Below are 72,089 nucleotides of genomic sequence, written 5' to 3' on the forward strand. Positions count from 1 at the left end.
AATGATGCCAGGGTAAAGCTAAAATCCTGCAAAAGCGTAGCGAGCACCCAGTTTGCAGAGTGGGGCACGTTTGCTCGGGATCTCGAGCGCACAACAAGGAAAGAGTCGACTGCAGGTGCAAAATTTGAGGTTTTCAGGTGCAAGAGTGCAGACGGTTTTTTAACCCCAAGTGCAGACTAAGTGCAGCTAATTTTAGCCTTTTTGGCAAAGTGCTAAATTATTAAAGGACTAATTTTATTTTCTCTAAAGATTAGTCCGGATGCTTTTTCACCTTTGACTGATTTTCCTCTAATTTAATGCGGTAAAGGTCGAATTTTCCCCTAATTATAGTGCGGATCATAAAAGATGCTGTTAAAATTATGTTTTATGTATATGTTTAAGGATCTCTTTTTCTACAGTCTAAAGTTACAAATCAAAAAATCAATCTAAAACTACAAATCAAAAGGATCGTCGTCGTCGAAGAATGAAGATGGATATGCATCAAATCGTCGAGCACATATTTGACTGGGATGATACCTTACCTGACAACCTCCGCAATATATGGGTATCACACTTTGAAATGATGAAGGGGATAAAGACCATCCAATATAAACGCGCCATTTTACCAGAAGACACAGTTAACCTCGACATCGAAATCCTTGACTTTGGGGATGCCAGTGAATATTTGGCATGTTCACAGTGATCTTTCATTGGAACTTTTGTAAAATTGGGATTATTTTGGCTAATCTCCCTTGTATTTCCTTAAGTAGTGCTCATAAGGAGATGAAATTTAGTATTTAAAGTCTCCTTATAGCAATGTAAAAGTAGTATAAAAAGCTTTTTGATGCATCAAACTGTTAACCAGTTATTGGGCACTTTCGTTTTCGAGAGATCCCTCTATCCCGTCCTCATCCCAGTTGAGATCCCTCTAAATAGGAATCAAGATAATTCCAGATAGGAAAGTGCTATAGGCTTGAAATTTTCACATAATGTAATTATACTTGTCCTCTAAAGGATAAAAGAAAAAGAAAGCATTTCTACTCAGTTAATTTCCTAAGATTTGGCTAACACAAGGAAATTTGAATCCGATTAATCCAATCAAAGATCGTCGTGGTTAAGCAATTTACGTCCATTTCAAGCTCAAAGATGAAACATGCCCACTCATTTTGTTAGGCGACTTTAATATTGATCTCCTTACCTATCATACTGAATTCTCTCACTCTAACTTTCTTGATACACTTGGTGCAAATTCTTCCATCGATTACACTTCCTGCTAGGGTAACCGACAAATCCAGCACTCTTATCGACTACATTATCACCTACCTTGACAACTACTGACTGTTCTTCGATATCTGGGAATCTTACAATGAATTTATCTGATCATTTACCACAATTTTTATTCCTGAATACTTCTAATTCAAAAAAGCCCCATCTGCCCTTTCGTCGTGACTGGTCTTAATTTCGTGCACATGCTAATAATAATCGTTGATGGTGAAGTTGTCTGTAATGCTAAAGCCACCAATTTCGTTGAATCGTTTCAGCTTATGCAGATTTTGCATTATCCGTTCTTTTCCCTCCATACTTTTTAAGATCAAATTGATTGGACGCCATTGTGGCCCTTTTCTGTTTTGTCCAATGCGATGGCGGGACGGTTTGATATCTTGGACGCTAATGTTACCTAGTATACCTTCAATATCTATTTTGTCTTGTTCCTGTTGTTCCTCTTTCGTATCTACCTCTAATTCCACCTTCCCATGTATAATAATGTTTCGTTTTCTTGATTCGATGTCTCTTTCTTCATTCTTATTTTCTTGTTGGTGTTCCCTCACTGCTGATTTAAAATTATCCTTGTGTTTCTTAGTTATTTCAGCGTATGTTTTTTCTGATGTTTTTTTCTATGTATTTCGTCGTTTGCTTTATTTCTTCTTTTATAATCTGCTTGGTTTTTATTTCAAAGTCAGCCATCTTATTGGTTATCGTTCTTAAGGCTGCGGTTCTTGGCTAGCTGGTTTTTTATCTTTTTAATGACATCATTTAATGACTGCATCATGTGATACAAGTTCTCACCTATTTTACTCATTAGAGATTGTGTTATCCGCACGCAATTCTGACATAGATATTGTTCGTTATAAGTGTTGGCAAACATTTGCAGCTGGTAAAGTGTACCATGCGGTAGCAGTTTCGGCATTTTGGACGGTTTTGGTCATTGTCATCTGAGCAGGAGGCGAGAGTGCATGTTTGGTTTTGTTTAGCTTCTTCAAATGGTTGTTTTTCTTGCTTTTTGTCGGTTTTTTTGTTCATGTTTTTGATTTTGCTAGATTTCAACTATTTTTGAAGAACTACACAAAATCCGTGTTGACTAACTGACGTCAAATAAAAACTGACGTTTCTTATTTTCTAAGTCTTTTTTAAAAACACCAAAAAACAAAATCGACTGTAAAAAACGACTGTTCACCACGATAGTTAAACGTAAAAGAACTTATTAACGAATTTTTACTAAAAATAATAATTTTGACAACAAAAATTTTATTTCATAGTTTTTGTATTTCACGAATAAAACTTTAATATTTACAATCAAAATTTTTACGTCTTCCTACTGGCGAATATCAGTCTTTTGCATGTGGAACACATTCTTCGCTGAGATCACAATGTCGACGTTTAACACACCATTTACACAAGATATAATCATCAATTCTGTGTTCGTCTTTTACTGTTTTGACTTTACCGTCTTGATAAGTGACTTGATAAGTGTTTTTATCGATAACTCTGATCAAAGCATTGTCTTCAGGTCGACGTCTAATGATTTTAGACATTTTATTGCAATGCAATTCTGTGCTTTTTTCAGTCTCTTCTTCTCAGTGTTTTTCAGGTTTTTGTCTTTTGTTTGTCACTCCTTTTTTCAGCCCCATGTGTCTTATCTTTTTTTTCCAACTAGTTTATCGTGTATTTAATTAGGGCAATTATCAATAATTATGTCTCGCAGGCATCACTTTTTTATTACCTCTAGGGAATAGAAGTATTTTTTAATTAATTTCATATACTTTATAAAAAAAACATTTTCAAACACACTTCTGACCTTCGAGGGGTAAACATTTCTCCAAGTCAGAAATCAATTCCTGTGCGGAAAAACGTTCTTGCGGACATCGTAAGTAGCGGACAATCGTATACCTAGCAGTGAGCAATCACTGTTATTTTGGTGCGGAAAACCTCTTAGGTGGAGTCATTCATTTGACTCCCCCTCTAAGAGTTTAACTCTTAGTTAAAGAAAAGAAAGGGTAAGCCATTAACTTGACCATCCCTCTAGAGTTCTATCTCTAGGAAAATTACTAAAGCTAAAGGGAAGGTCATTCATTTGACCTCCCCTCTAGAGTTCACCTCTAGGAAATCTACTCAAGCTACTGTCTGGAAACCTTTTTCACTTCGAGACACGATTAGCGTGATCTCAGCTGCGTTAATCACTTAAGTGTTGAAGCGGCAATACTAACTCGTCTTTTTCTGAAAGTTTGATCCGTGACATCAACTAATCACCCAAAAGTGATACGTTGACTCACTTGTTCAGTCTGGAAATTTAGATCATCATTAACTTATCATATATTATTTATATTATAATTATCTATCTACCACACTTATTTCCACTTTATATTTTAATCTTAAAAATGCTGAAACCTCCTTACCTGAACCCCAACCGCTACCAAATCAACGCAACCGACCATTGCCCACAGCACCAAAATAAAAACCAACAAAACACCGAACCTACAATGTTTTTTTCCAAATACATTAAGACGAATCTCGTAAAGACCACTGAACTATTCCGAACTTTCCAAAACGCCCTCCCTTATGCAAAACTAAAACCCACCCTCAAGATAATCGTAAGGACTCTCTAAGGTACTTCTAAGAAAACTGGCAGACCATCATATGGAATGCTCCCTCACCAAAAACTTCATCGACCATTATCTTATTGCCTCATGAAAGTTAGCAAGAAACCGATCTCGAGACATCTCAAACACCATAAACAATACCATAAACACTGAATTATCCACATAGAACGTACCTAACGGCACAATCGTCTTCATCATCAACCTCAGACCTGAAAACAAACACACTCAACAAAAAGATTCCCATAAACACCAGATCACCTACGTTAAACATACGATCCTTTATCCAACTACATCTTTCGTTGCAAAAGCTGCCACTCCTTCAAACATAACACCTGTGAAGAGAAAATCTGCACTGGATGCCACAAAAAAGATTGCATCAGATTAAACTGCCCTAACGACAAGAACAAAAAATGTCTTAACTGCCAAGGCAACCACAGCACGTACTATAGAGGTTGCCCACCGTATAGGGAAGAAATGGAAAAGGCCTATGTCGCCTATGCCGAACGTAAAGAATCGAAACAAAACAAAAAAATCAAAGAATTATCCTTAGCCATTAACGAATTCTTCAGAAACAAGCAAAACTTCATATGCAACATTACAAAGATCACCCAACAAACGACCAACATCACCAAAATTCTCAAACTTTAACAAGTCTTGAGGAAAAAATCAAAATGTTAGAAGAAGAAAATAAATCTCTCAAGGAAAAAAAACAAAGAGCTACAGTACCAAGTAAATAAAATCAACATCCTTGACAACAGGCTTATCCTAGCAGAAACAAAAATCCAAGAATCACCAGTGAATGACCTACCTGAAACTCTAATGACCCTATCAATAGCTTTGTGGAGTCTCTCGAGAAACTGCAACGACGAAACCAAAACGTCTAATAAACTAAAAACATACCTCTCAACCTTATTCAACAGAAACATTGACATCCCAAAACTAGACCAGCTGATGGCTAGTTGTGGTTTCACAAAAAAAACATCTAAGACCAGAACCATGTCAACCTGAAAACAGAATCTCTTAACGGCCAAGACCAACAATATGATTATTACAATTCTCCATCTAAATATACAAGGAATCCAATCCAAATTACATCAACTACAGGATCTGATACAAACCAAAAAATCCAGACTTTATCTCTATCCAGGAAACCTTCCTCTCAAAAAACAGACTTAAAATAAACTTCAAAGGCTACACCTTAAAAGACTTTCGTAGACCTCTTAAATGCCATGGAGGCATCATCCTAGCCTACAGAGATAGCATCAAACATTCCAAATCTGAGAAAATTGTCACCAAAAAGAACAACGAATATATCATCTCTAAATTCATACACGATGATAAACCACCTTGAGCTAATCTCATTATATAACCCAAGCTCCAATAATATTGATATTCTAGAAATCTCCAAACTCCTAACAGACACCTCCATATCATAGTTGGAGATTTGAATTGCAAGCATCAAACTTGGGGAGATCAATCACATAACGCTGGAGGAATAAAACTTCACAAGCTTATACAGAAGGAAAACATCTCTCACACCTTTCATGACAAGCCAACTTACAGGAGCCACACTCCTCCTCATACAGATAGTCAGTGGCGTCACTAGGGTGTCGCTCCTGAAGACTCAGCGACACCCTTTTTTGACAAACAAAAGTTTTTGAAAGACAAGAAATAAAAAGCGCTGGTAAGAGGACGACGCGCGGCGACTAGCGCTCGTACGGATACGCGCGGCGTGCGGCTTTTTTAGAAAATCACGTCGCCTTCAATGGGCGGTTTTCAATTGGCGGCGATGTTTTAAATTGGCGGAGATATTTAGATTTTAATAAATTTACGGCACCGAATCAAAATTCAGTATTGCGATTCCTTAGCTTAGTAGAGCTCGGTAGAAATGAAGACAGCTCCGGGACCGTAAATAAGAAATTTTCTTCACTTGGACTTCATCGCTGCACAAAAACAATGACACGGCTACCGACTTAATATTTTTGCTATCTTTGTTAAATTGTTAGCAGAACAAAAGAGGTCTCGTCGGGACCGTAAATTATAATTATTTTNCAAATCTGAGAAAATTGTCACCAAAAAGAACAACGAATATATCATCTCTAAATTCATACACGATGATAAACCACTTGAGCTAATCTCATTATATAACCCAAGCTCCAATAATATTGATATTCTAGAAATCTCCAAACTCCTAACAGACACCTCCATCATAGTTGGAGATTTGAATTGCAAGCATCAAACTTGGGGAGATCAATCACATAACGCTGGAGGAATAAAACTTCACAACCTTATACAGAAGGAAAACATCTCTCACACCTTTCATGACAAGCCAACTTACAGGAGCCACACTCCTCCTCATACAGATAGTGTCATTGACATAGCTCTGTGGAGATCTCAACACAGATACATCAAATCTGTCACACCTCTAATTTTGGATGACATAGGTAGTGATCACCTACCTCTTCTGTTCAATATCGATGCCAATCTGTCCAAACCTAAATACACCAAATCAATACCACTGTATCATCAAGTTAACTGGCCAGAAGCAAATCAGAAAATATCTGATATTGATAGAACAGACCTCTCAAGACAAGGAATCTTAAACCTCATCAACACTCTTGAAAGCACAATAATCAATATCCAAAATAAAATTCCTTTCAAAAAAATCACAACCAGCAATCAAGGTATATCTAAAGCAATTAGAGAAAAGATTAAAGAAAAACGTAGATTGATCAAGATCCATAAACGAACCAGAAACCCATCAGACAAAAGAAATGTTAATAGACTGACAAAAGAAATAAAAAAGGACATCAAACAATCAGAACAAAAAAAACTTCAAAAACAAATAAACGAAGTAGAGTCTGGAGACCCAAAAAAAGCTTGGAAGAACTTCAACAACATCTTCAAGAAGAAGAAAACACCTCTAATAAGTGAAATCTTAGATCCATCTGATAATTCAACAAAAACTTCTGAAAAAGATATAGCTGAAGTCTTCAAAACAAGTCAATCCAACATCTTTAAAGGAAATCCTGTCTCTGATCAAATCCATGAAGACAGAGTCAATAGATGGTTTGACTCACTCAGAAACAACCATAGACCCATCCAGATATATATTGAAAAAGCTGAAATCAAGAAAAAAATTACCAAACTCAAGAACAAAAAAGCACCTGGTCCTGATGGAGTCACAAACATCATAATCAAATATCTTGAACCATCTATTACTGATCTACTATACATTATCTTCAACGCCTGCTATAACTATGGTTTTTTTCCAGACAACTGGAAAATAGCCAAAATCAAAATGCTTCACAAGAAAGAGAATAAGCTCGATCCTTCCAACTACCGCCCAATATCTCTCCTAAACCAATTTGGGAAAATCTTTGAATCACTTATTGCTGACATTATTAGATTCTGGGCAGAAGATAATAACAAATTAGATCTAATACAAGCAGGATTCAGAAACAAAAGATCCACCAACGACCAACTGTACACTGTCTCCCAATTCTGTTTTGAAGGGTTCAACAGGAAAAAGCAAACAGACACAATCTTCATAGACTTTGAAAAAGCCTTTGACAAAGTGTGGCACAAAGGACTCTTGTACAAACTTAAAGCTCTGGGAATGCCTGATGAAGACCTATTTATCATAAAAAAAGCTTCCTTGAAGACAGAAGTTGTTACATCCAAAATGGCAAAGAGAAAAGTGATACATTCACACCTGAAAACGGTGTTCCTCAAGGTAGTCTTAGCCCACTCCTTTTCATTTTGTTTGTTGTTGACATTCCAACCCATAACAAAGTCAAACAAACTAAGTTTGCTGATGATCTGGCACTCATGGCACAGGTCAGCAAAGGAAAAAGACGAAAGAACATAAACACAGCTAACAAAGATCTCCAAAAACTTCTCAGCGACATCAACAAGTGGTGTTTGAAGTGGAGAATGAAGATCAACGTCAAAAAAACAATCTTACTACGTGTCTCCAAGGGCATACCTATTATTACCAACTACACAATAGACAATCAACCCATCACATCTAAACTGGAATGTAAATTCTTAGGTATGACCCTCGACTCCACTCTAAGCTTGAACTCTCATTTATCCAAGAAGATAGAACAAGCTCACTCTAAACTAGATTATCTGATCAAGATGAATAACCTCAACTTTAGTATGAAGGCTAAAAGAAAGGCATATATCCAACTTATCAGACCCATTCTAGAATATGGATCAGCAATGCTGTGCACTCTTTCAAAAGTCAACGAATCAAAACTTGAGATCTTCCAGAACAAGTGTTTGAGATTAGTCACAAACTCCTCCAAATACACTAGAATCCAAACACTCCAGGACAAGAGCAACATTAAACCATTATGCAAAAGGATTAAAGATCTTGCCAAATCTTGGTTGACCCAAGCTAAGTCCAACGATAAAAACAGTGTTTCTCTGATTCGTGAAGTCTACTTCAATGGTTAAGACTCACTCTTTTTCTACGGTACAAATATCGTCGACGAAGTTTCTGCAAAACTCGTTGAAAAGTTCATCTTACAAAGGCTGTAGATCACAAAGATATTTAATTACCCTACAGATGTTAAAAGTACAAAAACTAATAATTTGAAACGCTAAAGTTGATCGGATTTATATTTATCCCTAAATTTGACCTTCACTGCACTTCTGACGGGGCCCGGGGCGTAAGCCCCGCCTTTGGCGGGACTTACGGGTGTAACTAACAAAATAATAAAATCCCACACCAAACAAAAAACGCGTAAAAAAAAAAAGAAAAAAAGAAAAGAAAAAGGAAACAACAACAACAACATAACATGAGCCTTTGATATGAATTGGAAGAAAGGATCCAACTAGTGATTAAGTAATCCTAAAAGAGGGATTAACTAGAATCACGCAGTTCCGATTGGTTGGTCTCAAAAAAGGGACTAACAAGGACTAGGTAAAGAACTACTGGAGTCCCAAAAGAGGATCAAGTAAGACTAGATTTCTCAAGCTAGTCCCGGACCAAGAAACGAACGTGGAACAATAAAGACTAGGAGGTAATCTGGAAGAAACAAAGATCTTAGAGAGAAACCAGGCTCCTAAAGAGAAACCCGATATCGGATTACTCTTGTGTTTTGCATATAAATTCGTAAGTAAGGATGCTACTTCTTCAAATAAGTTTAAAACCGGCGGGAGAAACACGATGTATGAATGCGACGATTGTGTAGTGTCACTCACTTTCTGTAGTGTCACTCACTTTCTGTAGTGTCACTCACTTTCGGCATTGCTGGAGGTGTTAAAAATGTGCCAGCTCTGTCACTATCTCACTACTCAAAGGACTCAAAGATTCAAATTCAGTTGAGAACAAAAGCCTGAAAATGTTATAGTGTATGGTGATAGCATGCTTAACAACATTGAGGGCAATAGACAGGTACGAGCCGGGAAGTATCTTAACCATTTGGTGGACTAACTTTCTTGGGGTTTTTCTTGTCCCTTATGGTAATAAGAATATTTTAAGCTTCTCGGCCACCTGAATTTCTCACCCGGGTATCCATAATGGTGGATTTTTGGTCATGTGACCCCTGTAGGCAAAACTGAAAATTCTTCCAACCCAAATATAGGCTTATCATAGCTTTTAAACATATCAAAACTTTATGTGCTCCTAGAAAAGGCATTAAAAATTGTTTGTGCAAATTTTCAATAGGTTTTCAGTAAAAATGTGTATTTTACAGACCAGAGTACAATTTCCTTTGCGCGAAAAAAGATCTTTTTTCTCTCAAAATTGGCCTTTTAGTCTGAAATGAATGAGTGAAATGTTTCCCAATAAAGTTTAGAGAGCCAATCACTTCTTCCTAATCTCACTCAGAGGGGTACTTAGCAACAAAAGGGCTAAATGTGTCCGGTCAGCACTTTATAAGTATGATTTACGGTAAGACATGATCCCGAAAACGGTGAAATTTCCAAACAATTAATGAAAAATCCTCTCATTGCATCTTAACATTAAACGAGAACCTTCTGTTCTTTAGATTGACTAATGCAAAGAATTATGAATAATGTAAATCGTTACAGTGTGTATTTTACAGACCAGATTTAAGTGCTTCTAGGAGCTTGTGTTGTCCTAAAACGCTTTGGATTACTACAGAAATATCCGAACTTACTGAGTTTAATCCGTCAAAATGCGCTAATTCCTTTATCTTTATTATTCATGCATGTAACGAGATTTAGAGGGCTTAGAATCTGTGATGTCTGTAGGGCCACAAAACTTCGGCATAATATGGCTTCGAGAGGCGGTAAGCCTGGGCCATTGTAATGAAAGCCTAGTGATAGAGCTATATTTGTGATCTTGCTTTGGGCTATTCTGGTAACTGTTACAATTATAAGAGGCATATAATGGCCCAATGCATCATTGTATATCCGCTTTAACTACAAGAATGCAACACAACACCTTCAGCTAGTAGAAGAAGCCAGACTCAGGGAATTTTAACTAAAAACGCTTTCAAGAAGTTATTGCCACATAAAATAATGCTTCCCTTTTCCTCTTAAGCTACATGTCAAAATTATCTTTTTTTCTTACAAAAATCTAAGTATAATATTAAGAGAAAGCTTGATTTTAAAATTCTTATTTGTTTCAGACAAGGCTTACTGATGGTGATTCCATTTTCCTTTCCCCTCATGAGGTTTTAAGGTTTTATTTTTAATCATCTAGTTTATGTGGCTTCGTCAGAACATGAACATATGAACGACTGGACATCCTTCTCCTTCGTATTTTCGTAGAAAGCACTGCTACCCTCGTTGTCGCCTCGTTAAAACATAAAATTAAACAATAAATCTTGATGATCTACCTTGGCAATACCTCGCTAACAACGTCAAAACCTCTACCAAAGTCTCTATTGTTCTACTCTTCTCAAGTCTTAATCATAACAAAGATAACAGATGCGAAATCATCGTCATTTGTCAAAACTCCGACTAATATTTCTAAATTTTGACTCGAAAGTATGAAATAATATTGAGTATATAGGATCAAGAGTATAGGATTCAAATTATGATATTCTTATGATACAGGCTCTCAACTTTGGCATACTTTTTTCAAGTCAATAAAAAAACTAATTGGAATGACAAAAGTTATTCAAAAGTATACACGCAGTTGAAATTCTCCATTTCAGCGTATAAAAAAATTGAAAATAATCATTTTGTGACTTAAGAGTAGCCGTATGCGCAGCGTCGCACGCACCGTGTCCCAATCCAGCAAATCGCTATACATCTAAAAAACCCTAAAGCTTATAAAGCTTGGTTCCCACTGGGCGATAAGAAGCGACAGAAAGTGAGGGAAAATATATTTTTTCAATTTTCAATGGAAACATGGCGATAACTTCTGTCGCTTTCTATCGCTTTCCATCGCTTTCTATCGCCAGAATAAAAAGATGAAAAAGTTTTCATATTTATCGTTTTCTATCACCTAACATAAAAGAGTTCCGACAATTTTTGAACATAGATTCTTAAAGTTATGATTTTTTTCGTAAAAAAAAATTCAAAACAAAAGTGTGTGATATGAGAGTTTCTCTTGATTTTGTTCTGCAACGAATAAAAATATTAACAGACATGACCAAACGACAGCTTACTACACAAGAGTATGAAGAAGTAAGCGAGGCCGTTCGATTATATCCCTGTCTATATGACAAGTCCAAAAAAGAGTATAAGGACAACACTGTCACTGAAAATGCATGGAAGGAGGTTTCAAAAAGCTTAAGCTTCATAGAAAATGGTAAGTGCTTTTTTCATATGAGATTCATATTAATATTAAACTAAAGAAACGATTTTAGAGATTATCATTCTAATGTCACTGCTGTACTTTATTTGATGCAAAATTGTGTCAAAACAAGAATACTTTTCCTTCTCCAGAAAAAAAGGCAAAGAATGCGTTCGAGAACATGAAGAAGAATTACTCGAAAAAGAAGGGCAACCTGAAAAGTGCACGATCTCAATCAGGGAATAACCGAGAACCTGTGGACAAAGCGTTAGCTGAATACAGCAAGTGGAAGTTCTGTGCATGGTTAGACGAGTTCCTACAACCTCGAACATCTAAATCTTCAGTCGACAACTATTCGAGCCAACAATATGCGTATCATGAAGAGGAAGAGCAAAGCCAATTAGAAGAAGAGCTTCCGGATAAACCTGTTGAAAAATTTTGCTGTTTGTGATCTGACCCCACATTGATCCATGGCAAAATCAATTTTCGGATTAAGTTTTATCTTGTTTTTACTGAAGCTGTCATATGGTCGAAATTACTGTTGATCCTCCTTGTCCCTTTATTAATGACGAAAGCGGAGGTGAAAGTGGAGGTGAAAGCGACAACGAAAGAAACATCCTCGAAGATTCGAATTTTTCAATGTCGCCTGGACTAGCACCTACCATTACAAATCACGCCAATAAGCCATCAGTCCTACCGAAGCCATTAACTCAGCAGAAAGCAGCATTGCCAAAACCAAATCCTCCCATAGAAAACTGGCACAAGAAAAGGGAAAAGAAAATGAATACGAAAAAACAAAAGTTGACATTTTTAAAAAGCATGAGCACGAGGATGGAGTCACGTGATCGAGAAAAGGCAAAAAAGCCATTGCCCCAAAATGACGCAGAAGATCGATTCGTCGCTACAGTTGCAGATGACTTGCGTCAGCTTCCTCAATTGGAAAAATTGATGGCCAAGAATGAGAATTATTCAAATACCAAATTATGGTTCTACAAAATCAAAATCAAAATGTAAATCTGCGACAGGCATCAATGCAAAGAGAAATTCAAACTCATCACAATGTTTTACGTAGCCCTGGAAATGGACAGTACTCTAACTCGGCTCCTTTAATAGCTAAGTTCAGAAACCCTGAGGATGCTACATTTAACAACAAACCCTGCTGTACCAAATGATTTCAAAGCCCTAAAAGAGGAAATTTTTCTTTCAATGGTTTAACACCTACTCAGAATTACCGAAACCCCGAAAATGTCACCTTCATATTCTCCCTCCCCCTCGTACCCACCACCCAGTAGCTTATGGAAACTCGACCCTTGACCAGCAATATCAACAATAGTTTTGTAGACTAGCAAACCTTATTTATTTTGTATCATAATCATGGTTAGTATAAAGACAGAAATTTACACAAAATTTTCTAATTGTCTTCAGTACTATAAGATGTCCTTGTAACGTAATGTTCTTGCCAGCTTACACTGCCCTCCTCACTGTTGACAAAAGATAGAAGGTCGCCTCTCATTTTTATTGCTTGGTTAGAATACCTTGATCCTTTCACTCGATTTATCGGTACTAACCCTCTACTTTCGCATTGCACTTTTTTCCACTCACCTTCTTTCAATTTTCCTGTACTATCATAGGAATCGACAAAACCACTAGGGCAATACGAGGCATTGTCAGTGATGCGTAAATAATTATGGAGGCTCAAGCAAGCCAAAACATAATTCTCGACATTTTCAACTTTTGCTCTGATCGGTGAATATAGAATCCTCCGTCTTGCTGAATGAATTCCAAAAGCATTTTCAATGGTTCTTCTTGCACGAGACAAGCGGTAATTGAAAATGCGCTGCTCTTTTGTAAGCTTTCCGGGATACGGTCTCATCAACCAAGTTTTCAGCGGAAATATTTCATCCTCGACCAAAAAATATGGTAGTGGATCAAAATTACAGCTCTTATACTTTGACGGGTCTGGTGTTCCCAAAGCACCATTTTCGATCAACTCTCCTATTTTGGATTTTGACAACACACCACTGTCATTGTTACTCCCATAATGCCCAAGGTAAAAAAGGGTGAGACAGTAATTGCTGTCACAAATGGCTAGCAAAACAATACTGTAAAAATCCTTGTAATTATAATAGTATGTACCCGTCATTTTGGGACATTCTATTCTGATATGTTTCCCATCCAGTGCCCCGATGCAGTGAGGGAAGTTCCAAGTCTCTTCGAAACCATTTGCTATATTGAGCCACTCCTCTTCTGTTGTCAGGGTTTTCAAGTAGGGGTCTCGCAAGGCATGAAAGATTGCAAGGGATGTTTCGGAGACTATTTTGCTGACAGTTGATCTACCGATACGATAACTGAAGCTTAACGACTGTCGACCTTCACCTGTTGCCAAGAAACGTAGGGTTAGAGCAAGCCTTTGAGGAGCAGAGATGGGTGCTCGAAAATTTATTTTCTGCTTTGTGATGTATGGTCCGACTAGACTCAAATGTTGGAATCGATCTGGTGACATTCGCATATACCTAAAAATTGTAAGAATTTTCTTTAGAGAATTCTCATTATGAACTTCTAAAGCTCCTATACTTATAAATAACGTTTCATTACAATACACACTAGACTATGAATATCCAAGCGAACTATCTAGGCCTTTATATAAAGAAAATTCAGGATAAAAATAAACACTTACTTGAAAAAGTATTCTCTGTCTCCCTGTCGCAATTCACGAAGCTAATTGTTAAACGCACCTTGCCTTTCACGTTCTCTGAAAATTTTTCGAACCCAAAACCGATGTTTTTTTTTCGTTTTTCTTCATCGATTAAAATATATGCAAGAATGGCTAAGTCTTCTTCCTCTGATGAATCCATCTTTATTCGTTTGATTTCTTTCTGCTCGTAGTTTAAATTTTTCTCTTCTAATTTTTCAAAAACATCTGTTTTTCATATTTCCATCGCTTGCTATCGCTTTCTATCGCTTTCTATCGCCCAGTGGGAACCAAGCTTAACGGAAGAAAGATAATTGCCGATTGATGATAAGATTTTGATTTTATAAAAGAAAGGAGAAAAAAGTTCAACACCATGAAGAGGAGGTTTTGGAGAGCTTCGTTAGATTTTCGAAAACTTTACAAAACGTTGTAAGCTATCAAGCTATCTATCAATATAATGGAAGATAGACGTCCACTTATGATTTATCCCATGTGAAGGCGCAGTAGTGTACCAAGTATTGACCGTCGTCCTATACGGACTAACTCCAACTTGGGCTGTGTTTCACTTAATGAAAGTAAATGCTACTTTTCTAGGACTAACCCATACCATGTGAGGGTCGTTGGGTGGACAGAAACTCTACAGGCCGTTCAGCGACTGTGCGACAAATCTGTGTTAGTGTCTAGCAAGCATGAAAGAAATAAAAACTTTGGGGCTTGTTCTTTTTAAGGAAAATAATTCAAAGTCTGACGTCTCGCGCATACATGGTTATCCAGGCTTAGTGGTCTCAAAGCCAGACTAATTTCATCAGAATTTTATGCTTCGGTAGCTACACAGTTCTGGAAGTTTTAAGCACTCCTCGAAGTCTCAAAGACAGGCTACACAGATTTCTCGTTACATGCATGAATAATAAAGACATAGGAATGAGAGGATTTTAACGGATTATACTCAGTAAAATTCTCCAGCTCGGGTTTTTCCGTGGTAAGTCTAAACATTTTAGGGCAAGATAACCACTTAGAAGCACTTAATTCTGGTCTGTAAAATACACACAACGATTTATATGTATTTTTAATTCTTTGCATGTGTCAAACTAAGGAATAAGGTTCAACTTTGTTTAATGTCGAGATACAATGAGAGACTTTGTCAAATCTTTGAGTAATAACTTGGAAATTTAACCGTTTTTGGGATCAAATCTTACCAAAAAATCATGCTTATAAAGTGCTGACCAGACACATTTAGCCCTTATATATTCCCCAAGTACCTGAGTATAATATAAAGAATCGAGTGGCTCTAAACCTTGTTGGGAAACATTTCACTCATTCATTTCAGACTAAAAGGCCAATTTTGAGAGAAAAAGATCTTTTTTCGACGGTAAGGAAATTGTACTCTGGTCTGTAAAATACACATTTTTACTGAAAACTTATTGAAAATTTGCACATAATGTTTTGATATGTTTAAAAGCATATTTCTTGAGATATTACTAAAAGAATTGCCTCACTCCATGAAAGCCCGCCTACAACAGCAGCCAAACCTCAGAAAACGAAAGTGATTTATATCCCGAGATAGGAAAGTTATATCGATTGATATATGATAAGCCTATATTTGGGTTGGAAGAATTTTTAGTTTTGCCTACGGGGGTCACATGACCAAAAATCCGCCATTATGGATACCCAGGTGGCCCAGAAGCTTAAAATATTCTTATTACCATAAGGAACAAGAAAAACCCCAAGAACGCTAGTCCACCAAATGGATAAGATACTTCCCGGCTCGTACCTGTCTACAATGGGCTCTGCTTAAAAAATCACCAAAATATCTCATCGTTCATGTAGGGAGAAATGACATCACGTCTAGTTGCAACACCGTAGAAAACTTGCAATCCATCCGAAGTATCGTGTCTGAAATCAGCCCTTCAACGGAATTGATTTTTTCACAAGTATTGATTAGAGATGACAAACCCAACTCTCGAAATCTAGTCAATGGAGTAAACAAAAAAATTGAGACATTCTATGAATAATATAACCTCCATTTTGCAACACACGAAACCATAAATTGAAATATGTTAGCCAAAAAGGTGGGGGGCATCCGAGGGTCTAAAATCTCGAAATCCTATTAAATTTTCGGCAAAATCCCGAAATCCCGTTAAGACTATTGTTAAATCCCGGTCCCGTAAGAAAAAAGTTGAAAATTATAGAATCATTTGACGTCAGTTTATTTAATTTCACGTAAAAATGCCTCCTAAGAACGAAGAACTGAAAATTTGAAAAAAAGGTTTCGTTCAAGCACAGTATCTATATCTAATATAATAATAATATAATCTATAGAGAAACAGAAAAAATACAAAGTCAGGTAAAATAATCTATGTCTATATCATAATATCTGCAATACCAATTATTCACTAAAGGAACGTGACTAAGCCTACTGAAATTAATCTATGTATGCTTAAAAATGATGTTTTTTCCGTCGCAAGTAAATACAGATGAACTCTAAACCATTCTTATGCAATAATTAGAGGCGTTGAAGGCGTTAAAATACTTTGACGATCGAGGAAAAATAGAAAAGCTTTGAAAAAGATAATATATAAATATGTGAAATCTGAATGAATATCTAGAAAAATATGAAGTCGGAAAAATAAATATAAAAATTGGTTTAAAATAATTTAAGATATAAAATGATTGTTGATATTTATAGCCCTCCCAAATCGTGACTGTCGACCAACTAAAAAAGTGTCTGAGAATCGAGGGTGGTAATATTCTCATTTGCATTTTCCCCAACCGCAAGCGAGTCAAGATCATCTGTAATGTCATCAATTTCGTCATCGCTTGCCGTGTCATACTCATCGTCCCTTTCTTCTTCATACTCGATTTCTATATTCTCGTGGTCTCCTGTATCCACTGTTGGGTCTTGTCTAATCATTTCATATGGTTTGGTTTTATTTGCCATTTCATTCATTGCAGCATCTGAGCTGTATAAATAATGTGGAAGGCTACCAGTTTTACACATGGTCGTCTCCTGACGAACAGTGCACTGACGAACAGCTCTCCCATAAGTAGAAGCCCACAAGGAAGATCTTCTTCTTTCACCTTTTCAATTTTATGTTGCTGAATCTTTTTGGGGAGCAAGGGCATGATTTTTTTGAAAAGACATTGCATTTTCGACAGGAGGGTACCAGCTGCCTTTTCGATTAGTAAAGTAGTATGCAGCCCAGGGAAATTTTGTTTTAAAAGATTATTTAATCCTTGTCATAAAAGATCTCGAATATTGTAATTGACTCATCAACACTTGCTTGACACGTGTTGTCGAATGGAAATGTTCGATGTATAAAGTCATCATACTTAGAAGATTTGCTTCGGAATAGCTTCTCAAAGTTAAGAAATTGGAGAGGCGTTTCAGGGACTATTTTGTAAGCTCAAGAGAGACTCGTGATTTTTTCGAAATGAAACCATGACAACCGTTTAAGGATTTGGGTAACTTGGTACTAGTATCGTTTTTACGGATGTCGTTTTCGAAGCTTTTGATAATTGTTAAGGATTTACCAACCATTTCTGTAGCTTCTGATAGCGATCTTAACTTGTAACTCCCTAAGAGAGAATAAAAATTATGAAAAACTTCATAAAGTCGATGATGAGACATCGTAGAGATTCAAGCACTAATTTTCACTCTCATATGTAAACATATCCCATTGATAAATCTGCGGTAGTTTTAGAATAAACTCAACTTGAGCAAATGACATGCAAAAGTAGTAGTCGTAAAAAAGGGTACCTTTCTTTTCATGGATTAAAAAAGCATTCGTTGGGTAGCTGATTGATTACAGTAATCTAGCGGTCTCTTTCACAGTCGAAGCAACCTTTATGGAAGATGTACGTGAATCACAAATGTAAATAACAAGACCAAATTCTACACACATCCCTGTAGGCTGAAACAGCTCACAATAAACTGACTTGCCATCTATATTGCCCTCTCTACCATTGCCAATAATGGTTGAAACTCCTTTGTGAGAATTCCATAAACATAGCTGATGCTTTTCTGGAACAGACATCAAGATTCCATTTAAAAAATATATATAAGGCTTGTTCTAAATGTGTAGTTTTTTTGAAAGACAAAACGGTATCACTTGTAAATACCGTAATCCCGAGAAATATCTGCTTGATTACCGTTTTCCCTTTAGTTTTAAGGGTGAAATCCCGGTATCGGTGGAGGGCTCCAATCCCGTTTTCTCGTCACATATTCTTGCAAATCCCGAAATACCGCTCATAAATAGGCCCGATCCCGTTATCTAGGATCCCCCCCCCAAAAAAAAAGAAACTTCATCTTAATGGTGCAGGAGTATCAAATTTTGCTCAAAATTTGAAAAAGTTTATTGCTGGAAATTGTTGTTGTTGAAATAATGGCACTTCTCGGGTAACTTAATGCATGTCCCAAAAATGCATTAATTTTTCCGCCTCAGTTCCAGTCCCTAAACCATAACAAACTATACATTTTTGGAAGCGTTTTTGAATGTAGAATACCGTATTCGGTGTAACTTAAATTCTTTCTCAGCAGAATTTGAGTTTTTTTAAGAAAACGAATAGGCATGCACCTCTCAAAACCAAATTTCTTAGAGCCAATAATAAACCACATATCACTAAAGACCTCAGAAAAGCCATCATAAAGCAAGCACATCTTAAAAATTTAGCAATAGAACTCGATAAATTTGAGGATTGGTTGAGCTACATGTTTTTTTTTTATAAGCATAACGCTTATAAGCATATGAAGGCTCAGATTTGCAGAATTCCTAAGCATAACATGAGCATATATGTCAGCCTAAAATATTTTTCAAGTGGTAATTTTTATCTGTTTTTGTTTCATTTTTAACTGGTTTGGTAGAGGTCAAGTAAAAAATAAGACATTCCACGGCTAGCTACATTCCACTGCTCCCAAAATCTGAACAAATTTTTTACAAAATTTCTGAAATTTCATTAAAAAACTTTGCTCGGGGTGAATCATAGAGCATAATTCTTAAGCATATAATAAGCATAAACTATGCCTGGATGCTTTGAGAACTTAAGCATACACGAGCCTGACCAAGGGGCGTACACTTGCTTATAAAAAAAAAAACATGTATCGGCGTCAAAGAAATTTGGTTGTAAAGATGAATAAGATAGATTCCCAGATAGACTAAAACTGGCTGATATTATTCCCAGTTTCATGAAAGGCTCTTTGACAGATAAAACAAATTACAGACCCATTAGTCTTCTCCCTGTTGTCTCAAAAATTTTCGAGCGTCCATGAACAGACCAGCTAAATTCTTTTCTTGAGCCATTGTTTTCAAAATTATTATGCGGATTTTGAAAAGACCACAGCACACAGCATGCCATTATCAACTCACTGAGAAACTGGCAGACATCTCTTGCTGACAAACAAAAGGTGGGAGCTGTATTGATTGATCTGTCAAAGGCCTTCGACTGTCTACCCCATGATCTTTTGCTGGCAAAGTTGTCAGCCTATGATCTTGTGGAAAAAAGCTTAAAACTTATGCATAACTACCTATGCAATAGAAGGCACAGAGTCCGTATAGGCTCACACTTAAGTTCATGGCTTGATGTTTTATTAGGTGTTCCCCAAGGTTCTATCCTTGGACCACTGCTTTTCAATATTTTTATTAATGATCTATTTTATTTGATCAAGGAAATCTCAAATTTTGCTGATGATAATACTTTGTCTTCTTCAGGTGATACCATTGATGATGTAAATCATGATCTTTTCTAGAAACTGAACATAATTTTAGAATGGTTCAAGCATAACTCTATGGTTGCAAACCCTTCTAAATTTCAGCTTATTTATCCTGGCACTTTGAATGCCAGCTCGTCCTTTCGCATAGGTAACGTCAAGATTGACAGTGTGGAGATTGTTAAACTCTTAGGCGTCAAGATAGATAGCAATCTTTCCTTTATCCCACATGTCACTAGGCTAAATCAAATCAAAAATTAAGAGCGCTAAGACGAATAAGAACTTTTTTGTCTGAAGAACAAAAAAGACTTCTTATCAATGCCTATATTCTTTCGCCATTTAACTATTGCCCATTGGTCTGGATGTTCTGTGGGAAAGGGGGTAGCAACCAAATTAGTAAGTGCCATCATAAGGCACTTACAGTTATGAAAAATTCTTGGTTAGATTACAAAGATCTGTTGACTGATTGTAATGTTGAAAATATACATGTAAGAAATCTCAAACTTCTACTCATTGAGGTCTTTAAATCCATTCATCACCTCGGACCTCCAATTATGCATGATATATTCCAAACGAAACAATCAGTCTACAAACTTTTTTTTTTTTTCACGTGGAGGTGGGATATATTTTCAAAAACCTGAAAAGACCTGTACGATAAACTGAAAAGTAACCTAAAAGACGTGTAGCACTGCTACACACAAAAATAATATATAAAAATTTTTACATCGAAATATATATAAAAGAAAAAAAAAAGTTAATGATTCGTGAAAAAGACTCAGAGACGCTTGGACAAAATACTGTGTCCTGTTCTGGGGTCCGTATGGGACTCACAGAGCGACTACCACGAAAACACAAATGTATCGATTTAATGAGTGAAAAATTTATTTTTCTTGTTAACCAAGACATTGTCTCGGAATAGTTTGAATGTTTCTTTTCTGCTATCATAGACGCAAGCCGTCGAATGGCCACATTCACGGCCATAACCACCAGTCGCCGAGAAAACCAATGGCGTGAGTGATCCGTGCTCAATTTCCATTACACGACTGTTGTAGTGTCGTTTTCGTTTTCGTTTAGGATGTAACAGCGTTGAGGTTCCAAGGAGAGGTACCTTTTGGCGAGTGGGTTGAAAACCCTTATATCAAAAAATGCCTTTTGGCCCGTCACCCAGAATCCTCGTGCTGAAACATCTAAACGAGCTTCGTCTGATTTCACTGACGACTTCGGGAGGTTTTCGACTCCCACCAATGATTGGAGGGGTGGCTCGATCTGAACGTCATGGCAAACTTGTTTCATGGACATTGCGAAGAAGTTTCTCAGCTTGTTATGACGGAGCGAGATAAAACCACCTTTCTTACACGAGAGAGCGTGATCCAACGAGAACGGTGAACCGCACTCACAACTTGATGGTGTTCGAGGAAGCTGCCAGCCATAACGAATACGAATGAGATCTTGGAAGCATTGTTTAGATAGGTGGTATCCCTCGCTCTCCAATGGTAGTGTTGATAACCAAGATGAAGCGCCATGTTCTTGGTTCAACAGCAGCAACTTCCTTTGTTGTTCGTTGAGAAGGGGGCCAAGAGTTTGTAAAGACTCGTTGACTTTGTCGATCTTTAGTTTTCGAATTGCCAACTTCTTCTTGGTTAGACCAGGATCGTCAGTGTATTTACGGGTTTGAGACTTTATTGCGTCACTAAGATGTGACGTAATTTGTCGAGAGTTGGCGTACTCGATCACACATTGCTCTTCGAAGATCGGGATAGCAAGTCCACCATATTTGGTAGGTAAAGATATTAACTTTCTCTCTACCTCGTTGAGATGGACTCCACCAGTGATTGATGGAATGAACTGGTGAAGGATGATCTGATCAATTCTTCTCAGGTGTTTGGAGATGTCTGGTATCGTCCTCATAATGAAAGTTAGCTTATGACGAAACCCAGAGGTGAAGCCAGCGTACGCAGCGTGCGGTTCGATTTTGCCGATCTCTGCGAGAAGGAGTAGTTCGTTACACAGGATGTCGATTTTTTCTGTAACATATTCATCTCGGAAGGTTGTTGAGCCGATGACTGCACCAAGGTGGCGTTTCCCCTCTGTCGTGATGTTGATTTGTGTTGACGCGAAGGCTTGTTGGGCAATTGTTAGCTATTTTGGTTTCACAATTAGCCAACACTTTCTTGGTTGAGGATGGTATCCAAATTTAGGTCCAAGACGACACAAGGCATTCCACCATTTCACTAGGTTTTGAATAGACCCTGCAGCCGAGAAGTCATCAGCATAGGCTTCGGATTTCGTTTGAATTCCTGGCAGGTTGTCGGTGATCTCCAGCACCATCAGAAGAAGTGGAATGGCTGCAATTGCATACACAGCCATTGCGATTGGGTCACCTTGGGTCGTGCCTTCGTTGGAGGAAATTTCGACTCCCCCAATGACGAACATCCGTGATGGTTTGGTGTAGCTATTTTCTACGTATACACCAATTTCCGATTAGGAGGGTCTTGTAAAAAATCACGAAAAAAACTTCGAGTAAACAAACAAATAACCTGAAAACAGAAATGATCGTTTTTTGCCTGCCACGCTACAGCTCTAAAAGGTGACGTTTCCCATCGTTTCTTTCGAGCGGAGCGTGTCAATAGCGAAATCCACATCTAGTAACAGGTAGCAAACCAACAATCACAACACACTTTGGCACTTGGAGAATTTTTACCGAATTCTTCTCTTCCTGCTAGTCTTCCTGTGTCTATCTGAATAAAAAAACTTTGAATCATTATGGCTTTCACTTGTGTGGTAAAGGGCTGCTCTAATGGCAGCTATGGCCTGAATATGTGGAAACGTCGTGTGTGTGAGTTGGAGGAGCACAATAAAGAAATACATGAGCTTTGTGGATGTGAGCCTCCATACAAGCTTTACCCACTTCCCACTGAAAGGAAAAATTATGAACTGAGGATGAAATGGATCAAGATGATCAATCGTTCTGATGAAAAAGGGGGATTTTATAATCCAAGTAAGTATTAAAAAAGAACAGAGTTATTTTTACAAACTTGTTTGTGTGTAAACCGTACCACAGTTTGGAAGACCGTAGCTACAGCTGTCTGTGTATATGCCAGAAAAGGTATGTATGCCAGAAAAGGTATGTATGCCCAGAGATACCGTGAGATCAGGTAACTTTATACATAGCCCTCAAATGATTGACCTGGCTGGTTATTAAAATACAAAATTAAAACAAAAATATGGTAGAGCGAGTAGTAGAGCTGCGTAGTCAATTTGTTTTGAATTGAAATTTTTCTCTTTTGATTGCCTTGGAGTTTTTACAAGATGCTTAACTGATTGGTTATTTTTAAACAATAGGGAAGTTTTTTTCAAAAATGTATATGAAATCTAAGATTGCTACATTTACATATTATTTTCAAGAATTATACCTCAAAAAATTTTTTGTTCAAATGCAAGAATAGACATAGTAGAAGAAATTATGGATAGAAATCAATATGGAAACTCAAGTTAGCTGGATCAGCATTAACCGAACAGTAAAGTTACTTTAAATCACTCAAATATTGGTCGGTTAATTTCTTAAAATCCCAAAATTTTCAGTTTGGTGATTTTTATTTCTCGTTGATTTTAACCGATAACTGAAGCCAATAACATGTCCAGCTGCATGCCAAAAAAAACATTTTTAATCTGGATCTGGGATGTACAGTACGTATGTTTTATTAGTAAAGTACAATAAAAATTCAGCATGGCTGACTGGCTGAAAACTGATTATTTTAGTTTTACTTGTATAAAACATTAAATATCACAGCTATTTTTAAACTTTTATAATATAATTCCAGTATCACTCATAGCACTCAGTATCACTAATAGTTTATAATAGATATATTTATACAGTGATTCAATTTAAAGGTAAAGATGGTCGTGTTTGTTCCACCCATTTCAAAGATGGAAAGCCCACCGATGATAACCCTATACCAATTTGTTTGATGGGGTATGATGGGGTGGAAAAGAGAGTTGCCGAAATACTACAATCCTCCTCATCAGTTGCCACGTTAAACTCTAATGCCAGAAAGCGAAAATCTTCTCCCCTACCCCCACCAGCACCACCACCCCCACCACCACCACCACCACCCCAGCCAGCACTGTTACCAGTCTTTTCCTCATTGCCTACCAAGTCAAAAGGATCCTCTGCAAAACAGAAACCTCTGATGTCATCCATCATCAAAATAAGTTATCCGTCTGTTGCCGATTCAAGTACACCCATCCAACCTGCTGAATCAACACCAACAGCAGTAACAACTTCAACAAACAACTTGATTGATGAAAATTCAATTGAAACATCGCCAACACAAACAACAACAACAACCTCAACAAATTCATTTGATTTCACAGTCACAAAAAAGACACCAAAAATCATTCGGAAAATCAACAAGTCAATGCATTCAAGTGTTAGAAGATCCAAGATGAAGACAAGGAAGGAAACTATTGCTGTTGCTAGTGGGACCTTTACAAAGCCTTTGTCTGAAACCTTGTTAAAGAATGATAAAAAATGCCTCTTTTACACCAATCTATCGTCACTAAAAATATTTTATAAAATCCATGACAATGTCAAAGAATTTGTAAGATCAAGATTTTACTCCAAAAGACAAACAAACCATTTTGTTATCCCAAAATTTCACACACCCAAAAAACCTGGTCCTAGTAGAAAGCTTACTTCAAGTGATGAGTTGCTTTTGACGCTGATGAAATTAAGACTTGGTTTACTCTTTGAAGATCTAGGGGACCGATTTGGCGTTTCAAAGAGCTGTGCTTCAAAAATTTTTCAAAGTTGGATAAGAGCTTTATCCTTATGTCTTTCCTCATTAATATATCAACCTGAAGAAGAAAATATATTGAACACCACCCCAGAAAGATTTAGAGGCTTCTACAGACTAAATGGTATAATAGATTGCACAGAAATTTTCATTGAAACACCAAAAAGTCTGGAATTGCAGAGTGCGACTTGGAGTGAATATAAGCACCACAACACCGTCAAAATTCTCATCAGTGTTTTACCAAATTCAATGATAAGTTATGTTTCTGAACCCTACACAGGAAGGATATCGGATAAGGCAATTGTTAATGGAACTGAGTTTTTGGACACCCTTCCAACTTATTGTAGCTTGATGGCGGACAAAGGATTTAACATTGAGCAAGAATGTGCTTACAAAAGCATTTACCTCATTGTGCCACCAGGCAGACGTGGTACGTCACAAATGACAGAGGCACAACTAAAAAAAACATCGAAAATTGCGAAAGCTAGAATTCTTGTTGAACAAGTTATTCGAAGAGTCAAAACTTTTCGAATTCTCTCAAATGAAGTTCAAATAACTTTGCTGCCTCAATTAAACGACATTGTCATTGTTTGCTGTGCAATTTCCAATTTGAAGAAGCCAATAATGAAATGAAATGACACAGAAAGATTTCTTTTTTGGATGCTTTTTTTTTTGATTTACTCAAATGTGGTCTTTTGATTTAAAAACAGTTTTTTACCAGTTGTATATGCAAGCCATCATACATTCCTATACATTAGAGGATTTATATTTTTATTTATATTTTTCAATAAATTGGCAAACATTTTATTTTAAAAGTTCAAATTTTTGCAGTTTTTCCAAAAAAATTTATTGCTGTAAATAGTTCCTTTTTGATGTTTTATGTGCAGTCAAAATTTTAGGGTCGACTGAATAATTATGGATTATTAACCGAAAAGCCGGTCTCTCTGGCAAAATATCGACCGAGTTCGCGACGTATTGGAACGAGCGAAGCGAGGTCAAATACGAGCGAACAAGGTCGATATTTTGCCAGAGAAACCGGCTTCTGAGGTTAATAATCCATTTATAGCCCTGCAAAAATAAAGTAATAAAAGTAATTAACATTTTAATGATGTCAATTTCATAACTGGTCACTATGGAGAAATATTGACCGGCCACGTGACATTAATCATCCAATCAGTTTTCTTAAAAATGATTGACAGTTGTATTGCAGGGCTATAAAAGACAGTATTAAATTATCAGATTTTGGTCATCAAAAGAAGATGAGATAGCACACCATAGTGAATCTAAAGATAGACATCACTTTCTCTATTTGCCCGAGTTTCAGTCCCAGAAAATGTAATAACTATCAAGATTTTGAAATCAAGACGAAAGGGATTGAAAGTCGCACAAATTTGAAAAGTAATAAATGACGTTTGCATAACGGAGGGCTATTGGTGTTGTGATGTTATATATATATTGTGATTAATGTTATAAAGTAATGAACTTAGTTTTTAATGAAAGCCACCAAATATTTCTAGTTTTCAATGCTATTTAATAGTCTTGCAAAGCTTGAAGTTTGGTGATATTATCATTCAATTTTAAATATTTTCTTTGATTATCATTATTATTTTTTATATGAATGATTTTTCAAAAATACAATTACTTGTGCGTCAAAAAGCAACAGCCATGGCCAGGGGTTGAACCTGAATCCTTTTATCATTAAGATTAGGACTAGAACATTAATCTACCATGACAAAGATGATTGATTACACCAAAAATGCCTTTCAAGAGATTTACTTTGGCAAAAAATTCTTGGAAAGATTTTGGTCAATTAGGACATGACTTCATCAATAATGAGTGTTTTTTGAAGCTGAGAATTTTAAAGTACCTTTGTACTATCCAGCAGTACATGACACCCATTTTCTTCTATCATTTCATTTTACTTTATAGGGTTTCACATTTAACAAACAAAAGAAATTTGACCTACAACACTAGTGGCTTACATTATTATAGCCTGGGTCTTGTTGACCATTTTCCTTACATGGATTACCATTTTCCATGTAAGGAAAATGTAAAGTTCAATTCTTTTATCAGGCTTTTATATATTTTTTCATCTCACCTATGGTACATGGTTGGTATCTGAAGACTTGATTTTCCCCGAATACGAAAGTAAGTTGATTTTTTATAATACTTTGCTTACACGACCCATAGTGAGAATTTTTTTCCAAAAATAAATTGAATTTTATTTTAGAAATTCTAACAAATTTGGTACTTTTTCATATTAATTGCTCGACCCCCTGCTGTGTTTATTTTTATTTCACTGGTGATAAAACTTCTCGTGGAGCAAATATGATTGACTTTGTTTTTTGTTTGGAAGCTTTACAGTTTGGCCTGGTTCGATTCTTTTTACAATCAAAAGTTTTTGATAAAGTGCATAATATAAACTAAAACTAATCTAGCCCTGATACACTACAGAAACAAAACATGAGAGAGTGCTCTCTATGTATTATCTGAGACTCTCTATAGATTCAAAAAGCTTATATCTGGTATTATGACAAAATTTTGAAAATTCATATCATTTGTCTAAAATTTGAAAAGTTTTCAAGGAAATAAATCTAAATTGATTTATTTTGGATTATAGAGCCTTCAAATATGAAAATGGATCATTATCAAGCTAAAGTGTAAAAATGCTAATATCAATATCAACAATATCAAAAGATAAATCTATAAAAATTGAATAAATGTAAGGTTTTGTCAAAATAGAAATGTCCATGATGTGTTATGGATTTATTTATCAAAGGTGATGTTTAAAGATTCCTGAGCTAAAATCATCTTGATGTCCATATCACTATTGTTAACATTTGAGTTCTCACTATCTGTTACTATTGGCTCAGATTTTGGTATGGTTGTGATGAGGAGTCTTGGAAAAACAAAAGAGTTCCAGAATAGCTTGAGGTTTGACAATACTTCCTTCCAAAACGATGGACTAAAGTCGATTTTTTCTAGATGAAAACTTCTGTTTGCAATGTTGAAAATAAAAAAATAACCAAAATATCGATTTGTCACAGCCATCTGTCCTTGGATCTGGAAATAGTAAGGACTTGTAGTTTTTAATTTTGACCCATTTCGATTTTCTAAATGCTTTCCGTATGTTCTCCATGATGGTGCTCTAGTTAAAGGAACACTTGTTGGACATTTTACCTCACAAACTCCTTTTCCACAACATGGACATTCGAACTCCAAGTCTGGTGTGGCACTGATGTATGGGTATTCCTTTGAAACAGTCATTCCAGGGTTTGTGAATTTAATGCCACGGTGTTTGAGACGTATGACTTGTTTGAGTCTCATTATGGCATGCCGTTCTGAAGATATGCCATGCTTCATTGACCATGTAGCACGTCTGCTGCTTTCCCCCATTACATCTTTGAGTAGTGGGATCGGATCTTCATCAGATGTTTTCAAAGACTCCATTCTTGTATAGATTTTCTTAAAATTGGACGCTGTTATTCTTCCTTTTCTTTGTTCGAACCAGAACTTTGAATTACTTTGTGACACAGTTTTTTCATAAATTTTTGTTATTTGGTCATCAGTCAACGAAATAGCTTGGAGATATTTCTCATGGTCATAACAATTGTTATCTTTGAATATTTTGGCATGTTCCTTTAGAGATAGGATTTCCGAATTTTGAGTTTCTTCTTTGTTGACAATAATGGGTTTTCCTTCCATCATCTGAATAAAACAGCTGTCAGGGTCTACATCTTTGAATGAGTCAAAAAACATTTTTCTCATTTTTTTCGGGTTGGAAACAAGTTGTGTGTTAGTGATACTACTGCTCATGGGCATATATTCTAATTTTCTTTTCAAGATTTTCTTACTATCCTCTTTTGTTTTTGAGATTGCAAGTTTACTATAATTGTCTTGTCTGAATACAAAAGAAGAGAGTTTTCCTGGTTTGATTGTTTTTTTCTTTGACGAAGAAGGTTCCATATATTTACTGCGAACTGAAGTACATGTTTTTCTGGTTTCCCCCAAGAGGTTTGCAATTTCAAGACGAAACAATAATCCAGCAACATGATTACAGCTTCCTTAAAATAAAATTGATAAATAAGCAAATAAATAAGTAATTAAGTAAGTAACTTTTTATTTACCATTTCAAAACACTTCAAAAATTGATACACAAGGCAGTATCGACAAAAATAAAAGGAAGGAGACCACCTTAAGGCTAGGCTAATCAAAATACATATGCAACTACCTATGTGCCAAAAAAGTTTTTAACGGTATAAAAATTATTTGTAAATGCCAGTGGCCAGGAGTTGAACCTTGATCCTCTCATCATCTGGACTAGTACAGTAATCTACCATGACAAAGATAATTGCTTAAACCAAAAACAATGCTGTCAAAATGTACTCAATGTACTCTTTGTACACTTTTAGATTTTTAGCAAAATAGTTATTAGAACAATCTTGGTTCCAATAATTTTTCAATGCTTTCAGTTTGATTTAGAAAGTATAAAAAATTTTACCTAACAGGCCTGCTGTACAGGTACAATATCCTCTTAAAATTTGTCCATCAATCTCGTTGTCTGTGTCCTTCTGCTGTATTATGGCCCACACATCATATTGTTTCATCGAAACTCGTTGGGATGGTAAACATTTACATCTCATCACACAAACATTAGGATTCTGCTTTGGAAATGTGATTTGAAGTTCTCCGAGAAATCCATCACTGTAATAGCGATATGCCTTTCCTTCTTTGTACTCGCATTCCAAACGTTGCCATAAATTGTCATTCCCGAGAACTTGCGAAAAATATCTAGAAATGTCCATAAAGTATGTTTTTGGCCACTTATGGATTGCATCTTTTTCGTCAAGCCATTCGTTATGTGGAATAGAAAATGGATCATCTACAGACAAAGTTGTAAATTTCTTTGTATATTCTTCAGTATTAGCTCTTTCCTGATGCTCCAATTCTGGGTCGATTGGTATATTCTCTTCGGCTGCAGCAAAAGCTCTGATGGAAATAAAGGAAAGGAAAATCTGATTTTGCCTTATTCAGACAGAAAAGGCCACTATTTTTACCTTCTTGTTGACCATGTGGTCAGATTATTTCAAATTAAAAGCTTGAAAAATGAACAGTTAACCAGTCATCATGTTTGCCTTTTCTCTATTTCTTAAGACTACTTCACCTACTTTATTGGGAAAATAACATTACAAACTGATGATGCATGACAGTCAGCCATCTGAAAATAATTTCACTTGAATGGTATAAAAGAAATATGAACTGAAAAACAGCCACAGACAGATGACAGAGATGGAGAAACAACATATAATATAATATGCTTTAATTAATCTTTACCTTGCAATAAGTGTGTCAATAGAACCAGTTGTTGATTTTTTTCGAATTGAAAGGAAACTTTTCAAAGCAGTTAGAGAATACAAACGAAATTCTTCGATTGAAATTTTCTCTAGAGTCAAATGGCTGTCACTCATAGCTGCTCATAGCCATTTTTTTTTTTTTACTGTGGTTTCTTCAAACTTTCACTTCCCGGAATAGTTTGATAACCTGTACCAGACTCTTCTTTGCTCAAAAACTCAGAAAAGTAAAAATCGGATGGTGCGCTTAGGATGGTACAGGCTACTCGAAATTTTTTTTCGTGATTTTTCACAAGACTCCGCTAATAGGAAATTCGTGTATTGTGCGATGGCTGGGCAGATAATGCCGATGTTGTGCACGAACGCCTTACGATTTATGGAATTGAAGGCGTTCGCAGCGTCGATGAGAAGGACGGCTTCTGTGTCTTCATGGTCAAACACATCCTTCATCGCGTGGATAGCTGCTTCGCAACCTGCTTCTTGGCCTGCACACACTTGCAACGAACCAACCGAATTCTTTACATGGGTTTTTACGATTGACATCACTGCTTTTCCGATGATGCGGTGAAGAACTTCACCAACTCCGATAGGTCTTAAGCCGGGTTTCTTGTCTAACGGAATAAGTCTACAGGCAAGAAAAGCATCAATGGACTCGGTTGATTCAGTGCACAACTTTCGGGCGACTCTTGCAATCGATTGGCATAATCATTCGGAGCTTTCACTGAAGGAACTGCTTAGTAGCATGCGTCTCCATCCTTCAGCATCAAGGTTCGAAGGTCCAGAGCCACCGTTTGTTTTGAGGGCAGCTTTTTTTATCGTTTCGACATTGATCTGTTCATAAAACACGGGATGAATTCGTTGTGGACGATCGTCTGCTAGCAGCACGGTATTGTCTGGTTCAGTTGCATCTGGATGTTTCTGTCTCAATATGGATAGAGTTTCATCCGTCAATGGAAGAACACCGCTCTGCATGTTGTTGGTCAGTAGTCTCATGGCACTGTTCACTTTACCACGTGACATTAATTTGGCAAACTTCCGGGAGATCTTTCCAATCTGCTTTGACTGAAGCATATCAGGAAGTTGATTTTGGATGGTCTCACCTTCGCTTATGAGCTCAAAAATGTCGCCTTGTCGCCACAGTCGAAGTCTTCGCTCAAGTGTTTCTGTGTGATCTTTGGTCTTTGATGTTTTTGATGGTCTTTGGAGCAGTAGACTTGGCATTATCATGATCGCAGTGAAAGCTATTGACTTCAAGGGAGAGTCCTGCACCCATTCATTCAACAAACGAGACATTTCGTCAATGAAACTTTTTCCAGCTTTACCGGTCGGTAGAAGAAAGACGTTCTTTCTCCAATAGACAATCAGATAGATCAGATCAGTCTACAAACTCCGTAACGGTCATACCCTAGCTTTGCCATTATACAAACGATACAACAGTACATTTGGCGTGAAAACGTTTGACTTTAGAGCAGTATCGACTTGGAACAAACCCGGGGGGTACTAGGGCAAGATGGGTTACGGGGATGCTCCGCTGGTCATGGTACCTTTTTTAACCCCCACGTAGGGTCCATTTTTCGAACCTCAGCGGAGCATCCCCATCGGTCGACAAGGGTAGTACCCCCCCCCCCCCGGGAACAAACTATCCTTGTCCGTCAAAAATACTAAATTCTTAATTCTATTCGAAAATGCTCTGAAAACGATTTCACCCATATGCACCTGTAAAACCTGTACATAGTTAGATTTTTTTTTCTTTTTACAATTTTTACTCTTTTTATCTTAGAAATTATCATAGTTGGATTTGATTAGACTTACTTATGTTTATGTAATTCTAATAGTGTACCCAATTTTAAATAAAGAATAAATAAAATAAAAATATAAAAAAGAATTTTTTAACTCATTTTTCTCATTTACTCAGACTTAAATTCCTTTTTATGTATTTCATTTTCAAGTGGCCTTAAATTCATTTGTGAATTAAGATTTAGTAATTATTTCATTTTTTTCAATTATTTGAACATAATTTATTTTACTTTTTCAGTTTGAACTTTGAACAATATCAATATCACATCATTGTCATTTTTCGAGGTCGCTCGATCTTTTTAGTCAAAACACTTGTTATACATTTTTGGAAAGCTAAGGGGTAGGGGAATCAAAATAATTTGGGTGCCAATTTTTTTTCGGACACTTTGGTGTGATTTTCAGACAAATATGACGGTCAAAAGATCAAAAAGTAATGAAAATTTTAGCTTGAGAAAATAGAGATCTGTTGTATATTTTTGGAAAGCTCTCAAAAAATCAAGATTATAGATATATTGCAAGTATAGGTGATTTCTGTACTTAACTCGAGATATTAACCCTTAAAACAGTGTTTTTCAGCAAGAAACAGCTGTTGTGTCCAGTTTTTGCGCTTTTAGAAGCTCAATATCTCGAGTTCCCCCAACATCAAACCATTAATTAAGATGGAGTGTTTACGTGAATGTTTTCAATTCCGCCATCACATTCACCAGAACCACCAACTCCTGCTGCACATTCACCAGGATCACCAGCTCCTGCTGCACATTTACCAGAATCTCCAACTCCACCATCACATTCACCAGAACCATCAACTCCCCTATCACATTCACCAGAATCTCCAACTCCACTATCACATTCACCAGATCCATCAACACCAGCATTATATTCACCAAAACCCTAAACTCCATTATCACATTCACCATCTCCTGGTGTACATTCACCAGAACTATCGACTCCACCATGGCATTCACTTGATCTATCAACACCAGCATTATATTTACCAGAACCATCAACTCCACTATCACATTCACCAGAACCACCAACTCCCGATGTACATTCCAGGGGCGGATACAGGGTATGTGAACGTGGTGAATTCACACACTCAATTTTCTCGATTCTCGAAAAAATAAAAACACTAAAATTGCTTTCTATAATTTTTTTCTTACAGAAAAAATATTTTGTTCTTTCAAAAAAACATAAATGCTTTCTGTACACAAAATGTTCAAAAGGTACATCTGTTGATACGTTTCAACTTCTGTGTTCAAAATGACGTCAAAGAAGCTTTTGTTTGTGCGAGAGAGACTCTCCATCGTAATAAGTTTACTAAAGGAGTCGCATTCATCTTGTCATCATACCTCAACGGCGGAGATTATTTTGGCAATACTTCGTGAGGATAATTACATAGTTTTCCATACTTTTCACGAATTTTCATACCTTCACACTATCGCGATTTACGTGTAAACAAATCACGAAGTTTTCTCTCTTTCTGAGTCTGATCTAAAGTTTTTTACAAGAACATAAACTAACACGAGGACATTTTGAAACTATGATTCTGTGCTCTTATAAGTAGAGTGAATCAAAAATATTGTATACATGTGTGTGGCATGTAGTGATGGGATAGAGTATTCCTTCAATTATCGGATTCAAAAATCGGGATTATTTTGGAAAATCGGGGTAAACCGGAATTTTAACACAGTGATAAAAATTCCTGTATCCGCCCCTGCATTCATAAGAACCATTAACTCCACCATTTTATTCACCAGATCCATAAACTTCACTGTCATATTCACCAGAACCATCAACTCCTGATGCAGAACCATCAATCTTTGATTAACAATCACTAGAACCATCACCATCATTTTATTCACCAAAACAATTTTATCATCACAATTACCAAAACTATCAGCTCCGCCATAACATTCGACTGAATCTCCAATTCCTGCATCACATTCACCAGATCTGCCAGGTCCTGCTGCAGAATCTCAACAGCCATCATCATCTGTTGCAAAAACACCACAGAGTCGAGAAATTCAAATTTGGAGACTTAGAGCCACCGTTTTCAACTGGTTACCACTCGTTACCTCTTTTACAACGATTATTTAAGCTTACTACTGTATGAGATGAAATGAACAGGGAAGGAGAAAGAAGGAAAGTTTGAGAAAGTGTCATCTCCTACCAAAATAGCATATGGAAAAGTATACTTTAAGTATACCGAAAGTATACAACATTCATACTTCTGATGAAGACACTACGGTAGGTAAATGTATACTTTCAGTTTACTTTTCATTTTGCAGTATGAATGTGTACATGTGAAATTCATACTTATTTTATACTGCTAATTATGAAAGTAAAAATGCAGTATACTGCAGTTATACTTCAAATCAAAAAGAAGAAAAAATTGATCTCTTTTTTTTAATCAAGTTTTTCTCTTTTTGCAAAAAAAAGGTTGAATTCTTTTGAAAAGTATACTTTTGGTATACTTTTTAACAAACTGCGATACATTGCCATTAGACTTTCAAAATTTACAATTTCAGAACACATGCGAAAGTCACCGTTGAATAAGGAGTATACTTTAAGTGTACTTTTTATCAAAATAACGACTTATTTAATTGTTTTTAAAGTGTTGTAAGTCGACACATTGAGGTTTAAATTTTTTTGGACAAAGAATCTTAAACAGTTGCAGCAACGCTGTTCAAGTGCTGAAAAAGATGTCCCACATGTGGATATATCAGACATATCATTTAGTGATGATAATGATGATTTGTTTGCTGAACATTAAGGTGGGGGCGTACGATCTGACGGTACTCGGGATAAGGCCTAATTTAGGGCCGGGAAGCGGTAAAAACGATAAAAAGTGTTCGGAAAACGGTATTTTGCAAGAGCCACGGTGACTGTAAAACACCTGATTTTTTGCCCGGGATGAGGTAATTCTTATAAGACTATTAAGACTATAAAAACAACGGTATTTCGGTAAAAGTAATACGTAGACGGTACATAAAATTTTCGGACTATAAAAAAAGCTTGTCACGGAAACTATTAGTACGCATCCCCATCAAACAAAATATCGGCTTTAGAACTATTTAGCATTTAAGATTTGATAACAAACCATCGTTTATAGGCGATTATGAACTTAAACCTCTACCTGAAGCGTCGAAACTAATTTCGAAATCGTTGAATGTCATCTCCGGATTTGAAGAAGATATCAGAACTTGTGGAGCCAAAGTTCCTTCAGCATTAACTTGTGCACACGAATTTGTTTCGACGAAATCCTTCATATCTTTACACAACTATCAGAATGGACAGTCAAAAAGTTGATCGAAAATCTGGAATTGTTCTCTTATTCGTTGATGGGTGCTAATCTACTCAGTATGACGACACTATCCATTGAGCATTTTTACTCAACAACCCACGTCAAGCACGTTTTAATAAGCCAATTACAGTATTCAAGAGAATTCATGCGATCCATCGAAAAATCATTAAAACGTACACACCCTTGGTCCGCATTTTACTTTACAAGTCGAAAGGGTAGTTGGTATTCACCTCCCGAAGGCAGTTCAATTTCAACATGCTTGCTCCCATTCTTCCAAAAAGAGGCCCTTAGTTTCTATCGATAAAAAAGACGAAAATCGTTTGCAAACTTGAGCTAATAGTTACACGAGAGCTGTAAGTCAGAGAACTTGGGGTGCACATTATCTCTACTCAGGCAAGATCAGCGAAGTCATCGTGTCTACAAAAGAGTATGGGACCCAGACGAAACAAGCACATTTGACAATGGCCAAAACGCAGAGAAAGTAACCACAACTGACCATGACCAAAACGAGACAAGCGCATCTCTGACCAAGCTGCAGAAACAATAGAGCAACCCGACCAATTTGATGCTTCAGATGACGATGATAATAAAGGAATAAGTTGAAGGAATAGCTTAATCCGACAGTTGTATTGAAGTTTTTATAAGATGCTCACATAATTGGTTATTCAAAACAATAGAGATGACGCATTCTTCAGAAAAATATAATAAATAGTTTTTGTTTGAATAGTTAACAACCAATCTAATGACGAAAATTCTTGTAAATGTTCAACTTGACCCGAATCCAAAACCCACAACATCGAAAATGCTCTGGATGAAGGATCGTATTTCCTTCTTGGACGGTCATCTAGGTTTGGTGGAGCAACCAAGATAAACTCGAAGCTCCTTTCGTGAAACTGTGCTATTTTTGAACATTTTCAACGTCCTTTAACTTTAAAATGACATAACTCAATGAATAATGACTCAAATTGAAAAAAGGACCCACCTAAGTTTTAGTTGGACCTCCCGGTACCACATTAACATAAAAAAGTCTTTCTATTCTAAACATTTCCACCTTGGCATAATCAAATGTCCGAACTTTTTTCTGGGACACCCGGTGCATTTTTTTCTTTAGAAAGGTAGTTTATCTCTGTAAATTTTCGCAGTCGAAAAAAAATACAGAAATATTGATCCACCTAAAACACATCCTATTCCATTTTGCCGAATTTTATGGGACCGGTATTTTCGAAAATTTTGGACGTGATAACGGTAAGTTTCAAAAAAATGGCCGGGATGGCAGTAATTCAAAACCTCGTACGCCCCCACATAAAGAAGTGTCAAGCATCTACGATGATAGTCGTTGTTTTGACGACGACAGTTCATTTATGGCAAGCGTTGAAAAACTTCTTAAAGATTCATCTAGTTTCATTACCACCTCTCCTCAAAAGGTTAAACCCCCCCAAAAAAAATACACTGCAATCAACAAAAAGCATCCTACCAAGGGTGGGGGGCAACGCTCCAAGAGCTTTATTTCAAGGATTACCTTACAGCCCTAAGGCAAAGAGTCATCATAAGCAGTTTAAAAACCCTCTGAAACTGAAAAGTCCGAGACAACCGCTGAAGACACACAACCTAAACACATTAAAGCAAGCAAAAACCAAAGGAATTCAATCTCGTAGATCAAAACCATAAATGAGTTAACATACAAAAATAAGATGCTTGAAGCTGAGAATAAACGACTGCAGAAAACTATTGATTTTCTTGTTAAATAGCTTTTTTAATTTTTTTAATTATTCACTCTGTTCTGTGCTCAGGGTTTTAGTTTAGCTCTTGAATATTGATTTTCATGTGTTTTTTTATCTAAATGAGTCTTTCATTTAAGTCAAATTTGAACTAAAAGTTTTTCCTTCCATTTTGAGCCCAATACAAATTGATGTCACTTACATCTTGTGAGCATAACATAATTCATAAGTGAAAAAGGTTTAGTGGTCATTTTTCTTCCACTATATTAATAGGCCTAATGGATGCAATACTACCAAAAACCTAATTTTATGGACCTTCGTGAATTCACGCATATATACTCTTTTTCTGAGATCAATTTTTGCAAAAATGGAAGAAAGTGCTAATTACATACAAACAATTTCAACAGCAAAAAAGTACAAGGTGAGCTATATCACTCTTTGATAGAGCCGCGTCAAAAGCAAGGGGATAATATTTGAGAAATTTCAGGTGCTACACTTTTTCATAATTTTGCAAAGGATTGTTGTTTAAAACTCTCATTTTCAGGTGCGGGGGAGGCGGTAGACATTATATTTTCCATAATCAAAAATAATTTACCATTAAATGATAATATATGGCCAAATTAATTCTTTTTAAAATTCTTACTTCTCATTAAAGTTGTTCCTCACAAGAATTACTTTCCCTAGTATGAGTAACTCAAATTTTAATTTGGGTTTTTTTTAGATGGTTGAAATCATGTATAATGAAGTTTTTGTCTCACAATGGAACCTTGCCATCTTCAAAAGTAAAAAAGCTGCTCTGTACATGGTTGATATGTTCTACGAAAAGAATGACCAGCTAGAAATGACCCTCGTAGGAACAGACAACAAAGCTGGTGTTCATCCACATCTCATTCAAACTATTTTAGGTATGTATAAAAGCCTTCATCATTGAGCTTTAAAATGCTAATATTTTTTATGATATTTTGTCAACGCTCAGACGTTGCCAATAATTGTTGTGGTATTATCTTACTTCTTTTACTTTTAAAATCATAACAAAAAAATTGTTTTCGCATTTTTATATCACTTTGGCAAATTGAAGCTATAACTATAAAATGTATTTTTTCAAGTTTTTCAATTCAAGATTACACTGGTCTTAATGCAGTTCCTGATGTCACTATAAAACAAAAATTACGAAACAAATTTACATTATTACATTCAAGGAACAAATCTGATGATGATCAGGACAATGGTAAAAGATCAAAGTAACAATTAGATTTTCAGTAAAGTGTTTAAACTTGTACTTTTTGATACTTTTAGCTTTTATGAATATTTTCAAAGGCTTTCAAAAGTACAAAGTTTTATAAATTGTTAATTTAACACACTTGTCAAGAAAAAAGTGCTAGACTGATATGCTTACATGTCTTTCAATTGAATGACAAAGTTTTTGTCAGCTTTATCTGGTTTGCTGCGACTATAATTGAATTAAAAAGAAATTGGTAACGACTTCTGGCTAACAATAGCAAAAGTATGATTCAAGTATACTTTTTTTGTACTTCTGTAAATTTTTATTTTTTCATTCAATTAGTATATTTTTTGTTTTAAACTGCAAATATACTTTCTTGCAGTATACTTTATGTATACTAGCTTTTGTTCCAAAAATTTATTTAAGTATACTTCAACGATAATAAAATGTATATATATACTTGCAGTATACTTTCAGTATAGAAAAAAACATATACTGCAAGTATACTGTATTTTGATAAGGGCAGTGAATTATTCTTTGAGCTGTAATGCTTGAATTAATACATATCTTTTAAACAGACTTGTCAAACAAAGATTTTCGAAAGCTGTCACTCCTTGTTTGTAGAGAAATTAATAGATCTAAGCTCAACGAAAAAATGACAAAGTATGGAATTGAAATGAAACGGTATGACAATTCGAAGTTTTTCCTGAACTCAGCAAAAAAACAACGAAAGCACCTAGCAGATCTTTTTTTAATCGTCTGTTTCCCAGATATAGCCTTCCTGGAAAATTTGATCTCCTCAAAATCTAAATTTTTAATTTCAAAGTATCTTTCCTAGAAAATTTGGTCTGTTTCCACAATTTTCAGAATTAAAATTTTGATCTATTTTCCCAAGGTTATGAGGAATAGGATATCTGTTTCCCTCTCCTGGAAATTTTTATATCATTTCCCTTGCTTTTTGTGTTTGATATCTGTTTTCCCCCCAGAAGGTTCAATCTGTTTCCAATGCAATATCATCTTTTTGAAAACAGATAATCCCCAATTTATTACGTCATCAGCTGGAGCGGGGAAACAGATAGCTTTAAGGAAAAGCTTTTTCCTAGAAAATCAGATCTGTTTGCCTATTTTTCATAAAAAGCCCTCTCCTGGAAAAGGGACACAGATATTTCGGGGAAATGGGCTCGTTGGCTGATTCTGAAATTATAGTAGAGGCCACTAAGCTTCCAGTGCGCAGCAGCTTGTGCAAGGGAATTTTATGATTGAATATTGTTCCTTGAATGTAAAAGATCAAAATTTGAGAGTCGAGGCCAGGTGCACCCGTTGCCATGATAATTGACGCCATTGGTTATAATATAATGGCAACCAAAATTAGATATCGTTAACAAAAGATCGAAAATTTTTTGTTCCTTTCGAAAGAAAGAGCATGAAAAACTGATAAAGAAAAAGGTCACAACCTCTATCTGAAAATGAATGTCAAGAGATATTAAGGAAATAAGGAAAAATGACGTCATCGAAATCTTAATCCTTTTTAAAAAGTTTATTAACCAAAATTGATATTTTAAATCTTTGCCTGTAACGTGCTGGGCTGGGCGTGCCCCAAGCGCAACAGGCAAAAACTGAAAATTTTGGCTTATATACTTTTTTTAGGCGGATAAATACTTTATAATACGAAGCAGAAATTCATTGCTCTCCGATACCGAAACAATTTCAGCATTCTGAAATACCGAAAGAATTTTGCCCAATTTCCGAAATTCCGAATTACCGTATGCCCTCCACTTGTCAAACGATTTGTAGCGAAAGATGTTATTTTCAATTTTCATGTCAAGATCCAAAAACTTTGCATGTCTTCCATAATGTTCAATTTTCAAATGGAGCTGTTCCGGATAGATATCATTATAACATGAGAAAAATCATCTCTATCATCAATTGTAAAAGGGGTTACGCACGATACGAAAATCTCGTGTTCGTAAGCGAAGGGTTTTTTACACTACATACCGTAGGATTAATAATAACAAACTGCTTTTTTGAAGTTTTTTTAACTCAAATATCTTAAAATTTCGACCTAAAATAAGAACACAATAAGGATTTTTTGGTATAAAAAATGTCTTATGTAACGGAATTTCGTTCCGTCTGTTTCTCTTTTCTCGTTTTCTTAAATCAGGGGGTAATGTATATTTACAAAAATTGATCTTGTTCATCAAAAATTGAGAATATTTCACAATAAGAAAACCAAAGGAAAATTTATATTTTTCAAAATGGATTATATATATTTTGCATATACTTTCATATATAAAATATTGGAAAAAAGGTTTAATATATAAAATATTGAAAAAAGGTACAAAATTATAGCATCCAAAAGTTATATATTTTGAAGTGCATGTCAAAAAGTAAAAAACTTTCAAAACAGGGAAACAATTTCATAATTTCAAACATACACTTTTTTTAATATAAGAAAAATTTTATAAGAACAACGACACTCAAAATCGCAAAAAAATAAGAACAATTTAAGAACAATGCTGAGCCTGAAACTACTCAATTTCAAGCAACTTAGGGGTCAAAGTAATAAAAATTGGATGTAATGCCTAAAATACCTCACTTACACCCTATTAGTAAGAACATGATACAGGGTCAAAGTGCAAAAAAAAAAGAACAGTCGAGGCTCAGAAAATTTTTACTGGTTTTTATATAAAAAACAGTGTATAATGCAAAACAAGAAGAAAACATTTTGATAATCTGAAAGAACCTCATTGGCAATCATAATTTCGAAAAATATCAAAAAGAAAAAAAAGTCTTCATGCCAGGATATTGCTTGAAAAAATTTTCAATTGAGGCGAAAATAAAAAAAATGTAGCGTTTCTGGAAACCAACCGGGTGAGAAATAATAATTTTCTGATCTGGCCGCATACTATGGGTTCATCTATATAGTTCATTATAAAAACAAGTGATACTTTTATGGACCTACCTGGTTATGCATTTAACCCATATATAATTGATATCTACGTGAGCGTGACCATTAAAAATCATTCAAAACACAAATAGTGACGATCTATTAAAATTAGTTGTTTGTTTCTAATTAAAAAAAACGTTTAGAAACCAAAATTTCATGCTCTTTTAAAATTCAAGACTTCGTGAGCAAAAAAAAACATCTCATCAAAAAATTCAGTAATTTGGCTAAGAACATTGATGTATGCTAATTAATAGTGATTCTTATAGAAAAGATGCGTTTTTTGAGCTGAAAAATTCTCTGTTTACAAAATCTGCTTGAGCCATCTTTTATCTACTTTCATGAAAAAAATCACAAAGTCCAAATAACCCTTTTATTAGCTGAAATTTACCCAAAAGATTTTTTCCCAAAAATCGAGCTCCGTCACATTCGAGGGTTTATAGTTATGCATCTTTGTGCAAAAAATCATAAAGAATAAAATAGCCAATCTCGAGAAAAGCTAATACCTAAGTAATTGATAATGTGCTTATAAAAAATACCACATTTGGCCAGTTTTTCTATAAAAACACGCCAAGCAACCAAAATTTCATGTCTGAACACACATATTCTTCAAAAGTAAGCCCTCATGAGCAAAAAAAAACAATTTTGCAAAAGTCTGCTTGAGCCTATGATGGTACCCTACTTTCATACAAAAAATCAGAAAAAATTTATGATTCAATTTTTCACAAAGTCCAAAAAACCCGTTTTTTAGCCGTTTTTTGGCCCAAATTTGCCCAAAAATATTTTTTTCGAAAAACGGGCTCCGTCACATTCGAGGGTTTATAGTTATGCATCTTTGTGCGAAAAATCATACAGATTGAAAGAGCAAATCTCGAGAAAAGCTAATACCTAAGTAATTGTTAATGTGCTTATAAAAAAATATCGAATTTGGCCAGTTTTTCTATATAATAAAAACTCCAAGTAACCAAAATTGCATGTCTAAACACGCATATTCTTCAAAAGTAAGCCCTCATGAGCAAAAAAAAACATCTATCTCATAAAAGAAATTGAGTAATTTGACTAAGAACATTGATGTATGCTTATTAATAGTGATTCTTATAGATAAACATGCGTTTTTTGAGCCAACAAAAATTTTTAGCAAAAATCTGCTTGAGCCATCTTTTACCCTACTTTCATACAAAAAATCAGAAAATATTAATGATCCAATTTTTCACAAAGTCCAAAAAACCTGTTTTTTAGCCGTTTTTTGGCCCAAATTTGGCCAAAATTTTTTTTTTGCGAAAATCGGGCTCCGTCACATTTTGGCCACCACCATTTTGCACCTTGACACCAAAAATCAAAAGATTCCTATGATTCAATCCTGAGAAAAGTTGGTAACAGACGAACGAACGAACACAGGTTAATTTATAGGACCTCTACCCCACCGGGGTAGGTCCAAAAATCAAGTTGGAGCATTTAAGCTATCAAAGTAGTTTGGTTAGATATCCCCACTTGTAAATCAAGATCTATTCGTTAGTAGTCACTTCAGGGCTTACTTCATACTGTTTGTACATAAAAGTTATCTTTAAAGTTCTATTTCAATGATCTTATTACTTAAGTCATAAAAAAAAATCAAATAAAATTTTTTTTTCTGGCCGGCCGCATGAAAGCCCTTTTCCTTCACCCGCATTCCGGAAACACTATACTTTTTTCTTTTTGCCTGACAGCAAAACTTTTCTACATTCTTTAAATGCACGTGGAAGACAATGTCAAGTTCACGACAAAAGTTTTCCACATTTTAAAGGCGCGGGGAAGAAAATGTCCAAATTCACAGCAAAAATTTCCACGTTTAAAATGCACGTGGAAGAAAATGTCCAAATTCACAGCAAAAATTTCCACGTTTTAAACGCACGTGGAAGAAAATGTCCAAATTCACAACCAAAAGTTTTCCACGTTTTAAACGCACGTGGAAGAAAATGTCCAAATTCACAACCAAAGGTTTTCCACGTTTAAAATGCACGTGGCTGGAAGAAAATGTCCAAATTCACAGCAAAAGTTTCTATGTTTTAAACGCGCGTGAAAGAAAATGTCCAAAATCACAACCAAAAGTTTTCCATGTTTTAGACGCACGAGCAAGAAAATGTCCAAATTCACAACCAAAAGTTTTCCATGTTGCATTTTTAAAACACCAAGGGAAATTCAATCATCAATCAGTAAATTTTGCTCCGGGTTTAAATTTTTACATTAAAGCTAACCAGTTCATATCCAACCACAACCATTTCCTTAGGTGCCGCATCCATGATCTGACCATCATAAAAAAAGTGAGTTCAAACTTTTTTGATGTTGCAAGTATTTAATTTTTCAAATATAGCATGGTCAGATTTATCCACAAATATTCAGTCACCTGCCTTGTTAGAATCTGTGTAAATGTACGAGCAAAATCGAAGTTAGTTTGTTGTGAAAGTTGATAAAATGTCCTGTTTTTCAAGAGATTGCATGTCTCATGCATCTCTCATGCCAAACCAAACGAAACATCAAATCCAGGAATGAATAATAAGAAAACTTCATTATCAACAATTTCTTGTAACAATCACACAAAATCATGATCCAATTCAACTCATTAAAGCATAAAAAGCAAAGAAAAATAGCTAAAGAGCAGTTAGCAACCAGTTGTATTTGTTTATTTTTGCCGCCATCTTTGTTTTGACTGTTAGAAAGCAGTATGGTCCGATCAACAATACAAATATTCTTGTTCGGAAATTTGAAATACCCTATGGAGTTTTATCAAATACTCAGTCAGGGGTACTAGAGAAATGCACACTAATAGGGAAACTGCTCATCCCGAGGTAATAATCAAATATATCCACATCTTGTTTCTCTAAATCAATATAAAGGTTCGGGGTTCAAGAAATGGCAATTCCCTATAGGGACCCCTTGTTAGGGATTTGGTTAGGGAAATGTATCATAATCCCGATCTGAAAATTGACTATCCCTAGGCTAGGGAATCGATTTGTTTTTCCTGTGCCTTCTTATCATAGACCTGACAATGACCATACTGTTAGGGTAGCCAATCTTGATCTTGATAATAGATGGGTCGTGTCGTATTGTTCTTATTTGTGCAAAAAATATAATGCTCATATTTACTTGGCTGTGTTTCCATTAAGGCTGTCAAATATCTTTACAAATACATCTACAATCATGGACGAAAATTGTGAGACAACCCTCCTCCCCCCATCCCCCCAGTGGCAATGTTGAATGGTATTGGAAAAGTCGGTGCGAAGGTCGTTCGCACTAAAAAGGCCCCCCAGTGGTTTGCGTGATGCGATTTTTTTTGGCGTGATGGCGTGATGCGTGATAGGGCAAAAATTTGAGGCGTGATGTGTGATTTGGGCTATTTTTTTGCGTGATGACAAATTTTAGCCATTTTCGTGTTGCGTGATGGAGAAAATTTTTTTCCGTGATGGCGTGATTAGGGGTGCCGCTGTGGGGGGGGGGGGGGGCTCACTAAACATTGCCACTGGGGGGAGGGGGGCCATTCCATGGTTTTTCCAGGGCATTTTCCAGTGTTTTTCTCAAACATTAAAGTCCATGATTGTATAAAAGCTATGATACAGCCCAAATTGAGATTGCAGAGAGAATAATAGATCATGTTGAGATTAGAACTTTTCTTGATGGACGGTATGTTTCTGCGTATGTTGGCGTTTATTTGCTTTTCCTGTTCAGTTTAGACACAACACCAGAGTACACGTTTTTTTTTTTATAAGAACGTCAAAAATTTTCGAAGCCTTCGGATGTTCTTAGTTTTTAGGATTTGAAGCCTAAAAATGTTCTTAAAATGTTCTTATTTTCAGCATTTTAGGAGCATTTTGATGTAATTTCTTAAGAAATTGCATGTTTTTAAGTCTCCAAAGCCTTAGTATGTTCTTAGAATGTTCTTAAATTTTTGGGCTCGAAGCCTTATGTTCTTATATAGTTTGTTCTTATAAAAAAAAAAACGTGTATTGGAGAAAATCGATGACGCGCTTGAGGCTATGGAAACAGCAGACGTGGTAGGAATGACAACTGCTTTACAAAAAGGTAAGCAATTATTCTAAACTAGAATAAAGCATTTGAGGATGGCCAATGCCTGTGATTGGTTAACGGTTAAAGAGTTTAAAGCGAATGAACTGACATCCGGGTAGCCTAGAAATCTAAGCTAGTTTGATCAGAGGAATGTAAAGAGATGGAAAAACAGCTTTTCTGATTACTCAAAATTCAACGATCACTTCTATTGAAAATTCTACTGTAAAAACGTTGATAAGGTCATTAAATGAAAGTCCAGAAAAGACGGCTCGCCATACAAATCGGACGGTTTCTACATGATTTGACCATAAAAATGAAAATTTGGTTTTCCTTTTTTGTCGATTACTAGTTCAATTTTTAAGAATAAGGAGCAATATTTTTACCAAAGTATAGCAAAAGAAATTCTTAACGCAATGATATTAAATTGGTTCTTGTAAAACTTGATTCGTTTTATAACAAAACGGCAAAATCACACCACACAATTAAAACACTGTTTAGAATTTTTTTATTTTGACTTATTTCTATCTTTTGATTGGCTCTTATTCTAAGAGAATATAAACAAACTCTCCGTCTTACAGTTTATACGCTCCTTTTGTATTACACGTTTTTTGTTTTTTTTAAGAAACACACTTTTAAGAAACATGAGGCTCAGAATGCCCAAAAACTAAGAAACATCTAAGAAACATGCCGAGGCTGAGAATGAGAAAATAACATTTTTTAATTCGTTTTTTTTAACCTTTTCAGCCCGGCATACACGTCGAGCATACGTTCCGGCAGACGTGTATAGTCGTTTTTTTGACATAGTGATCTTTTAACCCTATTATTATCAGGCTTTTTTGGATTTTGTATTCTCAAGGGGGGGGGGGTGTTTTTCCACCAGCCTTGCATAACTTTTGATCTAGAAGAGAAATGGACTTGAAATTTGGCAGAAATGCTCTCTACTATAAAAGGAGTTCATAGAGAAAAATTTGGGTTGATGACGTCATCACAAAGTTTCACAATTATCGCTGACCAATGAAAAAGTACTATTCAATAAAATAGCAATTAAAGTTGAATGAATGAATATTTTTCAATTCTGTTTTGAATTTCTAAAAGCCAAAAAGAATATCTTTAACATATTTGCCGGTTTTTAAGATACTAATAAAATTGACGCTTAAAATCCATGCAGAAAATGAGCAAATTTTTTTAAAAAACAATGACGTCATTTTTGATGACGTCAGCAGTTTTTGAAAATTTTTGAAATATTTTTAAAAATTTATAGTTGATACCTAAAACCTATCATAATTTGAAGTCAGTTGGATGCCTCGATCAAAAGTTATGATAAATTTAAGATTTTGGGATTTTATAGGGTTTTAGCTGGATTTTATGATATGCCTGCACAAAAAAGTCATAAAACCCGATCCGGTCGGTGTATAACTGTAAAATTTGATATACATGCTGCTTATAGGATTATATTAAAAGTCAAAAACTTTCAGAGTGTTAAAAAAATTTTTCAGTGCGCTATTAGCAAAAGAGTGCCAGCCTGGTGGAAAACACCCCCCTGATAAAAATAGGGTTAAGCTATATTTCTCCCATTGGTTTTTTTGCTAAGTAGAGGTTCTAAGCTTTCTTTTGATATATGGTGATGTAATGTTTTGATCACGTGGTGAGGCAGCAGATTTTTGTTTTTAGCAAAAAAAATCCATTTATTTGTCATTTTGACCACTTTTCTCGACAAACCATCTTAAACCATCGGAGTCAACCAAACTTACAGTACTTTTTACTTTTTCTTCAGGTTGGAGCATGGAAAGTGGACAAATTCAATGCAAAAGTGTTTTCTACACCTCATATATTTCAAAGGAGCACCAAAGAATTTGAAAAACTTGGATTTATGTTGAATTGCACTACTTCTTCCACTCCACCAGCGACGGTCGATCGATCCCTGAAATTCTTGGCTCATAACGTTGTCCTGATTACAGCTTATATGGATCAAAATGATAGCAGGAACCACATAACAGCCACATGGAATTATTAGGATGACATTTAGCATTCCTTATAGGCAAAAGAGACCAGATTTGATAGCAATGAGTTTGCCTCAAAAGGCTCACGGTTTTTGGAAACTTTGCAACTGTCACCGACTATGCCATCTAGTTTCACGATAGCCGATACCCTTCAAAAGCTTCAGGAGCCAAGAATACTGACTGAAAGTGTTGCTTAGATAGTTTGGGAATACTTTTACACCATTTTTGATGTTGCAGCTGCTTCTGGAAACACATTATCATCAAAAATACTTCAAAATTGTATATATTGGATTTTTTTAGCCGAAAATCATGATTTTCGGCAAAAGTGACCGATATTTGGGCGGCTGGTGTGACACATACAGATTTTTCTGGATGCTGATTTTTGGTATGTTACTTCAAAATGATGTATAGATTGATAAATAGCCAAAGAGAGATTTTTTAATTAACTTCCCCCCACTTTTTTCTGCTCTAGAAGTGAAAAATGCAAAAAAAGTGACATTACCGCAAAACGTGAAAAAAATTGTGGTTTACGTGATGCTACCTACCATTTTTGTTGGAATATTTTATTTGGATTGATGCTTGGTCTAAAAGTTTTAGAATTTTATTAGCCTTTCAGGGATACCTTACTTTTTTTCTAAAGATTCCTAGTTCTTGAGTTATAATAAAATAACCAAACATGTCTATTTTCTGAAAAAATGTTGCGCGCTGGAAAGGTAAGAACCTTCCAATCCAGCCTTCCATGAGGCTGATTATGTTAAAAAGTTTAGAAACATGTAAGAAACATTTAAGGCTCAAAAGGCCGATTTCTTAAGAAACATTGAGGCTGCTTGGTAAAACTAGTTTCTTAAAAAAAAACGTGTATATAAATAGACATTTTGTTGTAAAGTGTAGCGACGGAGAGTAAAATATATGTGTTCATCTTCTTCAAAAAATTAGTCTGTGTTTGTTTTTATAAAAAAGTCAGCAATAAGAGAAAAAAATTGTTTCTTCATAGTGAAGTGAAAATTTTGTGATTTGAGATAAAAGTATTATTATGTATGATTTTTACAAAGCTCGTCAGAGCTTAATAAGCTTCCACAATATACAGAAAATTACTAAGGACGTAACTAGATTAAAATAAGTGGTATAAAATAAGCAACTTTCGATTTAACCAGCTACTTTCGATTTAAACTTTACGAATAGCATTCTTTTTCTTCAACAGTTCAATTCATCCACGATAATAGGTGAAGCTCTCAAGTCTTGAAAACTTTTTTATTTACTTCAATGTTGTCATCTCTCGTTGTAAAAGATTTTCAGAATATATATAACCAAGGAAAATATTTCGATATTTTTCTTTCTACTGTACGAGTGTCATCTTCTTTTAGCTGTTTTCTGATAAAATAATTACAGATATCCATCGCTTACGAAAATTTTCGTTTTTTTACCACGTGACCCGTTCTGACCAATCAGAGGCCTACCGAAAGCTGCGTTCAGACTTAAAATCCGTAAATATAAAAAATCTTTAGAGCACCAAAAACGCTATATTGCCATTAGCCGCAGGGTTGGATACAGGACGTAGGCTATCTTATTCATGGAGAGTAATTAGTTTCCATATAACGTAATATGATAATAAAGTGCACTCTCCTCCTTTGGTTATAGCCTCCTTCTGTATCCGAGCCTGAGCCGTGTTTCCTAGCCTTGTTAATACGGGCTTAGTTAACTAGGCTAACATCCGGGGAGGTAGAGGAGAAAAGACTAAAGAGGGCAATTAAAATGCAGAGGCTGTCAAAGGTCGTACTTATAAAAAACAAAAACTATCCGAAGATTCAGATTATAATAAAACAATAAGAAATAGACTATAGACTATGCCAAATTTGAGTCCTGAAAACGCCGAAGTTAAGGAGTCTGTTGCTTCTAAAATCTTAAAAAATGCAGCTATATCATCTAATTCTTCCCAACGCCGAAAGAAAAGTAGGCAGACTTGCATCAACATGCAAGATCTAAAATCGACACAAGAAATGTTGCAAGGTCAAACAGAGCATTGGGAGACGAAAGAAGTGATCACTGAAATGATTCCAATACCAGAAGAAGTTGAAGAAGATGAGACATCGACCACAAATTCTGCCAATTCTACCAAATGCTTTTCATGATAGCTATGCTCTGACAAAGTTTCATTTTTTGTGCCGGAACCCCTTTAAAGAGCGATAATTTTGTCAAAGACAGTATCAAAAAACTTTTGGAAGACAGTTGCATTGAAAGAGTATAGGAGCCGCTTTACTGCATCAACCCCTTAACAGTAGCTGAAAGAAATTCAAAACTTAGGCTAGTATTGGATCTCAGACACGTCAATAAATTCATCAAAGAGGCCCCCCCAGCGGTTGGCGTGAAATTTTGAAAAAAACAGCGTGATGGCGTGAGAATAGGGACCCTACGTCTGGGACGCCTTCTATACGGACGCCGCGGATTCGAAAAAAATGGAAAAGGCGTCCCGTAGAAGTCGTCTTGTAATTAGTAGTCCCTACGAAATATTTCGAAGACGTTCTTTTTTCGCGCCAAAATTCCCCATATTTGTTTACATTTTTCAAAAACATTTCTCTCTATGATTGTGAGAACAAAACAAAATAACTCAACTGTGAAGCAGAGTAAATCCAGGAAATGCGAGCTTTAAGAGATGTTAAGGATGCTTTGCTGATATCTCATGCATTTAATATCATAGAAGATGCTGAATTTGCTTTATTGTACGATCTTAACCGTTCCAAAAACCCTGATTTCCCTTACTGGAATTACAATTTTGACTTTGACAGTTTAACAGATGACGAGTGCAAGGCATATTTTAGATTCTAACAAAACGATGTATATGTCCTAAAAGATGTCCTACAAATTCCAGATGATTTTGTTTGTAACAATAGACTTCATTTCAATGGGGTTGAAGCGTTATGTGTTCTTCTCAGACGTTTTTCTTATCCAATAAGATTTGGAGATATGGTTCCCAAATTTGGACGTCCTGAACCCCAACTTTCAATGATAGCATGAGATATAACCAACTTTGTTTACATTATGCACCATAACAAAGTTCACAACTTCAATCGGAATTTGTTATCTCCAGCTAATTTGCAAAGATATGCCAGTGCAATCCACCGAGCTGGTGCACCTCTTGACAACTGTGGGGGTTTGTAGATGGAAAAGTGAGGCCTATAACGGACAGAAAAGAGTAAATGCATTGAAATTCCAATCTATTGCAACATCCAATGGCTTGGTTGTAAACTTGTTCGGTCCTGTGGAGGGAAGAAGGCATGATAGTGGGATGTTGGCTGATTCAAATGTTTTACCACAACTACGTGCGATGGGACAAATACCAAAACTAGGTTCCACTTTGCATTTATGGGGACCTTGCCTACCCTTTGAGAGCAGAATTGCAGAAGCCTTTCCAAGGACTTAATCTGACCCAACAGCAAAAAGATTACACCAAGGCAATGAGCAAGTGTAGGATAGGTGTAGAATGGGTTTTTGGTGACATAATCAATTACTTCAAATTCATAGACTTAAACAAGAATTTTAAAAAATAGACAAAATTAAAGACGTTTGTTTTGAAAAAATTCATTTGTCAAGGATTAAAACAGCAAACAACAAGAGAACAAATTAATTTCTAACAAAACATTTCAAGCAGGAATCATCTATCTCGTACTATTTTAGTCTTTTTTTTGATTTTCTAAATTGCTTTTATTTACCATAGCAGGCATTAGTCGAACCATTAATTTGTTTTGTTCCTGGTTTACTGTATGTTGATTTGCCTTTGTTTTTCCAAGAGCTTGGCAAAGATATCTTGGGCGAGAAGTTCACGATTTACTGCTCGTTTTTTCATCTCTAGCTCCTGTTCTCTCCATTTAGTATCAGGGTCTAGGTTGGCCATTAAGTACGACATTGTTCCACTGCCTGTATTTCGTTTGGACTTTCCTCCAGTTGGACTATGCACATCGTCAGCCTTTCTCTTCTTTGTTTCAGATAAGTTTTCAAGTGCAACAGTACGGATGGATTCTATGTCTTCTTATGATTTTTCTACTTCTTTGACTTTGCTGGCGGTCATATTTGCCAACTGCTCAGAAGATTCTTTCCACTCAGATTTGATTTCACTAGAGTTATCATTCAGTCTTCGATCCAGATGCATTTTCCTGTTCCCTCATACGGGTATTATAATGTTCAAGCAACAATTTTCTTCTATCACACAGATTTCTGATTCACAGTAAATTACAACTCTTGAACAGTATTCAAATCACGTGCGACTGAAAACCATGCACTGCCACTTTCTTTCGTTCCTGGTTTGAATGAATAAGGGCGCATGAGTAGGATCTCGTGACACAACATTACACCATGAGCATCAGTCCATTTCATAATGCTGTATAGAGAAATAAAGAAAAATAACAAATTTTAAAATCTGAAAAATGGCCTGATTTAGCTGAAGAAAATCAAAACATAAAAGTTCAGTGTCAAAACATCTCCTTAGACTCGCTAGGGTAGGGTATGATATGAAAAGGGTTAATTTCCATTAAAGGTACAAATAAATCTGCAGTAAAAGTAGTAAATGAAGCAAATCAAAACAAAAAAGTTCAATTTATGTCTCAAAAGAAACTTACTCTGTAAAATTGCAAATGCTATGTATCAAACTTAGATATATATGGTGAATATCAGAGATCTGACCTCAAGGAGAGAAAGTGTTGAAAATACTAAATAAAATTACTTGAACGGTGGTGTGGGTCTGAAGAGTCTTTGTATATTAATTGTTATAATTAATTATTCTCTCCTTTGAGATTTTAGCGTCAATACTTTTTGTTTAGAAATTTGATAATGTTTTATTGTTTAACGACATTTTATTAATGCATTTTATGAAGGTAATTACCTCTCTTTTTCAAACTGTTTTAAGAATTTGTAACTAGAATATATTTCATTCATTTAATTTTACTGTACTGAGGATGGTTCTCTGTTGAGAAGCCGAAACGTCTACTTGAAATAAATTTTACCAAAAATGAACATGAAGCTTCTGTCAACTATAAACTTTACACTTAAGTTGTATGAAAGGATTGATTTGTTTAACTAAATAAAATAAAGATGAAACATAAAAAGGCACTAATATTTTTATAATTATATGTTTTTTTCATTTTTTTTGAATTTTTCTAAATATATAAATCAAACAAATCAAACATTCTGTCAAGAAATGAGAATTTTATACGAAAAGGAACCAACAAACCAATAGACATAAAGTTTAAAAAGCCAAGCAGAAAAACACAAACACCAAAACCCAACAAATGCAATCTGGAGTCCCCGACTTGCGACAGGTGCAGCGGCTTTGAACATGTTTTAAGGACGTCCAACACTCAGCCTCCCCATATTCCATAACCCTGAACCGACCCGCAGTCCAAACAAACTAACTAACATAGAAAAATAAACAAAAACTCCCACACAAATACAAAGAAACAAAAAAGGGTAAACAACAGACAAGAACAAGACAAACGACAAAATACAAGTATCAAAAAACACAAATTTTCAAAAAGTAGGCCCAGAACCCGGTTCGACACCTAAAGTCCGTGCAGCCGTCTGCACGGGAAAGAACGAAAAAGAAAATGACTGAGAAAACTAACATACAATACATAATATAAAAAAATGTTTCAATTTTTCAAAAATGCAGTTGCGCTAAAAAACCATTTAAAGATTTCCGAATTTCATAAAAGTCTTTGGAAATCTATTAAAACACTTTACAATTTGTTTTCGCAAGAAAGACCTTTCAGCTCCCTGATTGAGCATGCGCTTGAAAAGTTCTGAAATTCTGGGCAGAACATCTACAAAAAGAAGAGTGCATCTAGCAATGCGTAGGACCTCAGAATATATAGAACTGTAAAAGATGATTGATGGTAAATTACTATCTTTATGTGGCACTCTCACGGTGAAAAAGGGAAAGGCGTCAAACAATTTGTAGCGAAGGATGTTATTTTCAATGCTTATATCTAGATCCAAAAACGTTGCATGTGTTCCATGATGTTCAACTTTCAACTGTAGCTCTTCCGGATAGATATCACTATAACATGAGAAAAAATCATCTCTATCATTAATAGCGCAAAGGTCATCAATAAATCTACCAACTGAATGAAAATTGTATGCTCTAGGAGAACTAGTAGATATCAAATTTTGTATATATTTAGATTCGTAATAATAAAGAAAAAGGTTAGCCCAAAATGGAGCTGGATCTATTCCCATGGGGATACCGATGTTTTGTCTGAGTATATGATTACCAACTTTGAAATAGCAATTCTTGATTAAAAATTCAACACACTCTGATAAGGAAATGTTGGTAAAAAATCTGTTATCTTTTCCTTTTGCTGTCCAATAGACTGAATTTGCAGAAAATCCAAGTGTACACTTTTTTTTTTTTATAAGAACAATTTTATAAGAACAATGAGGCTCAATATCGCCAAAAAATAAGAACAATTTAAGAACAACCCTGAGCCTGGAATTGCTGAGTTATAAGTAAAATAAGGGCCAAATTAATGAAATTAGGGTACGAACCCAAAAATACCCCATAATGCCCCAAATTTGCCTTAGAAATAAGAACAGGATAAGAACAATTTGAGGCTCAAAGTGCCAAAAAAACAAGAACAGCCGAGCCTCAACAAAAATTTACTGGTTCTTATAAAAAAAAAAGAAGTGTATTGCTACACGCCCCATCAAAAACGAAATTAATGATATCTGTCAAAGTTTTTACAAGTAATTCATGAGGAAGAGCGGTATAAAGTGAAGCAAAATCGAAGGTAGGAATTCTTTGTGCTTTTTTCTTAGCATTTATCCGATTTAGTTGTTCAATAACCGTTGAAGAATTTTGAACTACCCAAAATTTGCTAAACCCAGAAAAGAATCTTGATTTTCTGTGAAAACTTTCAAACATGTTTGTAAAGAACTTTAAAAACATTTGAAACAACTGCAGTCAATGGTTTGGTGCTACAAGTTTTAGAGGCTACAATAAATCTGAAACCAATAGGATTTTTATGCATTTTTGGCATCCAATACATGATGGGAAGAGTTTTCATTTTTTCTATCAATCCTAAACCAAAGGGCTCACACATTTCCTCATTTGTATTGATGATGGTATTGAAGTCTATGTCACTAGGCAAGTATGTATTATTGCCTGAAACCTCAGCAATGAGTTTGGCGACATAGAACTTCTTACAAATAAAGGCAAAGTTTTTGGAAGCTTTATCTATCGTCACTATGACGTATTTACGATGGAAGGATTCAAGATATTGCTGTACATTTTGATCTTTAAGCACAGAACTAGTTTTGAAAACTTTAGTTTTAGGTTTCCAGATGTTGATTGTATCTCTTACTTTTGACATAATTGCTTCTTTCCACTCATTCAAGGTTGACTTTTTAATACCAGATTTTGCTTCAATGGTATTTATACAATTATCCAGACTTCGAAGAATCTCTTCCAAGGCTCTATCAAAATTTATACTTATAGTTCGGACCCTTGGCTAAAAGTTTTCGGAGTTTGTCATTGTCGACAACACGCAAATCACCAGTGATAACATGTTTATGGAACTTATCAAAAAATGGAGAGTTACAACAATCACATGGGTCTGAATCAAGGGAAAAAAGAAACATCATCATCAATGAAAATGGAATCAACAGTCTCTTTATAATTCAAGATTTTATTTCTTATTGTGTTACCTAATTTATATGTCACAACTGGTCTATTTTCTTCATCGCAGATTTTGTTTGGTAAAAGAGATACGATAGCAGGGTGCTTTAGAATAGAAGGAAGATGTATAATATCAATTGCTTTAATATGGAAAAAACACTAAAGATATGTTTAGGCGCACGCTTTGATTTTTTCTTACTTTCAATAGGAATAAAGAGAAGAGTTTCGATAATGTCAAGAACATAAAGATAGTATTGTTCAGACAGAGAATTGAGTATAACCAAAGGACTATGCGAAAGGATGCTAAAGGCAATCTTCTTCAAAGTTGACTTTTTCAATCTATTTAAGGTGACACGAAATTGATAGAAAGCATTGCTCTTGACATTGGAAATGATGTTGTCAAAGGAATGAAAGAAATTTTCATGTAAAGTAACGATGTCATGATTATTTCTGTTATTCCAGCTATGAAAAGTACGTGGAACAGTTCTAGCTATTTTTGAAAATAATTTTCCAGGAGATTTTTCCATAATTCAAGCTGTTTCTCAGGACGACTACAAATGTTACTTTTTCACGTTGTCGACTGACACTTTTTTCACCTTTTGAGCATGCGAAGTATGAAAAAAGTCAGAAATTGGCGGCGTCCACCCTGAAGGCGTCACAGACGTAGGGTCCCTAATGAAGTGCCGGCGTGATCGTGAAATCGAGTTTTTTCAGGCGTGATGGAGTGAAATTTGCAGTTCAGCATGATCGTGAAAATTATATTTATTACTCTCGGGTACCTAATAGCCGGGGGTAAGAATAAGCGGGGAGTTGGAAAAAATCTCAGAACTTAATAAGCGGGGGGGGGGGGGTTGGAATAAAAATGTCCTGGGTGGAAAATTTTTGAAAAGGAGGCTAATACAGCAGAATTAGGACAAAAGAGGGAACTTTCAAAAACATTTTCCCAAAAATTAATAAACGAGGGGGTTGGAATAAGAATGTCCTGGGTGGAAAATTTTCAAAAAATTAATTAGCGGGGGGGACGGCTATTAGGTACCCGAGAGTACTTCTATGTCCATTTTAGCCAATTTAGAGGGTTTAAATTTCAATTTTTTTATGGTCGGCCCCAACTATGGTGGGGCCTCCTATAGATCTCATTTCATGGCTCGCACCATGGGAGGGGGGGCTACACCTACAATTTGCCATATAAGAGGTGGGAGCTGTTTGTTTTTCCTGACTGGCGGGGGGTGGCTCTATCTTGTGTGGGGGGCCTGCATAATTTTATGTAACGCTGGGGGCTAAATAACACTTCCTAAATATTTTTCTTTACTGTTGGTTTTTAATTTCTCTAAACCTTTATATTTTCATGCGAAGTGTGATCTGATCCTTAGAATGCAAAAATGAGGACATTCTATTGCATTCTCTAAAACTGCACACACATGTAAATAGAGCTTTGTGAATTCTAAACTAAAACATTCGAACATACAGCAGATTCAAAAGAAGAAAATATTCGCAGTTGTTCTACAGCTAGAATATGTACATATTTTAAAACAAAAAACAACAGTTGAGAACTAAGTTTTGTAACCTATTAATACGTTGTTATTACAGTGTTATTGATTGATTTGATGTTTTGTTTTAAAGAAAATAAGAAAAATGAGAAAGTAAAAAAGTAATATGCCAGGACGCACATTTGTCCTTTCGGAATGAAGGAGTTCTACAAAGAACTCTTATCAGCCAAAACCAACAAGTACAAAATCGCAATCCCTGTTGAAGTGAAAAATGCCTTGGGAATCCAGCAGGCATGTGATTATGATCAAGATGATATCAAAATAAGCTGTGTAGACGATGGAGACAAGGGATTCGATAAATCTATTGTCCTCTTTTGTGAAAAATGTGTAAAGGTAAATCAACTTTATTTACTTTTTTTCCACATTATTATACAGGGGGATTCTGTCAGTGTAGAAATTATGTCAATGTGAGACTTCTTTGTAATTCTATGCAATATTATGCTGCTGAGTTTTGGATGCAAATAAAACACCGATGATTCTATCCAGATTTCTTACAAGTTTGAATTAATTGAATCTTTTTAGGAAAAGATCCCCAAAATCGCAGGAAGAAAACAAATTCTTCAATTATACAAGTGGACGCTAGTATAACCGATGTACAAAATGTATAGGATGATCTTTGTAAAGCAGACCCCAATGTGGTAGACGATGTTGATGTGGTTGGTACAATTATCCCAAATAAACAGTCCATTATTGCTGGGCATAATAACAGGCGCTTTATCCTTCGTCCAGTTGATCACGCAAATAAAAATAGAGATGTTCATCCCTTAATTAAAGCTGGAGAGAAAAGACCACCTGCTAAAACCATTCCAGTAGAGATTCCATCAAAAAAAAGTACCCTGACTACTTACAACAACATTACGAAGCCAGGACGTAAAAATGGAAAAAAAGTAACTGTTTCCTTACTCAACACCTGAATATTCTAGATTTTTTATTTAGTTTAGACGTAATAAAATTTCGTTTTTGATGAGAATTACTCAAGGGATCACTTATTAATCAAATGATGACTCAAACTTTCAGAAAAAATAATGTACGTATTTTTTATTTCAATTTTAAGGTTGATGTTACTGTTACTGTTAAGTCAAGTCGATGGCACACCCTACCTTATCGATCCTTCTATCTCTATGTTTGATGCTGCAGAAAATCGAGACCAAGTTTTGGCCCAAAATCACGTGCGATCAATAGTTCTGTCTGGCGCAAGTAAAAATCTTTCTCAGGAAGCCACCATGGCTCTGTACGAAGAATCTGTCAAGGCGATGAGGAAATACCATACCGAAAAGCTAGGAGATATTGAAATCGAGGGGAAAAAGTTCCTGCCACCAGTGAGAACAAAATTAAATGATAACAACATTTCCAGAATACAGGCAGGAGTAGTCAAAGCCTTCAAAGATTTACGAGAGCCTACTGATGTCAATCAGGCTCCATACACATCGTTAAGGTGTGGACCATTTGGCAAGTTTTACTCGATTATGAACGATGGGATTCAGAAATTCATGAAAGAACTCAACAGCGTTTTTATCAGAACCATTTAGTGCATTATTCCCAACACTTTTAAGTCTCAGTATTTTATGACAGGTTAAAGTTTTTCAAATACATGTGGATCAATGGACTATCTGAAACTTATCTCACAGCTGGTAAAAATCATTAAAGAAGTTATACGGTTTCGTGATGAATCGTTTATTAATGCAAAGCAAGAATTCATTCGTTCCTTCGAGAAAGAATACCCAGACGTTATCGCTCCTTCAAATTTACCTGTTGTGTTTCAGTGTACTTCGATGGAACACTGTGACTTTGAAGAAAAGAAAGTTCAACTTGTTTTCAATGAATGGCCGACTGCATTGGTGGCTGATGGCTGTGCCGTCGACCATAAGGCTGGAAAAAAGTTGCTTGATTGGTATGGGTTGCCATCTCCAACAACTAGATGCTCTGGTCAAGGATTTATTATACACTGGATATACAAGTACCTGATTTTTGCTGATTTCTCATGTTCTAGCTATGTCCGCAGTAATGATATTATTGTTCACTCTCCTTCTCTGATTAAATGATTTTTCGATACAATTTAATTGCGTTTTATATCAAAAATCACTCATCCAATTCCCAAAAGAGACTTAAAACTTTCCTGTGAGAGTCAGATTCTTCTATTTAATTGCCAATTATATGTCGTTATGACGTTTCAAGCTATGAGAAAGATGTGTGTATAAGAAATTGAATGTTGACACCGGAAATTTTCAAACTTCAACCACAAAAAACCACCTTGCCACCAGGTGCCTCCAAAAGATTTTCATACCACAGTGACACCAAGACACTCAAGTCTAATGTTTGTTACTTGTAGCTCTTGTGGTAGTAGTTTTGGAAAGATATTCCCAATTGAAAATTTCGTGTTACTATAAGCATTTGCTTGATTTCTCTTGTCTAATGATATTTTTCTCACATTAGATTTCACAAATGTATCCGGCTTGGTATTCTAGCCTTACTTTCAAAGTTTTTTCCCTGCAAAGGTACGAAAAGAAAACGCTAGAGAACTTTTTTAAAATCAGATCAATAAACATTTTTCAAAATCAGGTACATTTTAGCCGCCATGACAGTTGTCCTTTGCGGACATATCTAGAACATCAATTGTTTTCTGAAACAAAGGAAATACAATGGTCGCCCTCCACCGTTTTATGAGTCATTTATCCAGTGTCTCTTATAATTCCTTGCTCTGGTCATTCTGCATCTGGATCAAGCCGAAGGATAACAAGCTCTGAAACAATGCAGGTAAGTGCATAAAATATCTAAATTTAATATGTTTTTTTGGCATCTATATTTCATAGAGCAGCAAAGCAAAATTGATTACCGTGCTTTTTAGACCAACCTTAATGTAATGAGTTTCTTTATCTTTAACTTATAGGTGGACACAGTTGTTACCTTTGCAGCTGGTCTCAGACCGATCTTGAGGCATTTCCAGCTCGTCTACTTTAAATTCAGCATTAGAAATGCTCGAGATGAAGCAACTCAAAGCAGTAACGTGGTTACCCACTCGTATGGCCAATGTTTTGACAGCAAGTGCAAGAACAGTACAAATTTTGCCCCCCCCCTCAGTGATGTTTTGGTTTCCACCAATGTAAAACCAGACGAAGCTGCCTATTTCTTATCCTTAACCTGCCTAAGCACATTGCATCTTATGGCTGACCTGGAATCTGTGTTTGTTCTTCGGTATGTTGTAAAATTGTTGTGCCTTTAGTTCAAAGCAATAGGAATTAAAATTTAGGATGATAATGTCAAAGTCATGAAATGCCCCTTTTTAAAAATAGAAACAAAGAATACGAATATCACAGACAAAAATAGAGTACCTAAAGGAAGCAAAAATTCATGAAACAATTTTAAGTAGTGAGTGATTATGTATAGGACTACGAGGCAACACAGACAAAAAAATGCATTGCTTTAGTTTTTGTTTGTTTGAGATAATCCGACTGCACCAAAAAATAATAAAGAAGTCATCTTCCTTCTAGATTTTTAAGAAAATTGGACACAAACGATGTCTGTCACCTTGATCGAAGTGTTTGGTTTGACAGAGAGATTCATCTCTGAGATGAAAACAGTCAAAACCCCGCTTTTAGATCAGTTTCTTGAGAGTTTGGGTGACGCTGGGCATGGAATTATCAAATATGTGAAAGTAAATCAAAAAAATGGCAGCCACTCAATTATCCTCAATTTCAATCACAGACCAAGTAAACGCTATGGTACAACTACGACACAGAAGACCAATGAAATTAAAAAGGAAGCAGATGATTTAAAGAAAGAAGTCATCCAAAATCTTGTGGAGAATGCCGAGGACCAGAACCAGTCTGGAACGATTGTTGAGTATGCTTCTGCTTTTGACTTAATCAATGTCAAGTACAGCAAAGCAGACCGAGTAAAACACATCAAACAGCTCCACCTCATCTATGGAAAAGAGTATACTCACACTATCAAAGATGATGCAGCCAAAGGTAGCTTATGTGATATGATATCAACATAAAATACCCACCAAAAATCAAGTATACACAAGATGAGCTTGTCAAAGAATTCACCTCCATCTGGCCATTGATCAACAAGACCTGGTTAAAATTCAAAGCAACAACACCCAAAGCAACCCTTATAAAGAGATTTTGGATTCAAATTATTTCAGATCATGCTGTAACCAACCCAAATTTGTGCGATTTGTTGGTATTACTCTTAAGTGTATCGCCAGGTACTGGTCCTGTAGAGAGAAGCTTTTCTAAGCTCGCTAAAATCTGTTACAAAAATAGAGGATGTATGAAAGAAGAAACTATTGAAAATCTCTACTTAATCTCTGCAAACGAAATCAAAGGGGACGATGACAAATTTTTTGATAAAGTTCGTAATGAATTGCAAAAGAAATAGGGGCAGACATCACCCAACCAACATTCATGGTAGCTATTATGTTCGTTGTTGAAATTTTATTTTTAGTAGTTTTAGATTGATATAAAATCAATGCACTTTTACCGTAAATCACCGATTAAGCGCCCGGGCGCTTATTTAATTTTTCAGGCTCTGAGAGGGGCGCTTATTCAAGCGGGGCACTTATTCAAGCGGGGCGCTTATTTTTTTATTTCAGAAATTCGTATATCAACAAATTCGGAATCTTAAACTTAAACTTCAAAAAAGGATGAATAAAAGAAAAATCCAATAAGAAACAGAAAAAAAAGAAAGCTAAAAGACCTTGATTTTTATTTTTGTTCCAATTTTTTTCGACTGTTAATCATCTGAAGAGAAATTCTTATCCCGGAAATTAGCCTAGGCCACCAATTCGAATAAGCGCCCCTCCCTGGAGAGGGGTGCTTATTCAAAGGGGGCGCTTATTCGAGCGGGGCGCTTATAAAATTATTTTAACTAAATGGGGGGCGCTTATTCGAGCGGGGCGCTAATTCAAGCGGGGCGCTTAATCTGTGATTTACGGTACAAAAAAAATTGAAAAACTTTTGAAGAATATTTTATTATCAAAAAAGAAAAGGCTGTTATTTTATCCCACAAAAGCCGCTTTATATTTTATTTTGTTGATATTTGTACTAGTAATAACATGGTTTAGAGGGTGATTTGGGAGGTTCATTGAAAACATTTCAAAATAGCTTGAACGTAGTGAGGGCTATTTTGAAGTGTTTTCGATGAAACAATCGACTGACACTCTTATTTTGGTTGGCTTAAAAATTTCGTACGATATTTTGTTAACCAATCAAAATATCGTACGATACTTTTCTTTCAACCAATAGAAATGTTTGCTTACATTAGGGCGATTACAAAAAAGCGGGGCTATTACCGATTTATCGCCCCGCTCGTCCTTTACAAATCTAAGCTAAATGTAATCAACCATATAATTATGATATTTATTTCATAGTTCTAAGTTATAGTTTTCACTATATATAAACATAGGTCTATAGGTGATTTCAGTACCTAACTCGAGATATTGAGCTTTCAAAAGCGCAAAAACTGGACAAAACAGCTGTTTCTCAGGCTGAAAAACACTGTTTTTCAGGCTTAATATCTAGAGTTAGGTACATAAATCACCTATGTTTGCAATATATCTCTAATCTTAATTTTTTGAGAACTTTCCAAAAATATACAACAGGTCTCCGTTTTCTCAAGCTAAAATTTTCATTAATTTTTCACCGTATGATTTTTGCCTGAGACCGTCGTACACGTTTTTTTTTTTTAAGAAACTAGTTTTACCAAGCAGCCTCAATGTTTCTTAAGAAATCGGCCTTTTGAGCCTTAAATGTTTCTTACATGTTTCTAAACTTTGTCAAGCTTAAAGGACGCATGTCGATAATACAATAGTCTAATTGACTAATCTATGGTACTTTCCTATCTTCTATATAGATTTTCTGACTTTCTCAGGTGTTTCTAACTGTTATGTATGTATATTTCTGGAACCTTGATTGGAAAGTTCTTAAAAAAAAGAATTAAAAAATGCTATTTTCTCATTTTCAGCCTCAGCATGTTTCTTAGAAGTTTCTTAGTTTTTAGGCATTCTGAGCCTCATGTTTCTTAAAAGTGTGTTTCTTAAAAAAAAACAAACGTGTATTTGTCCGAAAATCACACCAAAGTGTCCGAAAAAAATTGGCACCCAAGTTATTTTGATTCCCCTACCTCTTAGCTTTCCAAAAATGTATAACAAGTGCTTTGACTAAAAAAATCGAGCAACCTCAAAAAATCGAACAAATTTCCCCCTACTAATTAATAACTCAAGGGTGCATAAGTTGTGAATGTTTAGATACTACCATCTTCCAGATTCCACTTCCTTATTTCTCGAGAACACATCAGATCATCATCAACAGCAAACAACACCTCCGAGATTGTCTCAAATACCCAACTATCTTTGGTTCAATGAAAGATTTCTGGAGCTCTACAGAAAAAAGGTTGCTGAGGCAATGCCACTCAAATCAAGCGAAAATATTAACAAAGGTTTAGACACTCTCTCTGATCTACTTAAAGACTGTGCTAGTAAAAGCTATACAGAGATAGAAAGCAATTTCCGGAAAGTCGAACCAAAACAGTGGTGGAATCAGGATCTAACAAGTTGCAGAAATACACTCAAACAAACCTCCAATATATGGAGAGACAATGGTTTTGAGAAGGATATGAATTCAGTTTATTATGCCCGATATATGTTTGCCAGGAAAAGATTTCGTTATCTCGTGCGCCACTACAAAAATCAAGCGACGGCCAAATACTACGCAAACATTGATTGGTTAAAGAAAATAAGCCCTAGAAACTACTAGAAAAAGATTAGACTTAACAAAACATCAGCAGAAAAACTATACACAATTAGCAACAAAACGTCAACAGAGGAGATTACATTAGAATATGGCCATCATTTCCAATCCGTTTTGAACGAACCTAGAGTCCAACATATTGACAATGAATAGACAAAGGCTCAATTACTGCGAATCATACAGGAACTACCATACAACTCAGAATTCCACATAACCGAGATCGAAGTAGAGAACGCCATAAATAGACTCAACAAAAACAAGACTATGGACCCATACAATCTGAAAGCAGAACACTTCGTACATGCCTTAAGTAACATTTTCATAACAGAAATAACTTAAATCATCAATAATATCTTCAGAACTAGAACACCAGAAGCTCTAAGTGTATCAATAATAATTCCATTGGTGAAATATTACCGTAAATCTCTTACTGATCCTAACAATTACAGGGGGATCAGTCTCGTACCAATCCTAACAAAGATTTTAGAAAACATTATCCTAGAAAAATGTTTATTCTTAAAATAGCCATCATAATCACAGTTTGGATTCACTCAGAAATCTTAATCCAAGACACTATCAGGTTTTATAACAGTAAAGACTTACCTGTTTACATTTGCAGCTTGGATGCTTCCAAGACTTTTGACAGCTGTAATTGGCTTAAACTTTTTGAAAAACCAGGAGATAACGAATCAATACCAAAACCAATTCTCAAATTTCTCATTGGATCGATCCTTTCTCCATATCTTTACAATAAATAAACAGAGACTCTCATTGCAGAAATTTTAAACCTTCAGATCGGGACTCACCTACCAGATGGTACAAATACATGGGTTGGTCTAAAAAGCAGGGTAGCCAATTGGGGTAGCCAATTGGGCTAGGTTGTGGGGTACCTAAATATTCTTCAGACCAGAATAGAAATACCGAAAATGAATGTATAGAACCACATTTTACTGACCAGGGAGCATGAATCTGATTGATAATTAGATTGATCATGTATGATTCCAAAGATAAACAAAGATATAAATTACCACGTGTTAATGCACGAGGAGTAAGAAATAGAGCTTCATTATAATAGAGCTATTTCAAAAGACTTTTTGTACCTATTATAAGCTGCCATATTCAAAAATTTTGAAAGGAATTAATTGTTTGAAACATCTAAATATGATTTAAATTAAACAATAGATTCAATAATAAAGGATTGTTAAGATATGACAAGATTAGAGATCATATGGCCCAAAGGCGATTCCAAAGCTATTATCATCGAATTACAGCTTCACGGAAATAACAATTAAAAACATAAATAAATCTAAATCTAAAATATTAAAAACTGTTTTGTATATATTTTTTATTCGGGTCTGTAAAGTTTCAAACGAAGCCAAGAAGGAAGACAACATGGCGCCAGGTCTCTTGAGAAGTAACAAAATTCAGTACCTTTGGAAAAAAGGCTATTGTGGCTGAAGTTCGAAAGGAATCTTAAATTTTATTACATGGAATCATTAACAAGATGTTGTAATAGTTATTTCCACATGAAAACAGGTTTCAGATTTCAAAAGTTTAGGCAAAAAGAGGTACCCCACAACCTAGCCCAATTGGCTACCCCATTGGCTACCCTGCTTTTTAGACCAACCCCAAATACATCCATTATAGCATTTGCTGATGACCTGATCCTGATGAGTCCAACTCTACAAAACTTGCAAACTCTTCTCAACAAATGTGCAACTTACGGTATCAATCATATCTTAAATTTAATGAACTGACCTATCGCTTCCATTTCTTCGTTTAGAAAATAACTTTGTACTACCACAAAATACACTTAAACACCTGGGTTTTCAGTGAAAATTATCAACTCATACCAAAACATTACAGCTACAGCAACATGAATATCGTTTACAAGAAATGTGGGCCGTTACATCCTCACTTATTTCAGCCGGGGTTAGAAGACTATCACCTACTCAAATAATATCACCCTTCAGATCCCTCGTGGTCCCGAAATTGCTATACGGAGTAGAACTGGTTCGCTTGACAGCCACCTATAAAGAATTCTAGACAGACAAGCACGCTTTGCTTTAAAACCGCTCTTCGGTGTCTCGAAACATTCGAAAAACTTTATCAACAAACTCTACAATATCGCAGACATCTCACAAACCCTGGACAATAAAAAACTCAGTCTCCTAAAGGAACTTATCGAAAACAACAACACTAGACACTACGCCCTATACGTCACCACACTGGGTAAAGATGATAGAGGTTTCTCGACAATCGAAGACCTCAACAAGACATGTGAGAAATATAAAATAGATTTATTCGAAAGCTTTATTAAAATCAATCAAGTTGATTGACTCTAATATGCCTAATGAAGACTTGGATCAACTCCGTCTGTGTGTCGAAAACTGGCACAAGTATGAAAATAGATTGCGATTCAGAGAAATCCTTGAGGAGTCAATCAAACGCTGAATCTTAGCTTCTTAAATCCTTTTATCATTTAAGTCATCTAGCTAATCTACCAAATCTTATCTTAATTTTATCCCTTTCCGTTCTACGCTAAGAAACAACACTGGGTCTTCTCAAAGACTTCTCTTGGATCTACAATTCTGTATATAAGATATAATTACGACTTTAATAACTGTACTTCCATCCTGGCCTTGTGAGATAATCCCCCATTAATTCATTATAATCAATCTCCTCCATTTTTATTCTAAATCAATCTTCCAGAATTTGTTTGTTTTGATTTTGCAGGATGAGATTCCCACGCTACACTTTTTTGCTAACTCATCATTTTGTCAGTTTTCCTTTTGTTCTCGTGGGTGATTCCCTACTGCCTTTTTGATTTTATAAGGGCGGCAATTTTGGAAGATTCCCGTTCATCTCGAGCTTTGCGATCTATATATATATACCACCGCCCTTCTCCCTCAGTCGACTACCTCAATATTTTTATTTTAACCAACAAAAAAAGAAAAAAATTTTAAATGTACATAACTCAAGCATATATTTTAAAAATAGAGAGAGACCTCCTTTGTATTTATGGTTATACCAAATTGGTGATAAAAGAGATGACAAAAAAAAAACTACTAGTTTACTTTACTGTTTATTTACTTGTGTTTTCATTGACTAAATGGTAAAAATTCTTACCATAAAAAAAAATTTATCAAAAATCTTTCCCCTATTATACTGGGACCTAAGATTTCATCAGACTGGGGGACTTTGTTCTCAGGGGGGGCCTACATTTGGTGGGGGGGGGGGACCTAGATCCCCGTCGGAGCCATGCATTTTAAAACATAAAAGAAACGGCCCTCCACTTTTTGGTAGACCATGTCATACGTTTTTAAGAGTTATTATTTTAAGCTGATTTGAAAGCAAATCAAAGCACAATCCACTATTATTCTCCCCAAATAGATATCGTGTTAAGGTGTTTTGAGGGTGTACAAATTGAAAAATTTTCTTCGTCGCTCAACCATGGCGGGCGACATTTTTTTCCAAAATGTTGGCCCCCTCACTCAAACTTCTCGCCGGGGCCCATGTAGGTATATGGGGGAACTGATATTTTCAGAATTTTCTGGGGGGAAAGCAAAAAAGAGGGGGAACTAAGAACTGGAAAGTCATAGGGGGAAAAGAGGGGGATATTTAAAAAAATCAAGAATTTGGTGGGGGTACAAACCCTGGAGGACACTATGAATTGAATTGAAATGGGTCCTAAAATAGCACTTTGAACCCTATAAAATTCAAAAATTGTCTCTGTGCCCAACCATGGTGGGCTTTGTCAATTTACTCAAATATACCACAGCCTCAAACCGGGGCCCTTTGATGTGACTCACTAGTTGTTAAGTCAAGATTATGTCAATGTTCCTATCGGAAACACCCGAAAAACTGGAATTTGCCCTGTGTTTTACTAAAAATAGAAAAACAGAGGTCAAATTCCTTCCAGACTTTTCGGGTGTTTCCGACAGGAAAAATGATATAATCTTGACTTACACGTATGAGAATGCCGAAAAACTGATTGACGACCAAACACACACCTAATTGTGGGCAAAAATTAAGTTTATATAACGATATTTTATCCATACCACTGGGTTTATAACGTGGTCTAAAACTGAATTTATCCAGAGAATATGAGCATGAAAACTAAATTTTCTAGGCGTAATGGCGTGAAATCGAAAAAAAATTGCGTGATCGTGAAAATCAAATTTTTCAGGCGTGATGGCGTGAAATCGAAAAAAATTGGCGTGATGGCGTGAATTGTGGGTCCGCTGGGGGGGGGGGGCTCATCAAACCAAACAAATTCAAATACAACGATTTTCAGTGACAACCTAAATAACCCCCGGACAAGGCAAATTTTGATGATTTTTCGCTACCCCCATTTACGGACATTTTCTGGAAGAGCCCAAATAGTAATAAAATAGCGTTCGATGGGAACTAAATGTGCAATGTATTTTCATGACGGTAGAGCTGGGAAAGCTCACATTTTTCTTTGATTCAGTCAAGAGACAGGGTGTTACAAGACATGCATTCAGCTGGTTTGACAGTAAACTTTGAAAAATCAAGCCTCGAACCCGAAAAAAGAAAAACATGGCCAGGTTTTATAATCGATACTGAAGAGATAAAATTTGAAGTCCCAACAAAGAAAATTCGAAAAGTCCAAAACCTACTTTTGGAAGGGTTAAATTGTGAATTTTATTTCACCTAGAGATATTTCCAGAATAGCAGGAAATCTTTTTTCTATGGCACAAGCTATTGAACCACTTCTTTATTTATTTACAAAGCAATTCTACAACCTTGTCTCCTAACATTTTAAGTAAGACAAGAGCTTGAATTTTGGAGAAAAAAATTTAGAAGTCACAAAAAGCTTTCGAATTAACACACAACCTGAAGTCACAAAAATCGTTTTTTCGGACGCAAGCCAAACCGGTTACGGAGGTTATGTCGTATAAAAGCTTGAAAACACCATAGCAAAAGGGAACTTTGACCGAACTGAACAGCAAACCAGCTCGACTTACCGCGAACTTTTCGCAGTGAAATATATTTTGCTATCATTTCCTAAACTCTTAGAAAACGAAAATATTGAGTGGTATACCGACAACAACAATATCTGTAGAATCATAAATCGAGGTAGTACAAACGAAGCAGAATTTACAGAATCTTGCAATCGAAATTTTTAATCTTTGATTATCATCTAACATCGAAATTTACCCTACTTGGATCTCTAGCGAATTAAACGAAATTGCCGATAGAATCTCAAAGACCAATGATACAAACAACTGGCCTATTGACAATGAAACTTTTGATTACATACTTAAAACTACGGCAAATCACCATCGACCGATTTTCAGATAATTCAAACAAAAAATCACCTCAATTCAACTCCAGAGAATATTGTCCTGGTACTTCTGAACCTAATTCTTTCTCGTGTCACTGGGGAAACCATGAAATTAATAGTCCATGCCCCCCCCTTTTTGGTAGACCATGTCAAACGTTTTTAAAAGTTACTATTTTAAGCTGGTTTGAGACCAAATAAAACTACAAAAACTATTATTGGATATCGTTTTAAGGTGTTTTGTGGGTAACAAAAGTCATAAATTTTCTTCGTCGCCCAACCATGGTTGGCAACTTTTTTTCCAAAATGTTGGCCGACTCACTCAAAATGGCTCGCCGGGGCCCATGAAATGCCCCTGTGCAACGCATTTGAACGAGTAATCGTTCTCCAGTTGATGATCACCACCTTTATTCAAAAATCTTAACGAATTTATATTTTATGATGGTAACAACTTTAACGCTTCGTTGCAAGATGAATTTACTTTACGTCACTACTCCCGTTACAAATGCGTTTTATGTGTCAATGCCGCTCACGGCGATCTTAAATCGGACTCAAAAATGTTCAATTTTGGCCATAAAGAAAGATCGATGATGTCTAAAGAGATAATTTTTCCTTTATCCGTAGAAAAACTAAAAAGCGAATTTACAGTGAAAATTTCAAAGTTCTACTCCTTTCCAGTCCGGAATAGTTCTAATTCCGATTTTGAGGGAGCTCACGCGGGATGTGGTGGGATATTGAGGGAGCTGAAAGTAAACATTTCCAAAATTATCCGATTTTGAACAACAATCTTAAAAAAAAAAGTTTTGTGTTGAAATTGTACATACTAGGGCTTTATTCACCCATAGAATGGGGTCCTTTTAAGAACTTTTACAGCACTTTTTACAAAAATAGACTTTCGATTTCCCCGATTATTAAACATTACTCTAAAGATCGCAGTGGCTGTGCAACACAACTTTCGCGTCAATACCCCTGCAACGCATTTGAAGGAGCAATTGTTTACCACCTTTTATTCAAGTTCGCAGATGTAGAGGCAACATAATTCCTTAATTTAATAATTGCACTTCAAATTTTCCGACATATAATTAAACTTCAAGTTTGAAAGAGAAGTTAATGGCCATTAAAGTGGTCGTGGACACTTTTTAGCTGAAAAACAAATTTATCAAAATTTAGATTTTTGGCCCTAAATGATCCCAAACCTCTTTTGAACATGCTCTGAAAATTTCAGGTCAAAAGAATTTGTTGACTAGTTATGAGCCTTTTTGTAACAGGTGGTCTAGCAACGCCCCTAGCAACGGAAGGGTCAAAAGTTAGGTCCCGTTGCTAAGGTGTTTGCACCAAAAGGAGAAAACTATACATGGCAAGTGACCCCTCAAAACAACGCTAATTCCCCGGACCTTTAGATAGCCGTATTAACTATCCACTTTGCTTTACGGCAAAATAGTGTTCAAATATATATCTTGAACCCTCACAACATTAAGCGAAGAAATAAATATGAAGTGATGGATGTGAGTGGTGACTGTTTTGATGCTTTTGGGGTATTATTGTAAGCGTAAAACACATGTTTAGGCATGTTAAATGTTTTGAGGTAGACTTAATAATGTTTCTCCTTTCCTTTAAGTACTAACTTGTAACACAATGAGTGAGAAAAATAACCCATCTGTAAGAAACCGTAAACATCGTTCAAAGAGCTCTCACCTTGGTAAAACTCCTAAATCACGGAAAGGTTTTAAAAGTAATCTTCTTCCTATTGACTTTAATGTTGATCAAACTAATAAACCACAGCCCTCTATAAGTAATGTTAGCCAACCATCACTTTCATCTGACGTGACGTCATAGCAAGTTCGCGTTGTCTTTTTGAAAAATTTGATTTAGAAAAAAATACGAAAGCGCGCCAAAATATAAAAAAACAAAATGGCGACAAATCGCAGTGTGAGAGCTGTTCGTGAGCAAATTCTTGCAGCCTATGATGAAGACGTAATTGACGCAGAAGAGTTTGTTTTGCTTTATGACGCAAATAAATCAAAAGCCATTTATCCTTATTGGAAATATGAAAGATTTGACATAGGCATGATTGATGATGAGCTGAGTTTTATTGATTTTCGTTTTGGGAAAAAATGATCTTTATACCCTCTTGGATGTTTTCAACATACCAGAGAAAGTTACCTGCATTCAAGGGACTGTATGCAAAGATATCGAGGCCTTATGTATCATGATAAAGAGATTAGCTTTTCCTACTCGCTACTCGGATATGGCCGCTATGTTTGGTAGAAATATGACTGAGACTTGTCTAATTCATAACACAATGATAGACCACATGAGCATGCCCAGTATGCTCATAGACTACCAACCAATCCATGTTAGCACCAGCTCAACTACAATTGTATGCAGACGCAATTCACGAGAAAGGAGCTCCTTGGCAAACCTGTTTTGGCTTTGTCGATGGAACTACAAGAAAGATTGCTAGGCCTAAACAACACCAGAGGCAAGTCTACAATGGTCACAAAAGGGTTCATGCCCTGAAATTTCAAAATGTAGCTCTGCCAAATGAAATGGTTGGTAATTTAGCAGGGCCATACGAAGGAAGAAGGCACGATAGCTTCATGTTTGCAGATTCGGGATTGCAAAACTAATTACAGCAGCATGCTTGGTACAATAACACCAATGTACCAAGCATGCTGCTGTAATTAGTTTTGCAATCCCGAATCTGCCAACATGAAGCTATCGTGCCTTCTTCCTTCGTATGGCCCTGCTAAATTACCAACCATTCCATTCGTATATATGGTGACCCTGCATAGCCACTGGGTGTGCATTTGCAGGCTTCTTATAGAGGTGCTGCTTTGACTGTAGATCAAAAAGCTTACAACAAAGATGTGTCCTAGTGTCCAATTTTTAGTCTACAAAAATGAAAACTTTTACTTATATACAAACACAACATAAAATCAGGGATATGTTATAGCGGAGCTGGATAACGCAAATTTAAAAAGCCTTGTTCTATCTCTGTCCCTGACATTAAAATTTGATATGAAATTTAACTTTTTTAATTACAAACTCGTGAAAAAACAGGTCAACAAAGTGCACACCGGAAAAAAGATAATAAGATCATAACATATACATAACATAACTGTAGGACTACGGCTTTATATTACGGCTAATTTGTGTTATATTTCATATCTTATTCTTTTCGTTTATATATTATACATTCTTTAACTGAAAAATAAGTACAAAGAAGGACATAATTGTCTATGTATAATACCTTATCAACATGCCAGCGATTGGATGCCCGTATCCTGGCTGTCAATTCGTCACAGACGATGTAGATGCTGCTCTTGCTGCTGTAGTTCTGTCCATACACGGCAAGACCCACGTAGATACTGGTCACGCTGCTGCCCCGGGTGACGTCAGACAGAAGGCCCCGAAAATTGATCGCCCTTCCGTCATCCAAGGATCCACCGAGGAAAATTGGAATGCTTTCCTTGCCAGATGGAACATGTTCAAAAGAGGAACACGACTAACTGCAGGCGAAACAGTACAACAACCTTTCCAATGTTGCGATGAGGACCTTGGAGACAACATCCTACGAAGCAATCCAAACGCAACCGGAGGTACAGAGAATGATCTACTTACTGCTATCAAGCGCTTAGCCGTAACCCCTGTCGCCATTAGCGTCCGC

The 72,089-nt window shown here is 35.8% G+C and overlaps 3 protein-coding genes across 3 annotated transcripts; 1 reads left to right on the top strand and 2 right to left on the bottom strand.

Annotated features, from left to right (window-relative positions):
- Positions 1 to 12,754: 12,754 nt before the first annotated feature.
- Positions 12,755 to 14,435, bottom strand: LOC136802321 (uncharacterized). Its single transcript, XM_067059042.1, has 3 exons — positions 14,350 to 14,435; positions 13,183 to 14,093; positions 12,755 to 12,762 (listed from the first exon to the last, which is right to left on the bottom strand). The coding sequence occupies exons 1-3, from the start codon at positions 14,433 to 14,435 to the stop codon at positions 12,755 to 12,757; spliced, it is 1,005 nt and encodes a 334-aa protein (XP_066915143.1).
- Positions 14,436 to 22,793: 8,358 nt separating this feature from the next.
- Positions 22,794 to 25,405, top strand: LOC136802330 (uncharacterized). The gene is made up of 2 exons (XM_067059054.1): positions 22,794 to 22,974; positions 23,853 to 25,405. Exons 1-2 carry the CDS (start codon positions 22,794 to 22,796, stop codon positions 25,403 to 25,405), a joined length of 1,734 nt encoding a protein of 577 aa, XP_066915155.1.
- A 1,964-nt stretch (positions 25,406 to 27,369) lies between these two features.
- LOC136802357 (uncharacterized) lies at positions 27,370 to 30,242 on the bottom strand. The gene is made up of 3 exons (XM_067059087.1): positions 30,107 to 30,242; positions 29,274 to 29,761; positions 27,370 to 28,836 (listed from the first exon to the last, which is right to left on the bottom strand). The coding sequence occupies exons 1-3, from the start codon at positions 30,238 to 30,240 to the stop codon at positions 27,539 to 27,541; spliced, it is 1,920 nt and encodes a 639-aa protein (XP_066915188.1). The 5' UTR covers positions 30,241 to 30,242; the 3' UTR covers positions 27,370 to 27,538.
- Between the last annotated feature and the right edge of the window lie 41,847 nt (positions 30,243 to 72,089).

Source organism: Clytia hemisphaerica, unplaced genomic scaffold (genome assembly GCF_902728285.1).
Source record: "Clytia hemisphaerica strain Z4C2 unplaced genomic scaffold, Clytia hemisphaerica genome assembly, whole genome shotgun sequence".
Taxonomy (NCBI): Eukaryota; Metazoa; Cnidaria; class Hydrozoa; order Leptothecata; family Clytiidae; genus Clytia; species Clytia hemisphaerica.

Excerpts from the sequence above, each read along its gene's own strand:
- LOC136802321 (XM_067059042.1), bottom strand. The coding sequence starts at position 14,435 with ATGGATTCATCAGAGGAAGAAGACTTAGCCATTCTTGCATATATTTTA. Across the intron at positions 14,094-14,349 it reads AAAAAAAACATCGGTTTTGG|GTATATGCGAATGTCACCAG; the intron begins GTTCGAAAAATT and ends TACAATTTTTAG.
- LOC136802330 (XM_067059054.1), top strand. The coding sequence starts at position 22,794 with ATGTGGAAACGTCGTGTGTGTGAGTTGGAGGAGCACAATAAAGAAATA. Across the intron at positions 22,975-23,852 it reads AGGGGGATTTTATAATCCAA|TGATTCAATTTAAAGGTAAA; the intron begins GTAAGTATTAAA and ends ATATTTATACAG.
- LOC136802357 (XM_067059087.1), bottom strand. The coding sequence starts at position 30,240 with ATGAGTGACAGCCATTTGACTCTAGAGAAAATTTCAATCGAAGAATTT. Across the intron at positions 29,762-30,106 it reads ATTGACACACTTATTGCAAG|AGCTTTTGCTGCAGCCGAAG; the intron begins GTAAAGATTAAT and ends TATTTCCATCAG. Across the intron at positions 28,837-29,273 it reads CTGTACAGCAGGCCTGTTAG|GAAGCTGTAATCATGTTGCT; the intron begins GTAAAATTTTTT and ends TTTTATTTTAAG.